This window comes from Callospermophilus lateralis, chromosome 5 (genome assembly GCF_048772815.1).
Source record: "Callospermophilus lateralis isolate mCalLat2 chromosome 5, mCalLat2.hap1, whole genome shotgun sequence".
NCBI classification, from domain to species: Eukaryota; Metazoa; Chordata; class Mammalia; order Rodentia; family Sciuridae; genus Callospermophilus; species Callospermophilus lateralis.
The window spans coordinates 8,846,365-8,917,687 of record NC_135309.1 but is presented as its reverse complement, the minus strand read 5'-3'; the positions used below and the strand labels follow the sequence as shown (position 1 = coordinate 8,917,687).

The 71,323-nt window shown below is 46.5% G+C and overlaps 4 protein-coding genes and 1 pseudogene across 4 annotated transcripts; all 5 read left to right on the top strand.

The window, feature by feature from the left end:
- Positions 1-1,094: 1,094 nt before the first annotated feature.
- Positions 1,095-2,075, top strand: LOC143398932 (olfactory receptor 2T2). Its single transcript, XM_076855638.2, has one exon. It carries the CDS (start codon positions 1,107-1,109, stop codon positions 2,073-2,075), a length of 969 nt encoding a protein of 322 aa, XP_076711753.1. The 5' UTR covers positions 1,095-1,106.
- Positions 2,076-9,932: 7,857 nt separating this feature from the next.
- On the top strand, positions 9,933-12,179 carry LOC143400234 (olfactory receptor 2T11). The gene is made up of 2 exons (XM_076857535.2): positions 9,933-10,010; positions 11,208-12,179. The coding sequence occupies exons 1-2, from the start codon at positions 9,933-9,935 to the stop codon at positions 12,177-12,179; spliced, it is 1,050 nt and encodes a 349-aa protein (XP_076713650.2).
- A 19,081-nt stretch (positions 12,180-31,260) lies between these two features.
- Positions 31,261-37,552, top strand: LOC143398931 (cilia- and flagella-associated protein 144-like). Its single transcript, XM_076855637.1, has 4 exons — positions 31,261-31,393; positions 33,686-33,745; positions 34,694-34,797; positions 37,442-37,552. Exons 1-4 carry the CDS (start codon positions 31,261-31,263, stop codon positions 37,550-37,552), a joined length of 408 nt encoding a protein of 135 aa, XP_076711752.1.
- Positions 37,553-51,106: 13,554 nt separating this feature from the next.
- Or2t27 (olfactory receptor family 2 subfamily T member 27) lies at positions 51,107-52,060 on the top strand. Its single transcript, XM_076855636.1, has one exon. The coding sequence runs from the start codon at positions 51,107-51,109 to the stop codon at positions 52,058-52,060; it is 954 nt and encodes a 317-aa protein (XP_076711751.1).
- Positions 52,061-54,501: 2,441 nt separating this feature from the next.
- Positions 54,502-54,768, top strand: LOC143400232 (nuclear cap-binding protein subunit 2 pseudogene; annotated as a pseudogene).
- The last annotated feature ends 16,555 nt before the right edge of the window (positions 54,769-71,323 follow it).

Below are 71,323 nucleotides of genomic sequence, written 5' to 3'. Positions count from 1 at the left end.
ATATTAGAATAAAAAGCACAGGATTCCTTTAATTTAATCAATGTGAAGGAGTTTCAATACTGCTGTTTTTTACTCTGAATTTAGATATTTCTTTCCCATCTGTAGTTATTTTTATTTACAGACATAGAGGATTCAGAACACTGTAGAGAAATAAATGTAAGGATAGAAGACCCACTGGCCCAGGGCTCCTGGAACAACCCCTCCTTGGTGTTGGGGGGGGGGCTTTTGACCCCTTCAGGGAGTCTGCCAAGGCCATGGCTGAACAACACCGGACAGCAGCTAGTCTGTCCCTCTGTGCTGTGGACAGTACCCAGCCATAAAATTTCAGAGACTCCGGTGTCAGCCAGAAAGACCACATCGAGGACCCAAAGCCCAGTGTGCTGAGCAGAGTCCACAGGGGTCCTCCCTCAGCTCTGGCCCCAGGCTGTACTGTGAGAACTGGGAGCCAAGTGCCTGGAGTAGCCCATGCTAAGGTCTAAGCTCCCTTTGCAGCACAGGTCTGACTGCAGGACAGTGGACCTGACCTCAAGGGAGTGACCAGATTGCCCTTCTAACCTCTGATACCCAAAACGTTCTCACCACTGTGGAGGAATAACAGCAGCTCAAAAGCCCAATGTGTCCAGAGACCTCAGCTCCATGTTCCTTTCATACCAATTTCTCAGGTCTCAGAGGGGCATCTGTACCTGGCCCTAACACTGTGGTCATCTTAACAGCAGAGAGTCCTTTAAATGCAGTGAACTGAGGTAAGTGGATTGCTAGGCAGTGTAGGGGTTAAGAGGAGCTTCCAACCCAGAGTGACAAGGTTATAAAATGAATCTAGAAGACGGTGGAGAACAAAGGTGGTGCAGGTCCTAAAGGATCACAGCATGTCCTTCTTACATCCATCCCATGCAGCCCAGACCCTGACGACCTCTCCCAAAGACTGGCGCTGACTTAGAGGGCAATGAACATGGGCAAAGTCACAGGAATTCAAATGGTTCTTTGTTCCTGTTTCTTCCTTGACCCCACATTGCTTCAGCCATGCTATTTGTGCTGAGTGATCATTGGACAACCAGTTGACCCCCGACTTTCTGTCTCACAGCCCAGGCCTGCCATGTGACCTGGACATGGAACCCAAGCCCCAGAACTCCACTGACTTCCTCCTCCTGGGCCTCGTCACCCGGCCAGCACTCCCTGGGCTCATCTTTGCTGTGGTGTTCTCCATCTTCCTGGTGGCCGTCATGGCCAACATGGTCATGGTTCTGCTCATCCATGTGGACTCCCGCCTCCACACACCCATGTACTTCCTGCTGAGCCAGCTTTCCATCATGGACACCATCTACATCTGTGTCACTGTCCCCAAGATGCTCCAAGACCTTCTGGCCAAGGAAAAGACCATCTCCTTCCTGGGGTGCGCACTTCAGATCTTCTTCTACTTGACCCTGATCGGAGGGGAGTTCTTCCTGCTGGGCCTCATGGCCTATGACCGGTACGTGGCCGTGTGCAACCCCCTGCGGTACCCTCTCCTCATGAACCGCAGGATTTGCTTGATCATGGTTCTGGGCTCCTGGGCTGGCGGCTCCTTGGATGGATTCATGCTGACCCCTGTGACCATGAGTTTCCCCTACTGTGGGTCCCGAAAGATCAACCACTTTTTCTGTGAGATCCCAGCAGTCCTGAAGCTGTCCTGCGTAGACACATCACTCTACGAGACACTGATGTACGCTTGCTGCGTGCTGATGCTGCTCATCCCCGTTTCCATCATCTCTGTGTCCTACACACGCATCCTCATCACCGTCCACCGCATGAACTCCGCAGAGGGCAGGCGCAAAGCCTTCGCTACCTGCTCCTCCCACCTTATGGTGGTGAGCATATTTTATGGGGCCGCCTTCTACACGAATGTGCTGCCCCATTCCTACCATACGCCAGAGAAGGACAAGGTGGTGTCCGCCTTCTACACCATCCTCACCCCCATGCTCAACCCCCTCATCTACAGCCTGAGGAATAAAGAGGTGGCCTCAGCCCTGAGAAAATTGCTGGGGAGATGTGCTTTCTCCCAGAGAATAAGACCAGGGAATGTGTCTAGGAAACACTAGGGGACCGAGGGCATCCTGCTCTCATGTCCAGTGACAGATGTCCTTGGTTCTGAAATACGTTCAGTGTCTTTCTGGCAGTCTTCAGTCCTCAGCTGGCTCACCAGCCTGTGCAAGTGTCACCAGAAGCAGAAATAAAGCTGGCAGAGCATCAGAGCCAGCCAGCTCCTGTACAGGTGGAGCAGCAAATGTTTTCTAGCCAGTGTTCTCAGGCAGGTGGCACTCTGGCCCCAGGTGAGCACCCCTATAGAGTGCCCTGCATGGATGCATGTCACATGGGGTCCTGATCCTTCATGTCCCATTGCTAACCAACTTTCACATGCAAATTGCAAGGAACTTTTGCCATGTCCGGAATGATTTAGTTCCAAACAGTCAACAGGGTAAAATAGTCTGTGATGCTGATGGTGTCTCAGAGTCTTATTTAAAAGTTTTGTGAATATGGGATTGTGTTTGAGGTTCTGTGTTTTCAATCACATTTTATCTCTTTATTTTCTTGGCTATGAATTTACATGATAGATTCTTACCATGCCTCTCTTCCCATAGTCTAGGGATTAGCCAGAAATTAATTATTGTTTGCTTGACTGGTTGATTGAAAGTTGAAACTGCCTTCAAGTTTTAAAGTCTAAATCAACTTCCATTAATATTTAATAAAGTGGTAACAGATGAATGCAGAATGAGCACATGAAGACCTCTGCCTAGCTATCATTACATCCTCTGGGCTAACGGGCTCTGTGTTCTCTCTCTTCGCCTCTCTGGTGACATGTTGGTAGAAACGCCTTTCTTTTCCAATTAGTTGAGGTTAGATGTGGTGTTTTGATAGGTGGTCAACTTGAATCCAACTTCAACTGACCAGAGGACAGGGAACCTTCCATGACCTATTATTTCACTTCCTTCTGTGCATAGGGGCCTCAAACTTGAGAAATAAGACACCTTGGGATTCACTGGGGCTCCTTTCCTCTAGCAGCACAAGACTTAGGAAAAATTGGACAATTTTCAGGTGATGTGTAGCCGACAAAGACTAACCAAAGTCTACTCCATCCTTTGCTCCCTGGCACCAACTCGGAGGCAGAGGGAAGCATCCCCTAGCAGCGTCCACCCAGGTGGACAGCTTCCCTGCAGTGAGCCCACCACTGGCCTGCTCTGTCTCCTAGGTTCCCGGAAATTTTACTTTACCCTGAAGTTAAACAAGTAACAAGCAGGAAAGAGATGGAAGGTTGGCTGGAGGAGCATTTCCTGGAGCATGAGGCAGCCTGGATTTGTTTGGGAAAATCCTCCCCCGTGTTCCCGTTCAGCCTGGTGAACACTCTCCTTCCTCCAGCCTGCAGCACCTCTGCTGCCCTTTCCTTCCACAAGGTCCGCATGCTGCACTTCCAGTGTCTTCCCCACTGGGACTCCCTCTCCTTCCTGTTTCCGTGGAGTCCCAGACATCACCCGAGGCCTGTGTGAATATGTGCTAGGGTGTTTGTTCTTGCATTTCCAAGATCAATTTTCTTGCATGATTAACAAGGGCATTTAATTGATTGATATTTCAAAATATTCAAAATACTTGAAAAGCAACAAGGAAGAGAGGAGCACTTGGACAATCCCTGCAGAGGTCATGGGCATTGCTGGCTGGGCATGGAGGGAGGTGAATTCTGCCATGCCGTTGAAGACATAGGTCAGCAAACTCGGGACTGGTTCCACAGTGTCACATTGTGAGGGCTGATCTACATGAACACTTCCCATGGATTTTCTCTAAACAACTGGAAAACCCATCATGCGTGGCACATGGTGGGTGTCCACTCCTCAGAACCAAAGATGAGTCACAACCTAAGAGGGAGAGCAAGAGATTTTTTTCTAAGGTTAGTTCACCTAATTTCCATATGAGTACATTTGTGGTCACCAGATTTTCCTCTTTATTAAAGATGATGCATTAACTTGGAAATGACAATTACAAAAACCTAAAATCAATTTTAATATTATCAATTGCATACTTGAAACAGAGCACACACCATTCCAGATGATGGCAAAAAGACAAATAAAAATATGTCCCTATATTTCAAATTATATTCAATTGTATTACCTGATCCTTACAAAGTTCTATGAGGTATTTAAAAAATAATTAGCCCCATGGGAGATGAAAAAGCTGATGTTCAGACAAATTATCACCTCATTTGAGCAACAGGCACTCAGGGACTCAGACCAGGACTTGTGACTTCTAGTCTGATTTTCACTGTGTGCAGACCTTGATATTAACTGGCAGACAATTGTCAAAGGAGAGAGCAAGTAATGCAGGATGCAGCTGCCAGTTTGGTCATCCTGATAATGGCCTGGACAAAAGTCCCCCAAGAGCAAGGTGCTGATAAAAGCCATGATTAATTCTTGCCGGATGCCAGGTGAACTGGTCTACTTAGAGCCTGAGGACCAATCTGGAGAGAAAAAAGACCTTCTGTGGGGTCTTTCTGTGTGTGAGAGATGTGAACATGAAGTGATCTGAACTCAGGCTTCCACATATTGTTTTACGTAAGTAAATATTTTTATTTATGCAATGTAAAGTTTTAACAGTGAAAAACACAAAGCACCTGTATCCTCTAATCTATAAACACTAAGGGAGATTTCAGAAAAGCAGTGGTCAGATAAGCTGACTAGAGACAGTTATGCAGACGTTGACTCAGCAGGGAGAGGACAAAGCAGGCCTCTGTGGCCTGGAGGGTGACAGCACAGTCCTGACCCAAACCTGTGGCTGGCAGGCTGCAGTGAGGCGCCACTATGAGGCCTGACCTCGGCCATCAGTCCCGACTCCCACAGGAGTCCCTAGGTACCGGGGCCAGGCCACAGTGATGGCAGATAGCTACATGGCCTCCAGAGCTTGACCTGAAACACAGAGTGTTTCCTGAGAAAACTAGGAGCTGAACCAGAGGAAGCTTTGTTCATTATTTTTTCCATTGAGATTGCATTGAGGGCAGAACTTCCTAAATCTGACATACCAGCAAGGTCTTTGCCAAACCCCCCTTTCCTGCTTCACTCAACATTATGAAACGGTGGGTTCTGACCGGCTGCTACAAACCAGCTGAGAGGAGCAAGGTGAGCCATTCTTGCACACACATCTCTGCGCCAGCCTGACCAGCCCACAGGCTTTCTCCTATTCCTTGATCAGCCCTCTAGGCTCATTTGGTTTTATTCAGTTTTACTTTCATGTAACAAAAACCAGGATCTTCATTTTGTTCTGCTTCCCAAGGACACAGGCATTTTCCTGACATAGAATATGTTGTCAATAAATATCAGGGTAATGGAAGCCACTGCATTTAGAAGGTGTGGCACTCTATGTACACATCTCAGGTTAATAAATTATTATTATTATTATTTTACTTTTTCCAGGCCATCTTGGGTTTGAAGGACAGCATGGAAACTGAAGCTCAATTAAATTAAATGTGCTTCACCAGCTCACATGGAATTGTATGTTAAGGGGGCTGGAGTCGTGGCTCAGGGGTAGAGCACTTGCCTGGCATGTGTGAGTCTCAGCACTCCATATAAATAAATAAAAGATCCACTGACAACTAAAAAATATTAAAAAAAAAAAGAACTGTATGCTGAGCTAGAAGCTAAGAACCATAGTTACCTTCTGTCCAACTTCACTAGCTCTTAAGTGACTTCAGGTGAAGGGACACCGCTGGCTTCTGCCAGGTTCCTCTCAGGGGGTGCTTCTCCTTGGATCAGACAGGGGGTGGGGGCTGTAGGGGGCATGAGCTCCATGTGGCTCAGGATGCACCTCTGGGGAGGTGCAAGCAGGAGGCTTCTCTGAACACAGCTAAGACAGGCCGAGGCCGAGGCTTCTGAACAGCTGACGGGGCTCTGCAGACAGCAGCTTTCCCTCCTCCCAGGCAAGCTTTGGAATCTCCTCAAAGGGAGAAAAGGTAGCTCACTCTGACCCAAGGCAGGGTTGATTGCAAATAACGGTTCTCATTTGAAAATAATGCACACTGAGTATTTCTAAGAAATCATGACATGTGCCATGAGGGTACCGAGTGCTCTCAGCCTGAAGATGGAGAGTGTCAGACTGTGTCCATGAGGCTGTGGATATGAAGTACGCACACACTCCACCCTTTTCTCTTACAAGCACAATGAAACTGTCAAACCATGGGGATGTGGAGACCTCCCTTGTGTCACAATGGCCACTTGGAGCACCATGATGTGCTGAAGCCTAAGTGATTCAGTGTGGGTGCAGCCAACGATGCTCAGTCTCCTGGCTTTCTTATTGGAAATAATGCCAAGAGGAGTTTTTAATAGAACAAGCTGCCACTCATCTGATTATCTCCGTATTAAAATTTCCTAGTGAAATGTATGCTCTTTCAGGTTTTTATACTGACTCAGTGCCCACTCCTACCAGCAATATTTGCAGGTCCCCCCTTGGTCCCCAATGTTGACACAGTCCTGCTCTCACTAGGGCTCAAGCTGGCCAGACTGCAGGACCCACTTCTGCTGCAGCCTCTCTACCCTGCACCTGGGCCTCTGCAGCAGAGGAACAAGCACCCCTGCTTCCCAGCGTCTTGCTGAGCAAACTCCTCGTGCTCTTGCTCTGGGGAGGAACAGCCTCGGGTGCCAGCCTGTGCCTGCGGCCACCCTCCACTGATGGCCTCACAGGGCACATGATGGAGAGGACAGGAGGTGGCATCAGGCCAGTAGTGGCAGACAGTGCTGGGAGAGAGTCCAGGGCTGTGTCTATGACTCCCCCAGAGGGGCTGAGGAGACCACCTGGCAGCAAAGGAAGCCCATGTCCCTCACTCCCCCAAGACGTGACACTTAGAGACTAACTCTGGAGACTGAGGTCAGCCCAGCAGTGAATCATCAGACTAAATGAGTCCCCTGTAACTGCTGTCCATGCCCAGGGTGGGGAGCTGGTCTGCACCTCTGAGCACCCACACATTCAGGAAGCCTGTTGGATAGAGCGGTGTGGTACGCTGCTAGGACCAGACAGGTACCATGTGAGGACACTGGATTCAGCTCACACAGGTGGCCACTTCCCTTGAAGGATTTTCCAAATGCTGTTTAAGGAGGGAAACCCGTCTCCTCCCCATTTGAGGATATTTTTGCTTAGGAAAATACAGTAGGAAAAGGCAACTAGGTCAAAACATATGCTAAATTAATTCATAGTTTTAGTTTTGTAAATCATCGACAGGATTTCTCTAGTAGCATTTCAATTTATTCCACAAAGTTTTAAATTAGATTCACACTTCATGCAACTCTTTTTTCAAAATGCCTGTGTTGCTTTTCCTTCTGTCAGTTTTAAGTAGTAGTCTTGGTCTCAGGGGTTCTTGCTTAGAGTGAACTCTGCCAGCTCCTCCCGACACACTTTGCTGAAAATCTCCTTCAATGCTCAGGTCACCCAAAGCAAATTGTATCTCACAGTATGTAATGGTGGGGACGCTGGCGAAGGGCTGGGAGCAGGCCCAGAGGACTGGCACCCTGTTCACTTGGAGATAAGTAGCTCTCCTTCCTTGGTGACAGAGGCTCAATGTCAGATTTCTGAGATAGGAGTTTGCAGGGTCTTTCTCAAGGGGCATTGGGTGAGAATAGTGTGTGTGTGTCCTACCTCCACATGAAGCCAGGCACCTGAAGGCAGGTGGCTGAGGACTGGGGATTTCCCAGGAGTTAGGAAGAATTTTCAGTTTCTTAAAAAATTGACTTCTTTTAGTTACTTTATTAATTATTGACTATGTTTGAAGGAAAATTAAGTTTTCCTGAGTGTGATTATAGCTTTATCCCTTGCAGTCATTTAACCTCTACCAGGTGATTTGAACTTAACTGAAGCATGGAGGATACTTGCCCCTTGGGCATAGTTAAAAGGAGGAGCAGAGAGCAGGGAAGATGGACGCCAGGTCCCTAAGCCTTGACTCAGCTCTGCAGCTTCCCCTCTCTGAGCTGAGAGGTGGTAATGCTTCAGTCACGACCTTGTCACTGGGCTACACGTGGCCTCGTCAAAACCTGGGACACTGAGGACTGCATAGGTGCAGGCCAATTTATTATTAGCATCTTGTCTTGCTTTTATTTAAAAACTGAGAGAATTATTTATGGGAATGTTAGTTTCCTATGGATATTATGCTGTCACAAACCCAGCTTAACATGTTACAGTCAAGGAGGTCAGAATCCCAAAGGTGGCCCACTGGCCAAACTCCTCGTGTTAGGGGAGCTGTGGTTCCCTCATGGGAACCCATTTCTGTTTGGTTTTTGAGTGGGGGCCGAACCTGGTTTGTTGGACCCCCAGAGATGGCCCCTGCCTGGGACTTCCCGAACAGCCCCCTCCACTTCAAATCCATGGACTGGATCAGTCTGGGTGCAGCTTCCAACAGCACAGCACCCCTTCCTGCTTCCTGCCTCCCTCCTTCCTTCAAAGGCCTTTTGATTGCACTGAGTCTAGAATGTTCTCATCCCAGATCCATGAGTTAATCACCTCTGCAAGGTCTCTGACATATACAAAAGTGTGTCCTTTGGTTTCAGGGATTAGCTATGTATGGGATTATAGGAGGAGGACTCATCTGCACACAACTGGTCTTAACACTTGCTAAGCCTATTACAGCTTCACTAAACTCATTGAGAGGAGGAACATTAATCATAAGTCTCATGGCATTTTTTAAAGATACAATTGTTTCTGGTAATAGGAGGGAGATGAAAACTTGCTGTTAAAAAATCATGCATAACAATAACGATCTTCTTTTTTTTAATCTATTATACAGGAAGAATTCTAACTTTAACCTTTTCCCCCACAATACAATCTCTGGATGTCTAATAACACTGGGGGCTGCAGTTCTCTTTAACACAATAACTGGGGCCTGCCTGCAGGAAAAGCTGTCTTAGCAAATGCAGGTGCAGAGCACAAAGGAAGGGGTGAATTCCTCTTGTGTAGTCAAGAAGGTGGTCATCTAGGGACTGTGTGAGCAGGTGTCTGGATTTTAAGGCTCAGGGAGTAATTGGCCCAAATTTATATATATTAACCTCAGAGATTTAGGAGTAAATTTGTGTTAGTGTTTGACCTTCGAAGACTTGTTTTATTTGTCCCCTTCCCACTCTCCCTTGTTTTGGGTTAGCATCCACATATCAGAGACAACTTCTGGAATTTGTGGGTTTTTGGGGATTGGCATATTTCACTTAGAATGATAATCTCCAGTTTCATCCATTTACCGGCAAATGCCATATTTCATTCTTCTTTGTTTCCTAGAACTAAGTCTCTTTAGAGAACATGGAGGGATCCTATTTTATGACAACTTTATTTTGGAGCAAAGACAAGCACAAAGGCCTGGCATTTGTTTTCTTGTTTGTCTGTCTTGAGTTTCATGATGCTAGGGATGGAGACAGGGCCTCTGAACACTAGGCAAGTGTCCAACCTCAAACTGAACAGGCTCAGGTCTGGCATTTGTTGAAAATGTGTTTGCCATTAGCACATTTTCAAAAAAACAAACTTAAAAATATTGAAAAGAAATTATCCAAGAAATGGATTAACTTAAAAATCAAAAATACATGATTTGCATTACATTAGTGATGTGTTTAAAAACCATCCATTTAATGATTTAACAAGTATTTACAACACACCAGTCATTCTTCTAGATGGTGAGAGTGGTTTAAAAAAAAATAGGCACCAATCCTCATCCTCACGGGGCTCACTTTCCAGAACCAAGAGTTCAACACAAGCAAAATGAACCTGTAGTCTGTCCCATGGTGCTAAGAATCATGAAGAAATACAAAGTCCTCGAGTGGGACCAGAGCCACCTGCTGAGAAGGTAGCCTTTGCACCATTCCCTGATGCACATGTGGAGATGGCCAGCTTAGACATGCAGAAGGGCTCAGGCAAGGGGAGCTGGGACAGGGGTCCTGGGCTGGGACCCTAGAATGGGGACAGAAGACCAGCAAGATGACCTCCTCAGCCCCATGACCAGCACATTGCAGGGGGCAAGAGAGGACTTCAAGGTAAGAGTCAAAACACGATGGCCCCTGAGCACAGGCTTCAGCAGAGAGTGACCTGGGGTGAATATATCCCCCAAGGTCACTTTGGTTGCTGTGTTGGAGGGGGACTCAGGGCAAGCAGAGGGGATGTGAGAAAGCTCCTGAACAACCCAGGTTAAAGATCATACGTTGGCCCAGCCTACTAGCTGTGCATGGAGAGATAAATGTGGATTCTTCACTTGAACTTGTTTATGCATTTGGATTGTTTCATTTATGTGGCAAAGAGAGATAAAAATCTCTCCCCATTTTTTATGGATTAGCTTTATTAATTTTTTGGAGTAAAAAGTAGAACATCTCTTTCCTGTCAGTGGGTTTTAACAAAAACATATTGTAGACAACATTTATTTTCAATTGTCCTTTGGAAATGGTATGTAATTTTCTTTTTTATTTCTTTAATACTAGAGATTGAACTCAGCCATATCCCCAGCCCTATTTTGTATTTTATTAGAGGCAGGGTCTCACTGAGCTGCTTAGCACCTTGCCATTGCTGAGGCTGGCTTTGAACTTGTGATTCTCCTGTCTCCGCCTCCCACCACTCAGATTACAGGCATGCACCACCACACCTGACTCTGGAATATAATTTAAATTAACAGATCAGGATTCTAAGACAAGCTTTGACCATGTGGTCCTTCTGGAAGGACTGACAAAAAAGACAGCAGCCATGACTACTTACAGAGTAATTTGAACAAATGAATCAGAGAAAAATTTGTGGAGACAGTCTAATTTAATTTCAGAATCCATTTTTAGCAGTAGTCTATTGAGTAGGCTTTATTGAGCCTATGGGTCATGTCTCATGGACAGCAGATAGATGAGAATTTCAGACAGTGATTTTGTCCTTGTTTAAGTAAATCACAGGCTCACAATAATGCAGAGTGAGCAGAACAGACATGGCGAATCTCTACTCCAGGGCGAGAGATCTCTACCCTCGCCATCCTCTGCACACAGCAATGTGACCACAGGCAGTGCCAGGAGGGCCACTTTCCAACAAGAAATAGGGTCACCTCTGCGGCTGCTCTGGGATGAGTTTGCTGGTTTGTTTTTCTCTAGCCCCTACCCTGGAAAATCCCTCCACGCCAGCCCCCGTGCAGAGTGGTGTCCCCATCCTGAACTGGCTTCTCCCACCCTTCCTCCTGGTGCTGAGGTGTCCCTGATCCCCTGGAGCTGCCACCGGCAATGTCAACAAGAAACAGAACTTCTACCTCCGACTTTGTCCTCTTGGGGCTTCTGGTGAGCACGGAGGCCACGGGGATTGTTTTCACAGTCATCTTTGCCATTTTCGTGGTGGCTGTCACAGCAAATGTGGTCATGACAGTCTTGATTCAGGTGGACTCCCGCCTCCACACCCCCATGTACTTCCTGCTCAGCCAGCTGTCCATCATGGACACCCTTTTCATCTGTACCACTGTCCCAAAGCTCCTGGTGGACATGGTTTCTACAGAGAAGACCATTTCCTTTGTGGCCTGTGGCATTCAGATCTTCCTGTACTTGACCATGATTGGTTCAGAGTTCTTCCTGCTGGGCCTCATGGCCTATGACCGTTATGTGGCTATCTGCAACCCCCTTAGGTACCCAGTTCTCATGAACCGCAAGATGTGTCTTCTGCTGGCTGCTGGTGCCTGGTTTGGGGGCTCACTTGATGGCTTTCTGCTCACGCCCATCACCATGAATGTCCCTTACTGTGGCTCCCACCAGATCAACCATTTTTTCTGTGAGATCCCTGCAGTTCTCAAACTGGCCTGTGCTGACACGTCCTTGTATGAGACCCTGATGTACCTCTGCTGCGTCCTCATGCTGCTCATCCCCATCTCTATCATCTCCACTTCCTATGCGCTCATCTTGCTCACCGTCCACCGCATGCACTCTGTTGAGGGCCGCAAAAAGGCCTTCACCACGTGTTCATCCCACTTGACTGTGGTCAGCATTTTCTACGGGGCTGCCTTCTACACGTATGTGCTGCCCCCGTCATTCCACACACCTGAACAGGACAAGGTAGTGTCCGCCTTCTATACCATTGTCACACCCATGCTTAACCCTCTCATCTACAGTCTCAGAAACAAAGATGTTATGGGGGCATTGGAGAGGGTGTTTGCCCACTGCTCCCCTGCTCAGAAAGTAGCCTCAGGTGAGGCATAGAGAATCAGTAACACGAGGACAGGTCCTCCAGAGGTCACTGTCCATGTGCCCAGTTTCATCAGACTACTTTTCAGCCATCAAAGTCTACTTAACAATTAAGAAGAGTCCTCTCCAGAACAAATACCATCCAACAAAGCCCCTCATAGCCTGATTAGAGCTGAGCCTCATTGTCAGAAATTCCCTTGAAGACCTCTGCTGATGCCCAACCCCAGCAGGACAACAAGCTGGTCTGTCCAGAGAAAACTGCACTCCCATTCCATCCTATCTTGTGTTGGTGAAAGGGGACGTTGAAAGCGCTTTCAACCAGCTATGTTCCTGGCTACTTCATATTACATCTTGGGACTTGGAATCTAAGAAGACACTAAAATTTCATAGAGTAGAGAAGTTTCTGCCAAGCTAATCCCAGACAAGGGAAAGAGTGCCTCTTGCTCCACACACAAATTAACCACACTCAAACTTCTGTGATACTTTAAAACAAAGAATAGAACAACAACAAAAACAACAAAAGAATAGAACAAAAGCAAGAACAAAAACCCAACTAACAAACAGGCCCTGAGTAGGAATGACTGGAGCAGGGCCTCTGGACCCCACTAATGAACATCTACTCCTGCAGCAAAAGCAGAGAATTAACACAAAGTCTATAGATATCACACCTTTAAAAGGTCTCAGTCTATAACAATCTAGGACATTTTGGCAAGAGAAGACTATGCCTTAAAAAGTCCCAAACATAAGAATTGACGAAAAATTCACACCAATAGATGCATAAAACTCAACACGTCAATATAAGAAATAGAAAAAAAAATAGCTTCTAAGTTCATAATTCACCTACAACTGTCTCCAAAGATATTGAAGTGGAGAAAATCACAGAAAAGTTCATAAGCATGATTATAAAAATGATCAACAAATTTCAAAAGAACACAGAAAAATAACTGAATGAATTAAAGAAGTAAATACAGGCTATGAATGAGAAATTTGAAGGAGATTGATATGTTGAAAAATAACCAAGCAGAAACTTAGAAATGAAGGACACAAAAAATCAAATAAAATGTTTACCCAAATGTTAGAGTAGATCATTCTGATGACAGAATAGCACATCTAGAAGACAAAGTGGCTGGTCTAGAATATTCATACAGCATTATAAAAAAGAAAATAAGTAACTATGACCAGAGTAAAAAGAACTCTGGGCCAACATTAAGAGAAAAAAATTAAGAATCGTTAGAATTGAAGATTGTGAGAGGGAGACCCAATGGCTGTAAGTCCTCTTCAGGATAATAATGACAGAACATTTTTGAAATCTTGAGAATGAGATGTACATCCAAATATAGGAGGAACTCAGAACCCCAAACAGTCAAGATCAAAAAAGAACCCCTTCACTATACATTATAATTGAAATGACTAATGTGCACAGCAAGGATAGAATTTTAAAATCCTCAAGAAAAAAAACCAGTTCACAGTTAGAGGAGAGCCAAAAAGAATTACTTCTTATTTCTCAGCACAAGTGCTAAAATTCAGGAAGACTAGTAATAATGTGTTTCAAACCCTGAAAGAAAATAACTGTCAATCCAGATTACTATATCCAACAAAGTTATCCTGTAGAATAAAAAGAGTAAATAAAAAATTCTAACATAAGCAGAAACTAAAAGAATTCATGACTTCTAAGCTGGCCCTACAGAAAATACTTAAAGAAGTATTACATGTATAAAAACTCAAAAAACAAATCCCTGAGTTCATAAATGGATAAATCTCATTTGAAGAATCACAGGCAAATGAGAAATAGGACAAATTATTCATTAGAAATAATAAAAGTAGCAGGAATTAATAAACATCTCTCAGTAATAACATTCAATTTAAGTGGTCTCATCTGTCAAATTAAAAGACATAGGCTGGCAGAATGGATTAAAAAACACGATCTAAATATACATTGTTTACAAGACACTCACCCTTATTGGTGAATACAGCAACAGATTGAACATAAAAGGATTAAAATTTATATACCATATAATTAAAGCCCCAAACCATCAGGAATATTCATAAAAAGCATATTTCAAGCAAAAACTTAGAACAGACAAAGAAGGTCACTTAATACTAGTAAAGGGAATAATCCAATAATAAGATATATTGCTAGCAAATTTTTATGCCCCAAATGTTGGTGCACCTAATTACATATAACAGAAATTATCTGAATTAAAGATATATAGACTCCAGTACAATAATACTGAATGAATTGAACACACTTCACTCATCAATTGATAGTTCATTATTCTGATTTGTATATGAGGTGTCCCCCCAAAACTACAGTTAGTACAGGAATATTCAGAGGTGAAATTATTAAATTATGACATCTGTGACCTGATAAGCCCATTCTACTTTGAATGGACTGTGTGGTGACTATAGGTAGGAACTATAGGTAACTATAGGTACTCTACCTACCTATAGTAGTGTGGCTGCAGGAGTGAGTCATGGAGCCATGCCTAGAATGCTGTTCTTCCTAGACCCCTTTATCTCCCTCTCTTTGCTTTCTGATCCCATCACAAACTGTGTGGTGTTCCTCTGCTGGTCCCTTCCCCGATGATGAGCTGCTTCCCCTTGGACCCAGAGCAAGAATCAGCTATCTATGAACTGAGACCTCTGAAAACATGAGCCCCAAATAAATTTTTCCTCCTCTAAATTGTTCTTGTTGCACATTTTGATCACAGTGGTACAAAATCTAAGTAAAGGTCCAGTTATAAACTCAGTAGAAAATCTTCACACGCAGAAAATAATATAAATGAAATAGATAAACAGATACTATAGACTATTTCATCTAACATAGTTGATTTCTCTTATCAGATGCTCGTGGAATGTTCTCAAAATTTGACCATATTTTAGATCACAAAGCAACTCCTAGCAAATATAAAATATCAATATAATTCCTTGTATCTTGTCTAAACATAATGGAATGATATTAGAAATCAACACCAAAAATACTTACAGAAGCCATATAAACACGTGGGCATGGAACAGTGTTCACTTTTGAATAATGAATGGGCGATAGAAAAAAAATTAAAGGAGAATTTTTTTAATAAAATCTTAGAATCAAATGTGAATATTGATAAAACATCAGAAAATCTGGAACATTATGATGGTGGTTTTAAGAGCAAGCATTATACCTATGAATGACTGCATAAGAAAATAATAAATATCCCAAATAAAGAACCTACTATTGTATCTCAAGCCCTTGAAAAGTAAGAACAAACCAATTCTAAAATCATTAGAAGAAAGGAAATAATTATGTTCAAAGCTGAAATCAATGAATTACAGAATAACAAAACAATTCAAAGACTCAAAAAAACAAAGAGTTGGTACTTGGGGAAAAAAAAAAAAAAAAGCTTGGAAAACTCTTAGCCAAACTAACAAAAAGAAAAAGAGAGATGGCCACCTTGCCTGTGCAGGGCTCCAGGCCTCAGCATCAGAGCAGGACTGGCTACTCACCCATGCAGGTCTCCCAGGTGCCCGAGAGGGACCACCAGCATCTGCACCAGAGCAGGACTCTTGGCCGCCCACCTGCACAGAAATGGCAGATGCTGCTCCCATGCAGGACACCTAGCCACTACCACCCACAGGAACTCCAACTGCCACTCCCACGTAGACCCCCATGTACCAACATGGGGCTCCCTCACTCACCTCCATTTTGGGACTCTGCAGCCACTGCCACAGTCCCCTATGCACAGTAGCCTGCCTGCACCTGGAGACATCACACAGGCTCTGAAGACAGCCGATAGCCACAACACTGCCCGTCACAGAGCTACATCTCTGAACACATAGCCAATGCCATTGTCCGGCTTCCCCCTCCCAACACGACACCCACCAATGAAAGCAGCCACCTCCATCTTGGACCATCTTCATTACCATCTTTAGTTGGGGCACCTCCCAGTTTGGAACACCAGCTGGGCATGTACCATAGTTCCCAACACCCTCTCCCCAGCAGCCACTTGTGTGGGCTCTCTCTCTCTGCCCAGCAAGGAGGTCCGCAGAACAGGGTAGAGGAAAGTGTGGCTGTGGAGTCACTATTCAAGACCTCCGGAGACCAGTCTGGAAGCATATCTGATTTTATTGAGCAGTTACCATGTATATATACTCAGGCAGCAGCTAGGCAGATTACAGGCAGCCACCAACACAATTTCTAGCCAACTGTCCTTGCAGCGACCAATTGAGAAGCAGACCGTGGAGCAAGTGCTGGGACCACAACATGTGGCCTCATCCTCCAGCGTGTGCCTACAAGTAAGCATCTGCCACTCATGTACCTAGAACGAGGAGAGTGGTCTGCCACTCAGGTGCCCTTAATGTATGCCACATATGCAGTACTCCACGCACCTGTCCCCACATCTCCCCCCTCTGACTGTGCCACAAGGACTTCAGCCAGCATTGCTGTTTTTCATTCAGCGGCCTTTACATGGTTACATAAGCATCTCACAACACAAGAAAATATTATCACTATAATAACCAGTAGGGCCAGGGTAATAGCATTATAAGGATTAGTTAATCTGGCTATCAGGTTTTCCCAATGTTCAGTCAGTCCCTGGAAGAAAGAAGAGGTTGTCAAGATAGACACCTTCATCTCATTGGGATTTTGACAATTGCCTTAGTAAGGTTTTGCAGTCATAACATAGTTAGTATCCCAAGTGCCCTTAATATGCAGAGAAAAACTGGAGAAGTGTAAGGTTACATTGTCAGACACAGCATATTGGGTGACACAAATGCTATGAAACTCAGGGTCACAAGTGAGCCTCTGCAACATAAACAGAATATCTAGTTGTTCCTGGTAAGGTCTAGTTCTTGCTGATGACTAAAATAGCAGCTCAGGACAGTTTATTTAAGTCATTTTGGATGGCAAAAAGCTTCTGCCGTGGCAGTGGACACATTGTTCACAGTCTGAGCAGTCTGGATACTCTGAGTGAGGGAAGCAGTGACAGTGGCTGTGGCTGTGATGGCAGTCACAGGGCAATAATCCCAGGGATGATGAGGCTAACTGCACGCCTTGTCTGATGTAGGATTTCATTCAGAAGGTTCTTCATCTCCATGCCCCATGGACACCTCCTCTCTCTGGATAGGGTCACTGGAAGCCAGATTGCTGGGGGCACTCTGAGGATAAATATATGTATAGCTTCCACAGCAGGGACTAGACAATTTGTGAGCCAGCAGGATGTATTGACTGCACAAGGGATCTCTGTATGAGTGATATTTATGCCATCAGTATCATTGATTATTAGCATGGCAAAGGGTGGTGTCATACAAGTGGGTATGGGTATAATTTGGGATGAAGGTAAATCCATGGTCAGGGTCTGAACTCAATATAGATCCATTCATCCAGCCGGCTGCTGTCCATTTGATGGGTCTAGCAGCTAGCAATATTGGTGTGAGATCCATCATGCCATACTGATTTTTGGCATGACAGTTGGTAATCAATAGAGGGAAAATCCTCCCTTCAGGCTTGCACAATGTAACCCATGAAACCAAGTTCTACCATTTAAAACTTTTTAAATTTAAATAGCAAATAATACATGAGCATCTATTTGATAATTCTAAAATGTTTATTTATGAAAATTGTGTTGCCTTAGAAATAGTCACTTGGGTTAACTGTACAACTACTTTTATTTCCTATCCAAATATATTGTGAGCACCTGCCACTTTCCAAAACTACTATTAAATTTACATTTTATTTTTTAGCAAATGATGTGTAAAATCAGAGGAATAAAAGTCAGCTTGGCACTGAGCACAAACTGTTTTAGAGTGATTTCCAGGACTCTCTAAGGGAGAGTGGAAGCTTTTCATGGCTCTCGACTTCCTGTCTGGTTCACATGATGGCCACCAGCCTTGGGCTTGCCCACTTTCCCAGCTGTCTCAGCCAAGCATCCTGTACCTCTTTGTTCCTCAGGGTGTCAATGAGAGGGTTCAACAGGGGTATGACCACAGTATAGAAGAAGGTGAAAAACTTGCCGTTCTTTGAAGCGAAGTTGCTCTGAGGGTCAGTGTACACCATGGCCACTGTCCCATAAAACATGAAGACCATGAGGAGGTGGGAGGAGCAGGGGGCAGTGGCTTTCTTCCTTCCCTCCTCTGATTTCATGCTCCTCACAGCCTGAGCTATGCAGCCATAGGAAGCCAGGATCAGCCCCACAGGGACCATGGTGAAGATGACAGCCTTGATGGTCATCTGCCACTTACTGGCGGTGGTGTCTCCACAGGCCAGGCGCCTGAGGACAGGCACCTCACACATAAAGCCATCCAGGAGGTGATGGGGGCAGAAGGGCAGCTGGAGTGTGTCAGGGGACAGGATGAGAGACCCTGTCAGGGCAGACAGCCAGGCCCTGAGTGCAAGCTTCCAGCAGAGCAGAGGGTGCATAAAGACGGAGTAGCGCAGGGGCGGCAGACAGCCACGCAGCGGTGGAAGGACATCACCACCAGCAAGCTACATTCTGTGGCCCCCACAGAGGGACACTCACAGCTGCAAGGAACAGCCTGCAGAGCTGATGCCCAGGTTTGACGCCTCTGGTGCACAGTGGTCGTGCTGAAGCCGAGCTCCAGGGTGGAAAGATTGCTAAGGGAGAAGTCCATGGGCATGTGGAGATGTGGTCCACACAGGAAAGCAAGGCTATCGGGGAGCCTCTGAGCACGATGATGACATAGAACATGGCAATGGCCCAGGAGAGAACAGTTTCCAGCTGGGGCCACTCAGAAGCCGGGAAGGATGGACCTCCTGAGGAACCCTGGTTGGCCTTCTCCCTTCCTTGGTCTTTGGGTTTTGGATATAATGGTAAGTTTTGAGAACTGGATTTTTTAGAAGGGATACACTGCTATTTATTTAGAGAAGATGAACATATTTAGATTCCAGGCAGTCTTGGGATGGGACATGTAATTCCCCTAAATTACCCTAACAATATGCATTCTTCTCTGTAAAGTCTTTAGGTTTTGTACAGTAAATGGGTACTTTCAACTGTCCCTTGGATCTCTTGGAGCTTTTACCTCCAAAACCTGTAGTCACACCTTCCCAGTGACAGCCCTCATCACTGGGGCCTCCACATGTTCCTCCTACACTGTCCTTTCAACATTCATTCAGCAGTTTCTACAATATGTGGGATGGGGATTAAAACCCATAGCTACTTTCTTTTCTTTTTTTGAGAGAGGATCTTTCTAAGTTTCCTAGGCTGACCTCAAACTCATGGTCCTCCTGCCTCTGCCTCAAAGGTAGCTGGGGTTTCAGGCATGCACCACCATACTTGTTCTATAATTTACTTTAAAACAACAGTTTACTAACCAATTCACTGCGTAACTCTTTAGGAGGGGATGATGACATTCATTTCTGTGACATGAGAAACCACACAGCAGGTGACACTGTTTCTGCAACATGGAGTCACAGAAACAGTTGAGGGAGACAGAGTGTCCCTACAATCAGATTCTTCAATACACTAGTAACACAGGATCCTTGAAGCTGAACAGCATATGGTGATAATCTGTGCATCTGAAAACACACCCTGTTTCAAAGATTGGGACAGAACTTTGGATGTATCCTTCAATTCCAAGCAGAGGCATGCCTCGCTCTCTGAATGTATGTGCTTACCTGGGCTGGACAGATACTAGGCAGAGTTGGAAGATCACAAGCCTGCTGCTCAGGAGCCCGCTGGGGATGCCCCATCTTGAGAACTTAGTGCCGATGCCCAACTCTGACAAGCTTCATTGCTGAATATAAGACATTGCACTGACATCAGGAAATGGCAAGAAAAGTTTCAAATGCTTTTTTTTTTGGTCCTACTGAGGAGGAAAAAAAGGAGCACAGAGGAGAGTGGGTGTTCAGGAGGCCCCAGTGGACCTCTTCTCTTGCAGGTAATTAGTTGCCAACCCCAAAATGCTGCAAAGACCTTGAGAATGAAAAAAGTGCCTTCCTTATTTTTGGCAAATTACTTGAGTCATCCCTTAGCGGGTTTTAGTTGGTTTCTAAATGCAATTCTCCACCTGTCATTTCTGCTTGGCAAGAAGACTGTCTTCTAGCTATCTGAAATGCATGACATGTTCACCCCTGAGTGCAGCAGCCCAGAACTTACTCTTTCTCTGTGTCTGGAACAGTGCGCCCACTGACCAACCTCTCTCGTCTGCCCCATCTTCCCCACCTCTGCTCATCCTGGTTCTGCTCTCAACTTCTGTGAGATTAAGTGTTTCAGCTTTCAGATAGGAGTAGATCTGGAGGTCCTTGAGGTCTTCATCTCTCCGTGCCTGGCTTATTGCACTTCACATCAAGTCCTTCAAGTTCATCCTGTGCTCACATGTGGAAGGGCCTCTGCCTGTGACTGTGAGACTGAGTAGCACTGTACCATGTTTAGGTGCCTCATGCTCTTTGTCCATTCTCCACGGTGGCCAGTCAGAGGCTTCCCTTCTTGCCTGCTGAGCACAGGGCTGCAGTGGACGCGGCAGCAGGCCCTGCCTCAACACACTCATTTCCTTTCCTTTGCACATGAACCCAGCATCAGGAGAGCTTGACTTCCTCTCTATAGCTGTGTCTTTAAATTCTCAGGAGCTCCGTGCTGCTAATGGCCCTCACAGCCACACTCTGCAGGGCATTCCCGCCCTCCACTTCTTGGGCAGCAGCCACTCTAAGAGCCTCGGGGCAGTAACTCAGTGTGGTTTTGACAGATTTTCCCAAGGAGTGCAGATGTGGAGCACGTTCACACTGTGGCCACAGGCCGTCTTCCCAGGAGAAACAGCGATTCAGCTCTTCAGTCCATTTTGAGATTTTTTTGATTTCTTAGATATTCTGGATAGGACCAAATTAGCTCAAGCAGCTTATCTACTGATCCTACATTCTGCAAGTTTCAGCAGTGTTTTTGTCAATCTTTTGTCTGCTAGGGCCAAAAGACCCACAAGAACAATTTCAGAGAAGGAAAACATTCCTTGGCGCTCAGTTTCAGAGGTCTCAGTGCATCGTTCTGGGCACCAGGTGAGGCAGAACATCAAGGCACAAGAGTGTGGCAGAGTAAAGTAGCTCAGGACCTCACACAAGGAAGCAGAGAGAGTGAGCTCTGCTCATCAGGCTAAAATATAGACCCCAAATGCATGATCCCCGCTGCTCCAACCACAACCCACCAAACTACAGTTACCACCCAGTTCATTACTTCAAGTGGGTCAATGCACACATTAGCTTAAGGCTTCTGTAACCTGATAATTTCACCTCTAAACTTTCTTGCATTGTCTCACACATGAGCTTTTGGGGGACACCTCATATCTAAACTGTAACATTCACCTCTGTCCCAAAAGTTTATTACCATCTCTCAATGCAAGATACATTAGTCCATTTACAAGAGTCCCCATAGTCTTATCAGTTCCATCACTGCCCCAGAGTCCATGTCCAAAGTCTCCTTTGAGATTCAAGGCAAACTCTCAGTATGTAAGTCCTGGTAAAAATCAAAAGCAAGTTGTGTATATTCAATACATAAACACACAGAATAAACATTATTCCAAGAGGAAGAATTAGGGCCACTGAAGGAAGGGATGACACCAACATAAGACCAAAACTGAGCTGGACAGAAAGTCCCATAGCTCCACTTCCAGCCTCTGAGGCACATGACATTGTGGTGTTCCCCCAAGGGGCTTATGCAGCTCCCCACTTATGGCTTTGCTGGTTGCACCCCACATGACTTTCCCATTGGTTTATTTCTACTTGGTTCCTTGGGTTTTCCTTGGCCTACACTCCATGTTATTGGCCTCTAGTCTTGGGGGTCTCCACTCAGCTTTGGCTTCCTCCACACCTCTCCATGCATTGCCCTCTCAAGGTCTGCCCACAGAGACCCAATCCTGTTGCACTTAGCTTGGTCTTCCTCACCTTTTGAAATCTCAGTGGAAGCCTACATGACCCCCTAACTCCTGTATCCTGCAATCTTGTGGAACTAGCAGAACATGGTTCCTGCCAAGGTCTGACCATCTCAAGCAGTAGCCACCACCTGGGACCCCAGCTGCAGCAGACTCGGAGTGCCTGAGTGACTGAGTACACTGAAACAACTTCCTAGGCCTCTCCCTGTGCAAGCAGAACACCCTTGTGTTCTCTTTTCAAAAAAAATTTTTACTTTACCACTCATAAGTCTGAGGTGGGTGTGGTCTTTCCAATTCCTAAAATGCCCTCAAACTGTTCTACTACTTCTGGTTAAAGTATTTACCATTTCTTCAGTGACTGTAATCCCTTTAACAACCACACCTTTCTTATTTGCAATTTTCTGGCCAAATAGCAAGCTTTTCTTCTTTTTACTTTGCTTTATACTCCTGATTATCATAGTAAACTTGGCTAAAAGCTGCCAACAATATCCATTCCACTGCCTGAATTGCAAACTGCCATGAAATTTCCTCCACCAGATTAATTAGTCCATCACCTTTAAATTCAGTCTCATAGAAAGTTGCAGAACATCTTCTTTGCTGGAATGTAACATGAAGAGTCTCCAGTCCGATTTCCAGTAGTATCCTCCTTTCCCTCTGAAACCTCATGAGCCCAGTCTTTATTGTTCACAGTTCTATTGACATTTTGGTCTTCTGAGCTCCCACAAAATCATCCATTAATCTCTGTGTACAATATTCTAAAGTATTTCCAGTTTACATATTTAAACTTTTCAAAATTCCTGCCCCCACAAACCAACTTTAAAAGTCTGTGAACCACATGGTTATGGTAATCACAGCAACAACCACTTCCAATACCAGTTTCTATTTTGATCAGCTTTTTCAGCACTGTGACCAAATTATCTGACAAAAACAATTTTACAAGAGAAAAAGTTTATATGACTCTCAAGGTTTCAGAGGCCTCAGTCCATGGTTAGCCAACTCTGTTGCTCTGGGCATGAGGTGTGGCAGAACACCATGGAGGAAGAATTCAAAGGAACAAAGCACCTCAGAACATGGCAACGAGGATGTAGAGAGAATTCCTCTCACCAGGAACAAAATATATCCCAAAGTCATGCCCCCAGTGACTTACCTCCTCCACCCTACCTGCCTACATTTACCACCCAGCTAATCCATTAAAGTGGATTAATGCTCTTTATTTTAAGCCTCTTATAACCCACTGATTTCACCTCTAAGCTTTCTTGCATTGCCTCAAAATGAGCTTTTGGGGAATTTCTCACATCCAAATCATAGTAAACAGTCTTAGGGTTATAATTCCCTTCACAGAAACTCATTGAGTGCCTACTGTGTGCTGCCCCTATGCTAGCCATAGGAGACACAATAGGGATCTAGAAATCTCAGAATTAAGACAATATTTTTGACGGTATAAAATAAATTAAATGTGCTATCGTAAAATAGCTATAGGAAATGGAAAAATTCAGAATAATATACACATAAGAGAAAATAATTTTAAAATAAACTGTTGCTGCACAAAGATAAAATAGGAACTAAAAGTAACACAATTCTTATGAGGGTGGGGAGAATTTGATCCATGGGTACCAAGTTATAGTTATACAGGAGAAAGCAGTTCTGGTATGCTATTGCACAGTAGGGTGACTATGGAGAGTGAGAACTTACTGTGTATTTCAAAAATCTGGACGAAAGGATTTTGAGTATTTTTCCTATTAAAAAGATAAATGTCCAAGGGGATAGTGTTTAATATGAATAGAATATTGCAAAATGTATATAAATATTAAAATATTTCGTGTTTTATACACCAGGTAAGAGGTACATTTGACTTAAAATATAAAAATGTTTTGTCTATATGCATGTATTAAAACCCTGACATGTATGTCATAAATATGTAAAATTGTTAGGATTTTATGTATCAGTTAAGATGCAACCAAGTTTCTTCCTCCCAGACTTGGAATGATGGACACCTGCATACATACAGGAATATTGAATACTTCTTTAATTGCTATTTTGAAAAATCTGTGTAACTTTTATACAAATTTGAAAAGTTTATAAAAGGATATGAACACATTTCAAAACTAATTTCTAAAGAAAACTCACTAATAGAAATAAAAAATATATTTCTTTAAAGTGTGAAATATTTCCCTTTTGGCCATATCATACACCAAAAGTAAAAAGGAACAATAAAATTTGGCAAGACTGGATGGAATGAGCATGATAGAAAAGTACATCGTCTCTAGAAAGCTGGGAAAATTCTTTTCCTTGAGATGTAACTTGTACAATACATGATTTTTTGTAAAGTGAAATTCAAACACCATTAATAAGGTATCCAAGGAGAAATATAATCAAAAATGAAGATATACATTGATTCAGCAAAGCCTGAAGAGTTAACAGAGCAGAAAATCAAAAGTATGTCACGTGAGGTGAAGTTCTCTGCAGAAGCTGTGTCTGCATTGCTGCCCCTTCATCCTGCTGGCCCTCAGCTGACAAAATGCATAGAGCTTTTAAAGTTTTCTGCCAAATATTACTCTGCCTAAAAAATCATCTTTTTTATTTTTTCAACATATTTCTGTACTTATTAACATAATAGAATTTTCTTGCTTTCAATACTCATTAGTCAATGTCAATCCTTTCATTTCATAAAACAAAGGAAGAATATTTGTCTGTGCTGCTACATGGGGAAGAAATTCTTTGAGTATATTAATATGCAGCTTTTTCTATAGAATTGTCCTGCCATGCTTCACAAGCTTTTTCCTTATTTGCCATTCTACCAGTATATTTGATATCATTTAAAACTTTTAGAGTTTGTAAAAAGGTGCTCAATATTCTATTGCCTAACTTATTTTATTTATCACTTGTGATTTTTCTTATCATATGAATATTCAAAACTTTGAAATATGACACTTTGACAAGGGTCAATAAGTTTTTCTCAAGCATAATCTCAGAAAAGTAAGCTCTGGACCCTCAGGTTTGTGTCCCTCATGCTAGAGATGCTGTGTCCCTGGTGGGAATTGTTTTCTGACTTTTCTGGATCCAGATCCTGGGCTTGCAGGAAGGCTCAGGACAAGCTGAACCTGGTACAGCTTAACTGAGACTCAGCCCACCAGAAAAATTGTGCAGCCTTCCCTTAAAGTGACTGCTGAGGTCCCTTGGGGGCCAGAATGTGTTATGGGGCTTTTAGGAAGATGATTGCCTCTTACATCTAATGAGGGAGGAAATAGCAAGCTCCCTGGACAATTATGACATGAATGACTTTAACCCTTTCTATGCTTTGAAATGTGCTGGAACACACAGAAGCACTTGCACCAAATCTGACAGCTAGGGACCGTTACAGGGACACAGACATGGAACCGCCAGGGTGGGCCACCAGAGAAGCAGAACAGCACAGCATCAGGGTTTCCCCTCGGTCACCCCTCCCCATGACAGCCAGTGCTGCAAAGCCTTCAGATGCGCCTTGTGCTACATGCAGAGAAGACCTGCAGCAAAGCTGGCCATCTGAGCAGAGCTGCTGGTCCTCACCCAGCCTCTCCCACCCTCACTGCAGCCACCAGGCCGCGCCCGCCAGGACCTGGGAGTCACGGCTCACCGGTTCTTCCACGAAGGTCCCGTCTTGTCCCAAGATTTCATTCAGGATCCCACGCTGCATTTAGTTGTGGACTTTGATACCTTCAAAGATATTGAAGAATATTGATTGGTTATTTTGCCAAATGAATTTGATAATAATCATTTCCTACATTATCATTATTGTGTCATTAGATCAATGTTTTCCTCAATATTATAGGTTAGCTTTTAGTGTTGATTCACAATTGTTTGTAAGAGGATGGAGGTTGTGCTCTTTAGAGTCTGGTTGCATATGAAGAGCAGGACTCTGATTTGTGCAGGGACAGGAAACCATATTGGATCATGTGTATGCTTACACACACACACACACACACACACACACCGAAACAACTACAAAACCACACAATATCAAAACAACAGTTCAAAAGCATTGAAAAGACAAACAGCATGGACAAAAGTAAATTATAAACCCACAGTTGACACTACTGAAAATTCTATGTAAAGTACATCTGTGACCTCCCAGCAAAATATGGTAGTACATATTGGGCCACACAAGATCAATGCCCACAAAAAAAATTACAAAGATTAAAATCATTTTGTAAGAAGATTTTTTTGTTATCTGCCCCAGCTAAAGTCTAGCCGCTGCCACTTAATTTGTTTGCTGAAACCAACTGGCCTTCACTCGGCTGAGAACTAGACTAGCTGGGCAGCTTCACAGAAAGAAAGTCATCTTCATCTTTGAGGCATCCAGGCTAATTTGGCTTCTCTTTAGTGCTGCTAACAATGTGTATCCATATTTTTAAATAAATCTTGAAAAACACAACAATATTATTTATATTTTGTTCATAATCTTTCACTAAATACATAAGCCCATCGTCTGACAGTCAGAGGTCACGGCACCCGAGGCAGTTGTGCACATGGTTCTGCGGACATTTCCAAGGCACAAGTGGAAAAGGTGTTTGGGGCCATATGCTTCTGGCCAGATCACAAACTCTGAGGCTGGAGACACCACCTAGGAGGAATGTCCAGCTGCTGGAGGCCCTGTATACTTAGGTCTCTCCAGCACATCACCAATCTCCAAATCCCAGCAGGAACTGGGGAGATGCTTCCTATATTCTGCACATTAGGTGTGAGCCCTGTTCTTGCACACTACAGACGTGACCACTGAGACGACTGAGCACTTCAGTGTCCCCTGGGCTGTCAGCTGGGGTCTGCACCTGCTGGCCCACACCCTCAAAGGTGATGCAGAGAGCCTCCATGTTCAAAGAGCATCTCTCCTCGAGACTCACTCCCTCCGTGATGGCTGGCCACGACACAGGGAGAGAACCGGCTCAGTTGACAACTCCACACAGCGCTGCAAACAGAACTAGAGTCCATGATTCCTCATTGTCAGCAAAATCAAGGTGGCCGTGGAGGGGCCTATCCAAAAGGAGGTAATACTCTCCATGGCCTCTAAGAGCCATGGTGGGGAAGGAAGAGGCAGGCAGGTGCCCGCCCAGCACTCCTGGGGCCTCGCCCCTTCTCACCAGGCTGGTCCTGAGGCTGAGCCAAGCAGACACCAAGACCACAGAGCCACAACTCAGCTCCTTAGACAACCAAGCGCCAGCCCAATGGCTACCTCTCCAGTCAACTCCCAAGGACGCCATGCAGGGTGCGTCAGTGAAGGGGAGTTCCTTCTCTGTAGGACACTCCTGTGACAGTTGGTTTGCAATATCCTGGGCTCTGAGCCACTTGGGGCAAAAGGGCACCCCAGTGTGCAAGAGTGGTCACCTGAGCTCCCAAACACACTGAGTGACAATGGGCAGTGTGAAGATGGTGGGAATGCAAGGCCACAGGCTCCCCTTTCAAAGACCCTCTGAGCACGCCCTTGGTAGGAAACTGTGTCATGTTTGGTGCTTGAAGTCAGAGGAAAAGGAAGGATTTATGATTCGGAACCCGCCTGCCCTTACTCCTCCACAGCATCAACTCCATCCTGCCATGAAACTTGGGCAGGAGGATTTGAGAAAAGGACTGAGGGAAGTCCTAGCATCAGGAGTCAGGACATGATCTGGAGGCCTCGGCTACTCAGGAGCCCTGACCTCAGGATCTAAGGACTTCCACCCTCCCGGGTCCCTCACTCAGCAGTGCTGTGATTCTGCAAGTCAGCTGTCATCTGTGTTCCACACCCCCAGGAGAAGAACAGGAGGCCCAGCCAGCACCCAGGCCACCTCACTGGGCTGCTGTCAGATTTCAGGAGATGAGGCCCCACAATCTACACCAGCTGTGAAGGACCAGACTCGGGTGGGATGGAAAAGCAAACCTGTTCTCCACTGCCCTGGAGCCACCCATGCCTCGCTATGGGTCCCCAACCCCCAAGGGTTTCCCTCAGTCCTTTCTCCCTGGGTGGATAGGCAGAGCACCTCTGAAGGACCTGCCTTCAGCTCCAGGCATCTCTGCACGTGGTTATTTTGGGCCCCAAACCTACTCTGTGTCAGCAGTCGATAGTCAACATGGAACACAGCAGTAGGGAGAGGAAGGGAGGGGCCACAGGACCTGCCAGGGCCTCCTGGCTCTAGCAGGGATCTCAGCCCAGGAGTCACCTGTTACTCACTGTGCCCTAGTGACCATCTCATGTCTCCTCTGCATAAAGGCACTGCCCACGCAGTCCCTTAGAGTGTGTTAAGTCCACCCTGACCCCAGGACCACCCTGAAGCCCAGCTTTGGTGTAGCTGGAGCAGCTGGGTAACTTGTGAATGGTGGGATCAATCTTTTGACTTTGTACCAAGCAGCGATTTCTCCTTGAATTAGAAATATTTTAAGCCCAGGTAAAATGAACCTGATGGGCATGTTCTCCAGGAAAAGCTTCTAACTTCTGCACGAGTGTCTCCTAGGCTTGATTTGGGGCCTTTGAATGGAGCAGTTTTCCATTCCACTTTCTATCTTCTCCAAGAGAAATGAAGACCCAAGAAACACTGCAGCACACGACCTGCCCCATGTGCTTTCTTCCTCTAGTGCTGGATGGAGCGGCCAGTGAAAACAGTCTGCACCCTGATCACTCACTGCTTAGGAAAACTGCATAAAAAGGAGGAGGGACTTCCCTGGTGGCTTCACCTGAACAGCTCCCCAGGTGTAGCTTCCTGCTGGGAGTGGGGACCGGGGGTGGGGTATGAGGAGCTGCTTCTCCAGGTAAATGTCTAGGGCCTGCTCCACACATGGGCACTGAGCTGATTCATAGCAATGCAGAAATCCTCCTCTTAGAGATTATTTCTGTACTGCTGGACTTAAGATCCTCAAAACACACCGTCCCACCCATGTTGAGTACTGAAGACACACAGAAGTTTCTAGAAGTTTTACTGGCCCAACCTGCTCTGACCCCACTGCCCATGGCAGTCCCCTCCCTAGTCTTTAGCATCCTCCTCATTGCAGAGTGGACACCTCTTCTCCCCTCTCACTACCTCTATTCAGGCAGGGAGTTAGATGATAGGAAAGGGCTCTGGAAACACAGTGAGTTAATCCACTGGGACACCCACCGATTCCACTTTCCCATCCCACTTCCCTGCACAGGGTGTGAACACACTCAGCACCACCAAAGTGTGTCCTCAGGAAGGGCACCTAGGACCCAGGCACAGAGGTGTCCCCTAGCCTTCTGATCAGTCACTGCCTGAGGAGGGCAGACTGCATGTCCCCCCAAGGTCATGGACTCCTATTACAGCATCTCTCTCTCTGCTGTGTCCTGCGACCACTCTTGAACCTAGACATGGGACCAGTCCCTGGATGGTGGGGACTGTCAGTGCACCTACAGGGTTGGGCTGTGCCTGTCACAAAGGGCCTTCCATCATGGAATCTGAGGAGAGAACTGTGGAAGGCTCTCTGACAAGGGTCAGTCACTGGTTGGCCAGTGAGTATGACTATCCAAAGACATGACTAAGAAGCTTCCTCCCGTGGATAAAGCTCAACGCCCGCGCCCCAGTCCTGTGCCCCCACCCTCCAGCCCCATCACCCGCCTCCCTTCCCTGACCCGCCAGGCTGCCACTCCTCAGCCTGCTCTCCAGCTCAAGCCCTCCCCTTCTGGCCTCTTCCCCACTACTTTCCCTCCTCTGCCTTACATGGTCCCTTCCCAACACCCCACCTTGAGGGGCTCCATGCCCAGCTCTTCCTCTCTTGCTTCCAGACCACCCACTCGCCTCCCCGCTGTTCATCTGGCTCCCCTTTCCCATCACTCCCCCATCTATACCCCCTCTCCTCCTCCCAGATCTCCCTTCTAGGTCCCCATAATCCAGTCCCACCCACAATCCAGTCTCCCCAACCAGGCAGCAGGGTTGACACACTCACCCAGGGGAGATGGTTTCCCCACTGTGGGTGCAGGTCACAGCCCCTGGGACTGTCTTCCCAGCAGCCTGAGCAGGTGGACCCAGGGGACACAGGAGGATGACAGCCCCACAATCAGCCTGGAGCATTTCTGAGGTCAGTTGCCAGACCCCTGGTTCCATGACCAGATCCTGGCTGTCCTACCGCTGTCTGGGCTCTCCCTCACTCTGTCTTAACAGCATGGCAGAAAGAGCTTCAGCAGGGTCCTTTTTCCAGAGTCCTTCCTTCCCTCTCCTGCTGAGCAGCCAGCTGCAGGAGCCTGCAGGAGCAGCAGGCATGAAGTCAGGAGTCACCCAGGACTCTGTGGAAGCCTCCATACAGCCAGCGTGTCCAACTGTGGTCCCTGCCCTAAGCCCTCCTGGACACTCCGTCTCACAAATGCGTGAATGGATCAAGGAGAAGGTCCCCAGTGGGGAGAGCACAGGCTGTAGAGTCAGGTGAGGTGCTCACAGGGCAGGGGGCCTCCCTCTCTGGGTGAGGCACTTTTGGCTCTTTTAAAGTGAATTGTTACATAAGGCGCCCAGTGGGGTGAATCCAGACACAGAATGGAGAGGTGGTGGCCAGGGCTGGAGGAGGGGACAGGCAGGCCAGCTCAGGTGTGAAGCAGCTCTGGAGATGGGCTGCACAGGGTGTGAACACACATGGCACCACTCAAGTGTGTGCTCAGGAAATTTCCCACCATGTGTACCTTACCACAGTTAAAAACACTAAATTCCCAGGAACTTCAATAGGGAAAGGGTGTTTCTGTCTATAACCACACTGGACAAAACGTGTTCTCAAATGGAAACTTCTGGGGGGGGAGGGTGTGAGTTTGTGTGTGTGAGTGTGTGTGTGTGTGTGTGTGTGTGTGTATGTGTGTGTGTGTGTGAGCTAGCAATAGGTCATGATTCTGGGCATCTGCTTCAAAGTGGGAGAGCTTCCTGACTCCTCCCCAAATGTTTTTGTAGGAAATGACTAGCCAAGGTGAGGTCCAGCCTTCTGTCCAATACCTGGGCCTGCCACTGGACCTGGAGCCCTTCCCTGATGATGTCTAAGGGCAGCTCTAGTACCCAGGTTCTGACCTGAGAAGATGGGACAGATGAGTCCAGTGCTTGCCTGGGGCCCTGAGAGGAGGGAGCAGGGGGCAGTGGGTGGAGTCAGGGGACTGGGCTGCCCAGGGGAGGTCCAGGGCTGAAGACTGGAGCATTCCAACCAGGACTCTATTGCCAGGAGACAGCTTGGGACACTGTTGCCTGGAGATGGCAGAAGACCTGGCACTGCCCTATCCAGAGGGCACTTAGAGAGCCCCACAGCACCAGCGTGGCCAGCCATGGCTGGACACCAGAGGGAGAGGGTGATCCAGGACGAGGTTCATCAGAACCAGTTCCTACGGGAACAGTACCTGCAAGAGCTGCGCACACAGAAGCTCTGCACAGAGTACCACGTGAATCCCCTGCGCAAGGGTGAGGACAGGGGGGACAGAGGCAAGCCACTGTGGGGAGAGTTGTGGGCGCGTAGGCAGCAGGGAGAGGCCTGCCTTGGTCTCTAGTGTCCAGGAAGGATGTATGCCAGGGCCGCCCGGCCTCCTGAGACACATCAGGTGCATTGAAATGCATCCACCTCACGATGAGATCAAACGTTCTGCATGTAAGCAGTACAGTTTGGTTATTTTGAGTTTGGTTCTCTTTGTGTGTGGTTTTATGTATGTGTGTGTATGTGTGTGTGTGGTTGTGAGTGTGTGTGTGTGTGTGTGTGTGTGTTTACCATGGATTGAATTCAGGGGCACGCAGGCACATCCCTAGTCCTTTTTATTTTCCATTTTGAGACAGCCTGGCCAAGTTACTGATGCTGTCTTCAGAACTTATGATCCTCCTTTCTTAGCCCCACAAGCCTCTGGAGTTACAGGTGTGTATCACTGCAGCAGCTAGGAGTTGCTTCTAATAATTTTCCTTTTGAAGTAACTGCATTTTTCAGGGGTTTTAGCTTTTATTTTTATTTATATTTTGGTTTCATTCCTTATTCTAAAGGGATTTTAGGATTTTAATATCATCATAGCCCTTTCTCTGGAAAGTTCAGGAGAATAGGCTCTGGGCAGTGCTCCCTGTTGTCCAGGTAAAAGCACCCTCCCCTCCACTCCTCTCACCCTGCACACTCCTGTGAGATCCATCTCATCCTGCAGCATCAGCAGTCCCTAAAGGACACTGGGCCTCAGATGAGCCCCAGATCCGCCATCTGAAACCTCCCAGCTACATTCCTTGGACTCATTATTAGGGACCCCAGACTGGCCCTCTGGAAAGCTAGGGGCCCTGAATCCCTTGCCCACCCTTTGCTTCTCCAGAAAACCCTATGGCAGCACAAGGCACCTGGGCCCTTCCCTCCCAGGTGAGAAGCCTGAGTCCTCAGTCCCTCAGTCCACACACCTGGCAGTCACAGAAGCAGAATGTCTGCTGCTTCACATTTCCCCTGACCCTTGTCTGTTCCTACCTCAGGGAAAGACTCATGGTACACTGGGGGCGTACCCACCTCTCACTTAATTCCACACTCTGAACAGCGACTGGACCTGCTCCTCTCCAGCCGCACTCCCCAGCCCCAGCAGGGCCATCCTCATTCCTGCCTGCTGCTCTGCTGGGCTCCCAGCTACACTCTCCAAACCAGCCACCCAAACCCATGTCCTAGGGATTGCTGGCTAGAGCTACCCTAAGAGCCCAGTTTGGTTACATCCATCCCTCTGCAGAATACTTGTGTGGCCTCTGCTACTTCTGAGCTACCTTAAAACAGCCAGTGCTTCCACCCCTTTGGAATTAGCTCTTTTTCCTCCCTAGCTTCATCCCCAACTGCCCTCCTCCAATACACCCAAGTTCCTGCTCCCCTTGGCTGCTAGGCTCCCGACCAGGCTCCTCTCTCCTCTACCTCTGAACACTCATGCCACAGCCCCCATGGTAACTGCCCACCTGTTCCTCCTCCCCGAGCCCCCCACTCTGTGCCTCTGTAACCAGCACCCCTGCAGCCTGGCTGTCTTCAGGACACTCAGTGACTTCATTCTGCTTAGAATTCTTCTAGTTGTCTTCTGGAGTCCACCACTGATTTCAGGAGAAAAGTATAGTTTGGTCCATCCCAACAAGCTAAATAATCCCTCAGGCCACATCCATTCTGGGAAAAGTGATTTCCTCCAGTTCTTTCCCTTGGGCACAGGATTAATGTGGCCATTGTGGGGAAGTGAGAAAATACTGTAGCTTGCATTTCTGTTTACTTGTACTACAAAGAAAAATATTATGCTTTTCTAATATGCAGATAATTTTACATAAAGATGACATATATATTTCATATCTTAGGGGCACATGCTCAGAAGACTTTTTCTGCTGGGCACAGTGACACACACCTGTATCCTGGCAACAGGGAGCTTGGGGCAGGGAGATTGCAAGTTTAAGGATGACCTCAACAGAGACTGGTCTCAAAATAAAAGTAAAGAGGGCTGGATTAGGGTTAGGGTTAGGGTTAGCTCACTGCAATAAATAAATGAGTGAATGAATAAACAAAGATAAATCCTAGTAGCCTGTGGCTTGTTGCCACTGCCCTGGACAGTGCCTGGCCAGACCCTAGGTCCTCAAGAACTGTGGGACCTTGTTCCCAGCACCCAGCCAGAACCCCCCAGGCCCAGGTACTACGTGGGTGCAGAATAGGAGCCTGGTCTAGGGTGAGTGGCGGGAGGGCAGGGGTTGTGCTCTGACCTGCACTGTGTCCCTGCTCTTCTCCAGTTCACACAATCACCAAGAAGCCCATGTCGTGGCATGATAACTTGGAGGAACCTGAAGATGGTAAGTCCTGAGGTCGGAGACTGCGTGAGGTGGGGCAGAGAGAGGCAGAGGGCTCAGAGAACTCGCAGGCAGAGTCACTGCAGGGAAACCTCAGGATCCTCTGCTGTGGTCTCGAGACAGGACTCTACTGACCAGGCTCAGAGAGACTGATGTGCAAACACATGCCAACTCATTACTGTCATTCACAAGAGTCCCCATGGCCTGAAAAGAGGAGTCATTCATTCACAGATGTTCATACGTTACTCACATGGGTTCTGAAGGCCTAGAAACTGGATTCACGTCCTGGTGCTGCCACTCCTTAACTGCGGGCTTCAGCCAGGTTGTTGACCTCTCAGCCCACTTCTTAGAGTTGATGGAAGGACCAAGCAAAATACCACAGGTGCCTAGAGCTGAACCTGGCTCACCATGCTCAGTAAACACAGTCCTGTTCATGTTTCCACTTTACCTGGTGACAGGCAGTGGGGTGGGCCCAGGGGTCTCAGCACAATGAGGCAGAGGCAAGAGGGCAGCCTGTAAGTGCCTTGACCAGTGTGTGGGGTGGGATCATGGGCGACAGCATGGAGAACAGGTGCCTCTATCAGGCAGGGGATGTGGGACTGTTGGAGCAGGCGGGCACAGGTGGTCCAGGGTGTCAGGCGGGAGGCTGTGGAAGGACCCCGCATGATGGAGAGTTGCAAGAGGGCAGCACCCGCATGTTCTGAGAACAGAGGAGTTGACCTCTGTTCCTGCCTGCACTGGGCTCCCAGAGGGGCCATGTCGGTCACAGCCCTGCTCCAGGGTCCAGAACAGTGCCTGGCACAGTTTGAACTGGACACATTTGCTGACAAATGGCTGAGAACCAGATGCCCCTGTCTCAGACCCTGGCTCTGCACACAGAATTCTCTGGCCCTGGAGTGGTTTGGCCAGGAAAAGGACACGGGCAGCTTCTAACTTGAGCCTCCTCTCCAGTCAGGTTTCTGAATCTTATTCACCATGCTGCTCAGAGACCCCGGAAGAAGTACCCAGAGACACAGACGGAAAGTCAGGAGATCGGCTGGGAGGCAGAGCCCTTGGTAATCGAGACTCCTGCTTCGGGCAGTAGTAGGAACACAGGATGGTGTGGGCAGTGTCTGAGAGCAGAGTGAGAGCCAACTGGCAGGGGCTTGAAATCTGTCCTTCTTGCTAGTCTGAGATCTGGGGTGAGTTACTAAACACTGTGCGGTGCTGTTCCTGGTCATAAATGGGGACACCACAGAACCTGCCTCACAGGGTTGCTAAGAGGAACAGTACCTGGTACAGTGCCCAGCATACAGCACCTGCTCAGTAAACGTGGCCAGGCTCCTGTGATGCAGATGGGGAAGAGCAGAAAGGAGCCCCTGAGCCCTGGCCGGGACAGTCAGGTGCTGCTCCAGGCAGGAAGACATCCCCAGGGGGCCACCAATCACAGAGAAGAGCTCACCCCAAAAGCAGGAGGTGTGGCTCAGAGCTGGAGAAGCAAGGCCACATGGAGGCAAGTGACAGCCATGAGGTCTAACTATCAGTGGAAGAGGGGACTTCAGAGGAAACTGCTCAAGACCTTGACTGAACACGAATAAAGAATCAGGGATCAGTGATTTCTAAAGACCACACGGAAGGCTTGATCCAAGGGGGGCTGTAGCTAGGGCAGAGGCTCTAGCAGGGTGGGAGAGACTGGGCAGCTGGACAAGCTAAGGATGGAGGTGTAGGGGGGTGATCACTGGGGGCAATGTCTGGGTGAGGGGTCCTGGCTAAGCTGACCTGGCTGGATTCTTGCTGAAAGCAGAGCAGGGACCAGACCTGCTCTGGGGGACAGACGACAAGGACAGTCAACGCCCAGGGTGGTGACTCTTGTTACACTGCTCAGCTGGAGTTTTGCTGAAATTGGACAATGCAGAGGTTACCACAGAAGGCCCTAAGTCAGGCCTGGTTTAAGAGGAGGATGGCCTGAGTGGAGTTTGGTTCGTAGAGTCCTTGACCAGTGAGAAGGAGGTGGGAGGGAAGGGAGCCTGGTGAAGACAGGTCAGCCCAGGGGACAAGTGTGCATCTTAGCAAATCACCAGAGAGCTGGGGGCTTCACGCACCATGGGAAGGTTGCTCCCTGCACCTCAGGGCATCTCCTACAGTCAGCACACACCACAGGAAGGACAAGTGTGAGGCCCAGCCAGGCCTTCCCTGCTCAGACCCTTCCAGGCCTCAAGGATAGAATGCTGTGTCTGAGTCCCAAGGGGCCTGCCGGCACTCGGAGTCTGTCCATCACACATGTGGGGACAATGCTCTCAGGTCGCACAGGGAGCAAGGTAAGAAGTAAGGCCCACAGATTAAATCTAGGTGTTGTGGGAACATCAAAGGTAAAGAAGCTGGGCTCTTAGAAAGTTGTGCTTGGGGCAGAGGACATGATTGATGTACTCCATGGGTCCCAACGTGGGGACCCTGTCCCTGGCAGGACCAAACCCTGTTCAGAGCACCCCAACCTCAGCCCAGGGATCCCTGGGAAGCAAGGCTCAGTGGGCACCTCTTTGCCTTGTGTCTCTGGGTAACACTTGCTGAAAATATATCCTCATGTGGGATTGTGTCCAAACACTCACACACACCAACACACACTCATACACACTCAAACATACACACTCACACACACACACTCACACTCACATTGTCACACTCTCACACTCACATATACTCACACATCCACACTCACACTCACATTCTCACACTCTCACATATACTCACACACAAACACACACACACACTCACACATACACACAAACTCACATTCACACACACGCTCACATTCACACACACACACATACACATTCACACACACTCACATTCACACACACTCATATACACACACACTCACATACACACATACACTCACACACACTCACACACACACTTGCAGCCTGGGATGGGATGAGCATGTCCCTGAGTGACCCTCAGGGCAGCTTCTCTAAGGTGGCTGTGCTGAGGTACTCCCTCTCCCTGGTTCGCTGTGACCCCCCACCACAATCCCTTTCCATTCAAGCACCTGCTGCACACCTAGAGTGCTGTCCGAGGTCAGGCATAGCACCGTCTCCAGCTGTCCCTGGTGCCCAGCACAGAGGCCCGCTGGCTCTGGGCAGCCTGACTGTGGTGCCCCCTGCCTCAGAAGGAAGAGAAAACGGTGTAGAAAGGGAAGTGAACCACAACACAGTTGGGCCACGGTGGGGCAAGCAGCTGCCCTGCTCCGTTAGTCCTGCAGGACTGGACAGTTCACAGGAACGAAGCCAGGAATCGGCCTTCCCTGTGTCCACGCAGCCAGGGGCACCAGCCACAGATGTGCTGCAGTCTGGCTTCCTGGGGCCCAGGGGTGGGGTGGGGCCACTTCTCAGCTTCCATTTTCCCTGAAGGAAGCTGGGATGAGACCTGGTACCAGGAAATGAGAGAAAACACAATGAACTGGGGCATTTGATGCAAGTTCCCCAGAACCTAGGACTTCCCGGGGGACCCGCAGGCTGCCCTCCATGTAGGCAGCGGGCAGGGCAGAGCCCCAGCTCTGCGGAGCTGACGCCTCTTGCTCTCGGGATGCTCTAGGCGCTGGTGTCACAGTTTCACTAGCAGCGTTGAGCAGGAGAGCCTGTGGCCACCTGTGGTCAGGGAGGCCCAATTGGGTCCAGGTCTTCGCCCTCCTGACCAGCCTCTGCTGCCCCTGCCTCCATCTAGGTCAGCCCGGAGCGCCAGGACCACAGGCTGAACCACTTCAGGGTCTACAAGGACATCACTCTGTACAAGGCCAAACTGTGGCTCTTGGGGGAGAAGGATCACCGAAAGTAGTGCTCCGTGGAAGAGCCAGCCTTGGCGCTGAGCGCCAAGTATGCTGTCCAGGGAAATAAAGGTGTTTCTGCTAGAAAGCAAACCTGCAGCGCATCTCATTTTACAGACCACAACCCCTTTAAGTATAGTCCTAGGTTGGGCAGCAGTCAGACCAAGAGCGGCTCAGAGGCCCCGCTTACCTCATGGTGGTGGCCTTGGGAGCCAAGGTGTTTGCAGTGCCCATAGGAAAGGGAAGTGAGTCCAGGCAGCGCCGTGGGTCCACCTGCCACCGTCTGATTTGATGTGGGTGGAACATAGCCCCTGGGGTTGGCTGAGCTGTAGCTACATATTAGGGGAGAGAGTCCCAGGTGTGCAGGGAGGTCAGGCTGCAGCTCAGGACACCTTCACACCAAATTCACCTTGCCCGGAGCAGCCGCCAGCCACACAACACGTAGAAGCCCAGGTCTGGCTTCTGCCCTGAGTCCCACTTTCTCATTTCTGCCCAAGTCCATGGGTCCACCATAGGGAGACTCCCAGTTGGAGACCCAGACCAGGGCGTAGTGGTGACCTCTGTCTTCCCAGACACCAAGGAAAGGTGATAAAGGGACTTATCGACACCAGCCTGCACAGGACCCAGGCTTACAGTAGGCCCTGGTCCACTCCTCCACCAGTGGGGCTAAAGCCCACCAGAGAATAGCCTCTGGCACAAAACCGCCCCTTCCAACCAGCAGACTACCACAGGAGGTCAAGCCCTGCAGCCCAGATCCACCCACACTGCCCTGTGTGGAGACCAGGCTCACAGTAGGCCTGGGGCCTCCCCTCCACTAGCAGGCACTGGCCAGAGCCCCGCTTCCAGCATACGACCATCTCTTCTAACCAGACTACCACAGGAGTCAGACCCAGCCCAGATCTGTCCATACCAACTTGACTTGCTCAGGACCCAGGTTCAGGGTAGGTTCAAGCTCCTGCCCCACCCCGTTCCAGCCTAAGCCTAACCGACTTCTATCTTGGGGCACTGCAATCATTGCCATAGCCTTCACCATACAGTATCCCCCTATCTTTTTGAAAACAGGGACTTCAAGCAGCTGTATCTCAGAGCAGGCATCCCAAAAAGTGTAAGGCCCCCCTTTCAGCCCCATCTCTGTAAGATATTGCTTCCATCTGGGGCACCGCAACTATTATCTCAAGTTACCTCTGTTATTGCCTCCACCAACCTTAGAGGCAGTAGCATACACTGAGGGACACCAGCAGGGTCTAGAAGCCCAATATCAAGGTGAGGTACAGACAATCTGCACAGGTATTACAAGAATATAGGGAAAAAACTGTAATATCTCAGATCCATGCTGCAAGAAAGGAAGACACATAGACAACATGAAAAAAAAAAAACAAGGGAAGAAAGTACCCCAAACAAATCAGGACACTATAATAACAGAACCTATGGACAGTGAAGTTGATGAAATGTCAGAGGAGGAGTTCAGAAGGTTCATAATTAAAATGATCTGTGAATTAAACAATGACCTAAATGAGCAAATATAGGCAAAAATTGATCACTCCAAAAAAGAGAGAGTAAATACAGGTAGTAAAGGATTACTTCAAGAGAGAGAGAGAGAGAGACTCTGAAAAAAAAAATCTTTGAAATGAAGAATATAATAAAATTAAAAACTCAATAGAAAGCATAACCAACAGACCAGATCACTTGGAAAAAAAAGGACGTCAGATAATGAAGACCAAGTATATAATCTGGAAAGTAAAGTTGATCACACAGTGAAGAAAGTTAGAAACCATGAACAGAACACATAAGAATTATGAGACAGCATCAAAAGACTAAATATAAGAGTTATTGGGATAGAGGAAAGCACAGAGTTTCATACCAAAGGAATGCACAATCTCTTCAAAGATATAATATCAGAAAATTTCCCAAGCATAAAGAACAAATAGGGAAACCAAATACAAGAGGCTTACAGGACACTAAATGTACAAAATTACAACAGATCTACACCAAGGCACATTATAATGTAAATGCCTAGCATACACAAGAAGGATAGAATCTTAAAAGCCGCAAGAGAGAGGAATCAAATCACATATAAGGGGAGACCAATTTGTATCTCAGCAGATTTTGTAACCCAGACTCTCAAAGCCAGGAGATCATGGAACAATATATACCAAGCCCTGAAAAAAAAAAAAATGGATGCCAACCAAGAATCTTATATCCAGTAAAACTAAGCTTTAGATTTGATGGTAAAATAAAAACCTTCCATGATAAACAAAAGTTAAAAGAATTTACAACTAGAAAGCCTGCACTATAGAACATCCTCAGCAAAATATTCCAAGAACAGGAAATGAAAAACAATGATGAAAATCAGAAGAGGGAGAGATTACACGAAAGGAAAATCTAATCAGAGGAGAAACCAAGTCAAATACCAAAAATAAACAAGAATGGCTGGGAATACAAATCATGTCTCAATAATAACCCTGAATGTTAATAGACTAAACTCACCAATCAAAAGACCTAGACTAGTAGATTGTATAAAAAAAATGACCCAACAATATGCTGCCTCCAAGAGACTCATCTCATAGGAAAAAACATCCACAGACTGAAGGTAAAGGATTGGGAAAAATCATACCACTCACACAGACTGCAGAAGCAAGCAGGGGTTTCTATCCTCATATCAAATAAAGTAGACTTCAAACTAAAGTCAATCAAAAAGGATAAAGAAGGACACTACAGACTGCTCAAGGGAACCATACACCAAAAAGACTTAATAATTATAAATACATATGCCCCAAATAATGGAGCATCCACATTTATCAAACAAACTCTTCTCAAGTTCAAGAGTCAAATAGACCACAATACAATAATTTTGGGTGACTTTAACTTAGCTCTTTCATCACTAGATAGATCTTCCAAACAAAAGCTGAACAAAGAAACTATAAAACTCATAATACAATCAATAACTTAGACCAACTGACATATATAGAATATTTCATCTTTCAACGAGTGGATATACTTTCTTCTCAGCAGCACATGGATCCTTCTCTAAAATAGACCATATACAATGCCACAAGACAACTCTTAGCAAATATAAAAAAGTAGAGTTACTACCTTGCATTCTATAAGATCATATTGGAATGAAATTATAAATCAATGATAAAATAAGTCCCAGGCCAACATCATACTAAATGGAGAAAAATTAAAGGCATCCCCTCTAAAAACTGAAACAAGACAGGGATGCTCTCTCTCACCACTTCTATTTAACATAGTTCTTAAAACACTGGCCAGAGAAATTAGACAGATGAAAGAAATTAAAGGGATACTTATAAGAAAAGAAGAACTCAAACTGGCACTATTTGCTGCTGATATGATTCTATACCTAGAAGACCCTAAAATTTCACCAGAAAACTTCTAGAACTAGTAAATGAATTCAGAAAAGTAATAGGAAGTAAAATCAACACCCATAAATCAAAGACATTTCTGTATAACAGTGATAAATCCTCAGAAAAGGAAAACTACCCTATTCCATTTACAATAGACTCAAAAAATAAAATATTTGGGAATCAACAAAAGAGGTGAAAGATCTACATAATGAAAATTACAGAACCCTAAAGAAAGAAGTCAAAGAAGACCTTAGAAGATAGAAAGATCTACCTTGCTCTTGAATAGACAGAATTATTATTATCAAAATGACCATACTTCCAAAAGCAATATACAGATTTAATGCAATTCCAATCAAAATCCCAATGACATTTCTCATAGAAATAGAAAAGGCAATAATGAAATTCATCTGGAAAAATAAGAGACCCAGAATAACTAAAGCAATCCTTAGCAGGAAGAGTGAAGCAGGTAGCTTCACTATACCAGACCTTAAACTATACTATAGAGCAATATATCAAAAACAGCATGGTATTGGCACCAAAATAGACTGGTAGACCAATGGTATAGAATAGAGGACACAGAGACAAACTCACAAAATTATAATTATTTTATATTAGACAAAGGTGCCAAGAACATGCATTGGAGAAAAAATAGCATCTTTAACAAATGGTGCTGGGAAAACTGGAAATCCATATGCAGAAAAATGAAATTAAACCCTATCTTTCACCATGCACAAAACTCAATTCAAAATGGATCAAGGACTTAGGAATAAAACCAGAGACCCTGCGTCTAATAGAAGAAAAAGTAGGCCCTAATCTCCATCATGTGGGATCAGGCCCCAACTTCCTTAATAAGCTCCTTTGATGCAAGAATTAAAATCAAGAATTAATAAATAGGAACTCAAACTAAAAAGTTTCTTCTCAGGAAAAGAAACAATCTGCGAGGTAAACAGAGAGCCTACATCTTGGGAGCAAATTTTTCCTCCTCATACATCAGATAGAGCACTAATCTCTAGGATATATAAAAAACTCAAAAAGTTAACCACCAAAAAACTAAATAACCCAATCAATAAATTGACCAAGGACCTGAACAGACACTTCTCAGAAGATGATATACAATCTATCAACAAATATATGAAAAAATGTTCATCATTGCTAGCAATTAGAGAAATGCAAATCAAAATTACTCTAAGATTTCATCTCACTCCAGTCAGAATGGCAGCTATTATGAATACAAACAACAATAAGTGTTGGAGAGGCTGTGGGGGAAAAGGCACACTCATACATTGCTGGTAGGACTACTAACTAGTGCAGCCAATATGGAAAGCAGTATGGATATTTCTTGGAAAACTGGGAATGGAGCCACCATTTGACCCAGCTATCCCTCTCCTTGGTCTATACCCAAAGGACTTTAAAACAACATACTACAGGGACACAGCCACATCAATGTTTATAGCAGCACAATTCACAAAACTAAACTGTGGAGCCAACCTAGATGCCCTTCAGTGGATAAATGAATAAAAAAAATGTGGCATATATACAATGGAATATTACTCAACAATAAAAGAGAATAAAATCATGGCATTTGCAGGTAAATGGATGGAGCTAGAGAAGATAATACTAAGTGAAGTTAGCCAATCCCCAAAAACCAAATGCCAAATATTTTCCTTAATACAAGGAGGCTGATTCATAGTGGGGTTGGGAGGAGGAGCATGGGAGGAACAGATGAGTTCTAGATAGGGAAGAGGGTGGGAGGGGAAGGGAGGCAACAGGGGGTTATTAATGATGGTGGAACGTGATGATCATTATTATCCAAAGTATAGGTATGAAGACATGAATTGGTGTGAATATACTATGTATACAACCAGAGATATGAAAAATTGTGCTCTATACGTGTGGTAAGAATTGTAATGCATTCCGCTGTCATGTGTAAACAAAAAATAAATTAAAAAAATAAAATAAAATAGGGTGCGAGTCCACAGCACAGAGAACGGGGACACATGGGCCATCAGGAAAACTGAAGACACACTCAGGTTAGAAGCCTTGCTCTAGCGGGGTGAGGAAACCCATGCAAACTGAAGGGGTCACCTCTGTGAATGGTCAGGCCTGTCAGGACTCCAGAAGGGCTTCACGACTCCACAGCGGGGCCTGCGATGGAGAGGCAAGGCTCGCTCTGGAAAGGAGGCCGCAGGCCCTGCCCCTGGGGCCCGCAGGTGGAGCCAGGCTCTGGGCCTCTCTCCTACATGGGAGGCTGGAGGGCTGCTCCCCAAGAAGTGGGAGAAGCCCAGGGCTCCAGGCATGAGATGCAGCCCAACACCAGGTCTCCTAAAGGGAAGGCAGGCTGCCCAGGCTGCCCACGCATACCCTGCGTTTTCACCGGAGGATCAAAGCTTTGGAAAAGAAAATACCGGCTGGCGTTACCAGGCAAGGGGCCTCTAGGAGTCAGGAAGTCCATCTCCCAACATGCCACCAGCACTCCGCCCCACATGCATCTTGCTGAGTTAGCCTCTGGCTCAGGGTGCAACCCCCGCAGTCGGGCTGCCCACCTCTGCGCTACCTCCTGGATAACACAGCTCTGCAGTGGGCAGAGGGCTTCTTGGGCTGCTCCAGCAGAAACCCGGCCTCCTGCCTCCTGCCTCCTAGGGAGCAGCGCTGCCCTGAGGGCAGGACACAGGGCCTGAGGGACCACCAGCTCCTGATGGTGCTGAAAGGAGTGGCCAGTGGAGGGGACAGCCCACAGGCTAGACATCAGAGGAGTCCTTACAGAGAGCCAGGAGTTCAGGAGCCCATCATGCAGAGGTCTCTGAGCCGGACCCTGAGGCTCAGAAAAGGAGAAATGAAATCACAGAGGCAACCCTGGAGCTCATGGAGGGGAAGGGGAAGGAGTGTGCTGCCCTGAGACCCCAAGGCCGGGTCGGAGGCCCAGAAGGCAGCGACGAGCTCGGCTTCCACCACAGATCCCTGCTGGGCCACTGCCACTGCCCAGAGTTGGTCTCTGTGACTGCTGTGGGCTCAGCTCCGCCTCCTGCAGCAGGACCCTGAGATCCTGCTTCCACCTATAATCTAGATGGTGGTAGAGATGCTTAGTCTGAGGAAAGATGCTCAGCCAGAAGGCTGGCCCCAGGGCAGCAGGAGAGAACCGGGCTCCCTGCTCAGTGGGAGACGCAGCAAAACAGCCTGCTGTGCACCCGTGAGTGACTTCAAGGAACTCAAGTCGCCAGAAACAAAGTAATGACAGGAGGTGGAAATGTCCACACTCTGATGTGGGCACATAGTGCAGTGTCCTGCATAGATGGGTACAGTTGGAAGAATAAATAAATAAAAAGGAAGAGCAAAGTACACAGAGGAGACAGCTGAGGAGAAGAAGGAGGGGAACAGAGGAGACAGTCCAAACCTAAAACCATGATTTATGCCCTTAGATATTTAAGGTCACTGTGTCTATAAAGAGTAAAATTATATGAAAAGGGCCAATTAGAGAATGGAGAGCTCTTGAGGCATAAAATGAAAATGAAAGTACATGTTCAAGAGACTGATTAGAGAATTACAGAAATGTTTCCCTAAACCTAGGACCCCAGTGGAGTGGTGCCCAGCTGCACAGAGAGCTGGACAAAAAGGAATGATGGGAGCTGGGGACATAGCTCAGTTGGCAGAGTGCTTGCCTTGCATGCACAAGGCCCTGGGTTCAATCCCCAACACCACCAGAAAAAAAAAGGAATGATGGTGGCCAGCATCCTGCCCTAACCCTCACAGTGCTCTGAGGCACACCATTTCCTCTTTGTAGTAGATGAGGTCATTGACAAACACATGTTCAAAGCAACCCTCACTACTGGGATCCTAGGCCAGCAGCCTATCAGGGATCCAACAACAAGGTCCAGACACTCGCCTCAGTAATCAAGCAGAAAAGGTCATGGGAAACCCAGAAAGAACTCCATTTAATAGGCTGTGCTGGGAGGGGCATGCTGGAAGACAGTACCTCAGCACCTACAGGTGCTGTAGGTAGAAATGTAGGAAGAATCTGAGCAGGGCAAGAGTCCTGCCAAATTAAGCCTCCTGGTCTCATTGGCCTGGTGGATAATTATCCCAGTTCCTATTCTGAGAAGCACTCCAGAGAAGGGAAAGACAATTTCCACTTGCTGCTCAGGAGTAGGACAAGGCTGAGAACTGCCAGGCACCACCCCAGGGGCCTGATGCTCTCACAGCTGCCGGTGGGATGACCCTGCAGGTCTTGCCTCAGTCTTGAAGCAGAATGAGAAAAGTCAGGAGAGTGCAGGTCTAATGAACCCGGCATTACAAGCTCCTTAATGATTAGCAGTTCTGCAGAGCAAGCTAAGGTGAGGGGAGACAGACTCGACTTGGAGGCCGAGATGCCCAGCCTCGTCCTGCTTCCAGTCACCTGTCAGGCATCTGTGGGCCTGAGGGTCAGTGCCTTGAGCACATGCAGCTTCTTTGAGCCCCTGTCATGCCACTAAGTGGCAGATTTGAGCCCAGCTCTGTGCTCTTAGTCCTTGCTCTGTGTGACAGTGTTACGCAGCAATTTGGCTTCACTCAGAGTGAGCCAAGTACCTTATTTCCATCTTCCAAAGTGCTGTGTTAGATTAGCTTGACTGGCCCTGCTCCCTACAGAGTGACCTCCCACTGTCCTGATATTTCTCAGTGCCATTGTCCCACATGTGCAGCCCCCCAGCCTCTTCTAAAGAAGCTATCTGCACCTGTGATCCAGGACAAGTACACCCATCACAAATTCCTATTCCACCTGTCCATGTTCTCTCACCAATAACACTGTGATTAACAACCAAACACAAAAACATTCATGCACTGTGACTATCACCAGTACTATTTGACATTTACACGTATGGGCCAAAAAAACATGGAGCTGGATGTATATTCTCAGATCAACTTCATAACAATTCAGAGAAGTTCAAATTTTATTATCTGCTAAACTGAAGCACAAAGAAGTTAGATACTTTCTCAAGTTCACGGAAGTGCAGAGCTGAGACTCACACCCTGGCAGCAGATTCCAAAGTCTGCGTTTTTTTCCCCGTCATACAATCCTGCCTGCAAAGCTGCAGCAAATCATGCCTTGTAACATGGATGTTGCAGATACCATCCCAAGTAAGTGCTTTGCAATGCTGATAGCTTCCTAATGTATAAGACATGAAGATCACATGCCAAGCGAATGCTTAAGTGATGGCCTGAAATGCAGCATCTTTTTTTGTGTGTGTATGTGGTGCTGAGAATTGAACCAGGGCCTTGTACATGCAAGGCAAGCACTGTACCAACTGAGCCATATCCCCAGCCCCAAAATGCAGTATCTTTGACAAGACAGTACTACCTTCGAAAGTTTGGATTTTCCTTGAAGAGAAGAATGCATATAGATTGGGAATGTGAAAAAGGAAAGAAACTTCCAAAGCAATGCCACAAAAAAAGTCAAGGAAAAGAAGCAATTTAGTTTGAATTTCAGGGACCCACAACCCAAATTATATGGGGACAATTTAATTATTGTAATTCCATATAAATTGAAAGGTTTGATTTTCCTTAATTAAAAGAAAAGTAGGGTGAAGAGACTTGTCACATTTATGTGCACTGTGTAATTGTAGTCTAGGGACAAAGACACCCATAGGGATGAACATTCTGATGTCATACTCCTTCCAGATGGGACCACTGGTCCACACCATGATGCAAGCTCTCCTATTTAAGCCCCTCCATCTCTTTGTGTTTTGCAGCCTACATAATGTAGCGCTGTCACAACTTCTGCAAGCCTGCTGTTGGGCACTTAAGACTCAGGCTGTTCTGTCTCCAGGTCATTGATTTGTTTCCCTGTCCTTGTCTAGTTTAAAAGTCTATGAGACTGCCTACCCTTGTGCCAACAGGACATCACTCCAGGCCAGGCCACTGCACCTTTTCACTCTGACTCTGCAGTCGCTCCCGCCTGCAGCGTCTCCTGCCTCCTGTTCCTCTCTGCTCTGCTTCTTTTCGCTCCCGCCTGCAGCGTCTCCTGCCTCCTGTTCCTCTCTGCTCTGCTTCTTTTCACAGCACGGAACGTCTTTAGGTTGGAAGATCTGTGTTCTGCCTCTCATGCTCCCACGTGCTTCATGCAAAGAAAAGCTAAACAATCACATTTACTAGTTTAAGATTCTTCTCTGAACAGCAGGTACTTGATCTTCAGATTCGGGTCATCAGACTTGAGGAAGCTACAGTGTAAGGTAAGTAACTTTGAGAACTCTATATCCATCAATCACAGGCTGCTTTAATTATGAGACTCTGGACTTAGTGGAAAGTTGATTAAAACCAGGGAAACCCTGGGTAATACTGAGGTTGCCATGTCTCTGCATCCTAATTATAGATGTTTATGAATCAGTGTGACTCAAAAATTCTACCTTCTGACCTCATTTCTTGTGTCAGCTGACATGAGGGTCTCGCTTATATACTGCATGTGTCAGAATGTTGATGACTTTCTGCTCAGAAAAATCCTTGGCAGATATATTTCAATGTAAAGACTCAAGATTGAGTTTTCATCATTGGAACCAAGTGCTCAATTGTATAATTTAAAATGTTTACAGGGAGAGGAGTTTGTCTGATTGTCTACACTCTTCCACTTCCTCAGGCCATTCATGTCTCTAAAGGTGGTTTAGTTACACAGCCCTCTGCATCGACTCCAGGGTAGTGTGGCCCCTCACTTTCCTATCTGGTACTTGGGACGAGGCTGCTGGGTGGTGAGAGGCTTGCCAGACATCAGGAAGCTTATGAATGATGGGGCTGAATTTTTCTGACCACCACTCTGTTTGAGGTTCATGATATTCCCAGGCCAAACTCCATGGGAAAGCAGATGTCCAGGATAGAAGACAGGGAAGACCTCAGCTCAGGGTTTCTTAAGACTTCACTGCAAAAGTGGCCATGCCCTTGCTCTGGCTTCAGAAGGAAGGATGGTTCCTTGGCTTTGTTGAAATTCCTCCTCCATTCTAAAGATTCCCCGATGGCATTGTTTTATGTCTTTTATGGAACAAGTACAAGTGGACTTTGCATAGAAACACTGTTTGGAGAAACATCATTATGGGCTATGGGAGGGTCACTCTTCACCCTGCTTCCCAGGGGACAGCTGTCCTCACATCCTGTCTAGGCCAGCCTTCCTGAACTGTCACACACCTTCTGAGTTAGCTGGTCACCAAGGATTGTGTCAGTTCTTCACAGAGAGCTGTTTATTCACAGGAAAATGACTGCATACAAAAGGGGAAAGACAAAAACACCCAGCTCCCTACTATTGGATCCACTGTATTGCAGAGGAGAGCTGGGGACAGAGGCCAGCAGGTGCTGCCACTGCTGGTGCTCTTTGCCTAAAATCAAATAAAGTCAAAATAAAAGTAATGGTTTGGGTAAAGAAGTTGCAACAAATATCACACTAAGAAGAATGCCCTTATTCTATAAAGAGAGCAGGCCAATTTTGAGAAATCCCTAAAAAGGCAAATGTCATGAGTAATTAAATCCCAATATATAGAGAGGGGAAAATATACCCATGAAAACATTCCCAGGTTTCTTAAATATAAACAAAAATCGTGTAAATGACCATCTAGATGCTCTTGCTAAGAGCTGGGCAAGCAGGGAGCCCCGAGTGTGATCTGTGGTTGGCTGCCATCACTGGTCAGCAGCCTATCTGGGATTCTAAAGCCCAATAACCCACCTTCTACCACCTACCCAGAGAAGCAACCTCACGATACAGTGTTTCATAAGCAAACTGAGAAGCAATGTGCTTGTCAATCAAACAAGGAGCCCTCGAAAGTGCATGTCACATCAATCAACCATCATAGTAATCTGAGAAGACACCCCACATCTATAAAGAAAAGGGGTCTTAACTACATATCAGATTGGAAGAATGCTAAAGTTTTAAGTTAGGCACAGGGGTGTGGTGCAGTGGTAGAGTGCTTGCATGTTCAATTCATAGCACCACCATAAATAATAAAATAATGGACTGGAATAGAGTAGAATAGCATGAGTTATGCATAGATATAACGATTTCTATACAAGGGCATGGAGTATCCCAGGGGATTCCTTTCCCTTTTCTTGTTTCCCATATTCTCCTCAGTGCTATTATACTCCTTTGTGATGGTTTAAACACAGGACACAGACAACATTGACAGAGAAGGACAAAGATGCTCTTAAAATCTAAGAAATTCTGAGCCTCCAATCTCCCTTCCCTTTGTGAGCAAGGCTGGGAAGTCTCCAAGGCCTCATTAGCGTTCAGCTCCAGGAAAGTTCGTGGTCAGGGCTGGGGACAACACTCTGATAGGAAGGCGCATGTGCCCATTAGTGCTCTTGGGCTTTGACATTCACCATGGACCAATGGCAGTCTCTGTGCCTGGTCTCCACTGACCACCTGCCATTCCCTGGCTCTGTAGTGCACTAATGATCACAGCTCTCCACAGGGCTTGCTCTCATTAAAATGCTGAAGGTCAGCGCTAGAAGGCATCTCGCTCTCTCTCTCTCCATCACTTGAAATGCTGCTGAGTGCTTTTCTTTAATTTCCCCAGAGGCTTAAGACAGTGGAGAGAAACAAGGCAAAATTAGAAAGGGGTATACATCAGGAAAACAGCTGGAGAGGAGCTCTGCTGGGAACCAGCTATGTCTTAGGACAGGGGAAGCTGAACAGAGCACAGGGAGCCAGGCTCCTGGGTTGAGGCAGGCTGAGGATTCACTCTTCATGTTTGACATCCATCTGTGGTGGCTGTGGCCAACTGCCCAGGGGTCCTGACTGGACCTCTTGTGTGCAGCCCTGGGCTCCAGCTTGCATTGCTGCCCTGCCCTGTCCTCTCCCTGTTCTGCCCTCTTCGATCAAAGCCATTCTTGAAGGACACCCGGCCACACACACTGCAAGGGCAATTCCTGTCCCTCCTCTCTGTGCACCTTGCAAGAAGGGACCAGGTCTTCACAGTCTTTTAGGTCCACTCAGAACCTAAAAGTTTGGCTTGCCCAGGGTCAGGTACTGATGACTTAACTGGTTTAATGCATGTTTAATTCACGACACTCTCTGTCCATTCTGGCTCAGCAAAAAACAGCCTAGAGCAGTTAGACTGCCCTGGACCAGCAGAGCCTGTGCCCTGGGGAGTTTCTGACACTCTTTAGGTCTCACCTTTTTTCTCTGTGGAGTGGGTAAAGAGTCCTCTAGTATTTCATGAAGTGTGGGGGGAATGTAACTTACTATTTATGAGTCACCAGACCTCTGCAATTACTGTGTAGTTACAGTACACATCCTCAGTTTTAATGTTTCAGGAGCTTCCTGGGACTCCTGGACATAAGGCTGCGCAATGTAGGTCTCTGTGATGTCAACATACACTGTCCAAGTGACCCATAGTGTTCATATTTGTGGTAAGATATTATTTAACTGAAATGGCTAAGTATGCATGATCTGACTTCAAATTTAAGAGCAAAGTAACTTGGGAGATAATAACTCCTGATATTATTTAAATCAGTTCATCCTTCTGTTTTTCTATAAAATGTTATATCATAATTGCTGACTTTATTCACTTCACAGGTGAGTAAGTTGTGTGCTAATAACCCACAGTTTTCTGCTGAACAGGGAAGATAATAACCCTGATCCTCAACATTACTTTCCCCTTGACAGCCTTTCTCTGCTGACTCTGGATTGCCCCTCACAGTGAGAGCTCTGTGTTCACACTTCAGCAGAGTCTTTGCCTTCCAACACTGAGCACCTGATAAACACGTTAAGCATCAAGTTTTACAGTGTGCAAACCTTCAAGAACCTGCAAACCAGGTGGAGCCCATGTGGCCGTCTCCCCGTGGACAGCACACGTGCTCCTGACTTGTGGCTTTGACCCTGAAGTGTGAGGACCAAAGCCTGGTGCAGGGTAGGGCTGGGCTGGCCACTCTTTTCATGTCCACTCTGCCCTGTCCAGCAGGACGGCTCCTCTCTAGGTAGCACAGTGCCTGAGAGACAGAAGATGAATGTCCTTAAACAAAAGCAGATGGGCTTGCTGCCTCAGGACCTCTAAATTAGCAAGGCCAGGCCGCTGGGCGGGCGTCCTGCTCCTGAGTGGATGATGCTGTAATGGGACAAGACACCTGCCCAGCCTGTTCCAAGATTCGTGAGGTCAGAAGCCTGAGCCTGGATCTGGGCGTGGCCACGCCATGATGCTCTAAGCCCACCTGTACTTCTCCAGCTTGAATCCCACCCTCTGTGCAGCCTGCAGCGATATGGAGTGGGGCAACAGCTCCCTGTACGCTGACTTCGTCCTCCTGGGGTTGTTCAGTGGCAGCCGCTTCCCCTGGCTGCTCTTTTCCCTCATTCTCCTAGTCTTCGTGATCTCCATCGCCAGTAACACCACCATGATCCTGCTCATCCACGCCGACCCCCGGCTGCACACCCCCATGTACTTCCTGCTCAGCCAGCTCTCCCTCATGGACATCCTTTACATCTCCACCATCGTGCCCAAGATGCTGCTGGACCAGGCCACCAGCCAGAGGGCCATCTCCTTTGCAGGGTGCACTGCCCAGCACTTCCTCTACCTGACCTTGGCAGGGGCAGAGTTCTTCCTCCTAGGACTCATGTCCTACGACCGCTACGTGGCCATCTGCCACCCTCTGCGCTACCCTGTGCTGATGAGTCGCAAGGTCTGCCTGCTGATTGTGGTGGCCGCCTGGCTGGGAGGGTCTGCAGATGGTTTCCTGCTCACCCCAGTCACCATGCAGTTCCCCTTCTGTGCCTCCCGGGCAATCAACCACTTTTTCTGCGAGGTCCCTGCCCTTCTAAAGCTGTCCTGCAGGGACACCTCAGCCTATGAGACAGCCATGTATGTATGCTGCATCCTGATGCTTCTCATCCCTTTCTCCGTCATCTCGGCCTCTTACACCAGGATTCTCATTGCTGTTTACAGGATGAGTGAGGCAGAGGGCAGGCGGAAGGCTGTGGCCACCTGCTCCTCTCACATGGTGGTGGTCAGCCTCTTCTACGGGGCCGCCATGTATACCTACGTGCTGCCCCACTCTTACCACACCCCTGAGCAGGACAAGGCAGTGTCTGCCTTCTATACCATCCTCACGCCCATGCTCAACCCGCTCATCTACAGCCTGAGGAACAAGGATGTCACAGGAGCCCTGCAGAGGGCTCTGGGGAAGTGTTTGGCCTCAAGAAAGGTAACCACTTTCTAAAGATATTGCATTTGCTGTTAAAGCTTTGAAAATAAGGATAGAAGACCTCATCATCACCTTTGAATTTGAGTATTCTCTGCCTGGAAACTTAAAGGTCACCCACATGCCAGCAACTGTGCAGAATTCCTGGTATTTGGCATGAGGATGTGAACAGTGACCCATTGGGGGTGGAGTGGGAATACAGTGGAGGTTGCAGTAGCCCCCCCACACACTTGCTTTTCACAATTGTGCGTTCCCCTGGACTCACAGGGGCCTGGTTCTGCCCACACTCTGTTCTGGCGAAGGGGCTGCTGCTCCTCTGGCTTTCCAAAGAATTAACTTGTTAAATGTGGTTTTCATTTTATTATAAATATTATTTCAATGTCAACTGATTTCTACAAGTGATTTTTTTGTCACTTATAGAAACAGTTCCATAAGGACATCAGTGTTTGTTGGAAAAATCAGTTTTGACTGTATGCAATAACTTTTCAACTGAATTCTGTCAACACAACTTGTAGACACAAAAGTACATGCCAAAATTTTGGAGGACACCAGCACCTGGAGATTTACCTCTACTTTTCCTACTATAGCGTTTTCCTCAAATCATCCTGGAACAATGGATTCAATGACTATAAAAGAGTGATTATGTGGTGTTTGTGAATGTGGATGCTGCCCACATTTCCTGTCCCTCATTGCTGAGATCCTAAAGATATGATTTAATAAAACAAACTGGACAATCTTAAATCATATCTTTGCTTCCACATTTACATTTTATGAGGGCCTATGTGTTTTCTATTTGAGATCCTTGTATGAAGTGATGGGCTCTTCTGAAAGTCAACCCTGGCTCCCCCTTGGAGGATAATGCACACTGCTCACTCTTTTCTATTTCTGTTCTGGAGCTTAGTGCACTGCACTCAGCCACGCTCATACTCCACCTTGTCCTGACCGTGGCTCTTCTGGCACAGCGGGGAAAGTGTCTCTGTTTCTTGGTGCTCAACTTCCCTGGATTCATTCTATATGAGTCCTTCATCTTTCCATTTTCCTACTTGCATATTTTGGCACTTACAATTTTATATTTCATCATCTGTGAAGGAAATTATTTGTGTTACAGAGAGCAAGATGTATCTGTAAGTGTCCACTTATTTAAATATATGCAGAAAAGTCAGCTGGGAGTTGACATGTTTTAGAAAATCAGGAGCTCCTGCACCCTGGATAGGAGAAGAAGCACCTGGCTGTGCAGCTTGGGTGTCATTTTTTGTTTGTTTTGTGCTTCCAAAGAGGACAAGTGGGTGGAAGAGGACTTTGTTTCTCATTGCTAAGCATCTCTAAGTACCCTGTTTTCCCCCAACAACATCCAGGCTGGACTAGAAATCAGAGTTGACTTTCAGACTCCACCATGTGCTGGTTTCTAGGGCTCCTCGGCCCTGGCCCTATTCTCTTAACTCTATTTCTCCCACCTTAATGTGAAGAGAATGATTTAGATCATGACCAGAAGTTTCAGACATGAGCAACTCTGCTTTCATCATAGAATGGCAGCTCCATGTCATAGACCTGGTGAAGCTCCGATTAAAGGTGTCGGTTGGACTAGTGAACTTCCTGAAGCCCTGTTTCTCATGATATTAAATAGTTCATTCTAACCAAATTCTTACCACAGAGTGAAAGTTTTGAGGGGAAATGAGTAATTGATGCAAAAACCATTTTGGCTCAGGAACAAAGCATTGTAATAACTTGTCACTCTACAGACAGCATGGAGAAACCAGCCCTCTGCCATACTCCAAAGTGCTCTTCCATCCTGACATACCGTCAGAGAAGAGTCCTGTCTGGCCACAGAGGTGATCAATGAGAACTTCTAACCCCAACGTAAGACCATACATTAAACAGGCAGAGAATGTTTTGAGGACTAGTGTTGGTCAATTGGCCACCAAACTTGCCTGTGATACAATAATAGTCATGGCCTCTCACATACAGTGAGCAGTAGAGAGAGGCAGGAGGTCCTTGGACCTCCCAACTTCAGGAGTTGAAGGAAACACACACTCCAATGGGAAGAAAACTTCTTTACAGGAGGAAAATACCAGACCAAGTTTGTAGGGTTCAACTCCTCCCTTTTCAAGTGGTGAAGCAAGATTGGCCACATACTGCAGGCCTATCTTCTCACTCATGTCCGCCATTTGTAACTTGGTTTTTGAGACAGTGTCAGTGCTCAAATAATATACATGGATGAAGAACTTGAAGATCAGATTCCTGCCCTCTTCACTATGAGGTGGACTCCTGAAGCTGCTGAGCAGCAACTGCCATGTGGAGCTGACCAGTGCAGGGACCAGCCCTTCTGGGGTGACATTGAAGAACAGGAAAAAATACTGAAGAAAAGTTGTACATCATATGTTGAAAGTCTTTCCTTTTACACAACTGAAAAACAAATTTATGAACTCTTCAGTAAAAGTGGTGACATAAAGAAAATCATTATGGGTCTGTATAAAGTGAAAAAAAAAACAGTATGTGGATTCTGTTTTGTGGAATACTATTCAAGAGCAGATGCAAAAAAATGCCATGCAGTATGTATATGGAACACGTCTGGATGACCGGATCTTCGCATAGATTGGGATGCGGGCTGGAAGGAGGGCAAGCAGTGTGGATGTGGGCGATCAGGAGCAGGCTCCAGAGGGTCCTGTGAACACGATGATGCTGGGAGAGGTGGCTATGGGGAATCGGCACAAAACAGTGAGTTCTGAGAGCCCCATTGGTGCCAGACTCCCGGCACTGCCTGTGAGTCTGCCAAAGAACATCCTCCCTGTCTGAACAATGTCTTCTCTACTGAGCTGGAAGCCTTTACCTAGTTTCCTCTGAAAATCACTAAAGGGCAGAAAACAAAAGAATGCTTTTCATTCTAGTCTTAGGATTTGCCATGTGTCAAGTTACCAGATGATTTTCTGTTACTAGGTCTAAAATTGTGTTCTCTGGGGCTGGGGATGTGGCTCAGAGGTACAATGCCTGCTTCACGTGTGCAATCCCAGAAACACCCCCCTACACAAACACACAAAGTGTTCCATAGCAACAGGTTTGAGCTATAATGTTGATTATCCTGTCAGTCAAAAATGACACACTTAGGGCTTGGATTGTGGCTCAGTGGTAGAGCGCTCGCCTAGCACAGGTGGGACCTGGGTTCAATCCTCAGCACCACATAAAAATAAAGGCATTGTGTTGTGTCCATCTACACCTAAAAAATAAATATTAAAAAAATGCCACACTTTTTAAGTAAACATGGGAAAATTTGTTTTACCATGTTTGTCTTAAATAGGTTCATGATCTACTTTGGAGCACGGAATGATTATTTTTTAAAATTTAAGTTTGCATGAGACAACATCTAATAAATGGAATTTTGCTGTGTGGTATAGATTTGTTTTCAATTATCAACAGGTGTTTGACAACTGAATTTGTTTGCTATTTTGAATTCTAATCTGTAAAGAATCAAGGGACCTTCCTAAATAGTTGGACAGAAGTTATATAAACCTGAGATGGTCCCAGGGACATGTCTGCTTCCATTACTTACATATCAGAAAACTGAATGCAGGGTTTGAAGAGTTATGCACATTTTTCAAAAGATGTTTTAAATAAAGCCAACAAAAAATTTAAAAATAAAAGCAAGGGTTTCTAATACAGAGAACCTCACATATCCTAGTGGGTGGGGGAAGACACTATTAGTAGGAAATGGAAGGAAATATCAGGAGTAAAGGGATTGCCTTGACATGATGAAGTTTGCTGTAAGGGCCATCAGATTTGTTCTTTCTGTTTTAATTATAATCTTGGGAATAGAATGGATTCTTTTGAAAACAGCTTCGTGATTGAGAGAATGCTTCACAAAAAAGAGGAAGGCTTCCTAAGGAAAGTGTCTATCTCAGCTACTTGTATTTTTCCCAAATTGTGCTTACTATGGTTCAAGGGAGTCTATTTTGCACTTATAAGGCAAGAGGTGATTCCTGATATTATATGTGAGTTTAACTTTCCCTGATATGAAAAAAAAAACATAGATGAATTATTTTATCAAAGTATTTTCCAGTAGTTTGTGAAGGTTGGAGCTGAATGTGGACACCTTCCACATTGTAATAAATGTGGGCTTTCTCATTAAATTCCAAACTGTTTGCTTGAATTTTTTAAAGAGCCATACAGTTGTTAAGTGCAGAGGAAGAAACCATTTGCAGACATTTAATCAGGACACGTTATTCATTTTTAGAATCTGTTTTTACACTGTAGTTTGAACTAATACATTTTGTATTCTTGTGTGGGGATGTGGCTCAGTGGTACAGAGCCTTATAGGCCTTACAACCCAAGACTGTGACTCTTATTTGAATGTGTCTTCTGTGACAGATTTCAATAAAGCTGGACCAACTTATAGGGAAAAAAATGACCAGATGCCCTGGGCCGCAGTTCTCTGCCCTGGCCCACCTACCACCTCTGGGACAGCGAGAGCACACTGTGGCGAATCTCCATCAGTGAACTCCATTTCCCTAACTTCAACTGCTCTCTTTGTTTTGCATCTATTTATTCTAGCTCCTCCCTTACATTCTTGACTCACTGCTTCTACCTTCTACCTCTCTTATTTTTCCTCCCCAGGTCAATGGGTAAGATCTGGTGACATCCTATTGTGCTCTGTAGAGTGACACATCACACCGGAGGGGTCCATTCAAATCAGTCCAATGGGTAATCGAATAACTCTTTGAATCTAAGGATGAAAATTAAAATATTCACCAGAAAAATTGGTTGTAGAATAGCATCCTACAGCTGAAAGTGTATTCTGTTTGCTTGCTTTTCATCTGTAATAGGGAAGGTTTACTGGTCACCTTTTCTTTGCTGTGACCAACATACCTAACAGGAACAACTTAGAAGGAGAAGGACTCATTCTGGCTCGTGGTTTCAGAGATCTCAGCCTAGGGTGGAAGGGTGTGGCAGAGAAGCTCTGCCCTCAGAGATGAAATGCTGAGGAAGATGAGCCTCTCCATCCTGCTCTACAATACGGTCTGCTGAAAGTCACATAACAGGCCGGTCCCAAGCACAGGCATAACTGCCTGACACTTCCAGAGGCCTGTGCATTCAAAAAAGGAAGACCAATATCCAGGTCCTAGGGGGATTCTCAACAGGGGCTATATTTGCATACAGATGTAAAGATCTGGGCCCAGCCACCCTGTGCCGGACAGGAGCAGGGCAGCACGAGCAGGGAAGGGGTCACATTGCACTGTACAGGAGCCCCCTCACCACCCCAACCCTGGATCACACCCTGAGCAGGACCCAGGATTAGCTGAAGAGGGTCTTTTCCTCACCTGAGCTGGAGCAGATATTTACAGAGTATATCATCAGAGATGCCCTGAGGCTAAGATGGGCTGCTCAAGGCTGAGCTCTAGGTGAGGAGGGAAAATGAGGACACAGTGCCTGCCCCTGCACTGACCATCATGGCCAGGGTCCCTCTATCCAGGAGAGGAAGGACATAGGGTCATGACCTGAAAATGCCAAAATATTTCAAGTGAAGCCCTTAAACTGATGCCCTCTGAACCACAGAGCAGCACCAGGGCCAGCTCCATCCTGGGGTCTGCCCTGCCTTGCTGAGCTCCCCCTGCACCTGCCAGGTGACACTGTGCACTGTGGTCCAAGGTCTTTTCTCTCTTGATCCTTTATAAACACATCTGGAAGCTGATGTCCAGTGAAAGGCCCCAAGGCAGGTGCAGTCCACCCAAGGAAAGAGTGGGATGTTCTTGGAGTCGCCCTTTCTCATGTGTCTTGGTGGGAAAATCACAAGCCTCTTGATCCAGGAGGAAGATGAGGGCTGAGGATACATCCCTCCCACACAGCTGACAGGATGGTGCTGCCATTGGCGTGCCCCTTGGCCCAGTGTCACATGATGAGAGAGGCAGTCCACCCACCAAGGAAACTCCATGTCATCTCTCATGTATGATGTCATATTTCCATATGAGTTCACTTGAAAATAAGAAACTATTTCCCATCTTACCTTGGCATTAGAGGGGCCTCTTCCTGCAGCAGGGCCCCAGGAGGCCAGGAGGACACAGAGTACCTGTCAGCAAGCACATTGGTGGGGCTGCTCATGAATTCCTCAAGGAGTTGGCTCCATGTGGACACAGGACCAGAGTGGACAGAGGAGTTTGCTTCACCAGCCTGGACAGAGCTGCTGCTGGGCCACCATCCTGGGCGGAAGAAGCCTGGAGAGGGAGGAGAGGACAGGAATGGGGCTCAGGTCCTCAGCTGTGCAGCTGAAGGACACTTAGATCAGCCTGAAATGTTGAGTCAACAGAAGGTACTGCCTCTGAGCAGTGCTTTCCTGGACGCTCATGGCTCCCATTCCTCCTGGTGGCCCATACAAAGCTCCTAGTGAAGGGTGAAATTGCTGCTGAGATTGAGAGTTTAAATTCAGATGCTAGTGTTCACTGGTGCCTCATAGAGCCCCCTGAGTCAGAGTGGGGCTTCAGGGAGGTCGTGGAGAGGGGCCCTCAGCACACCTGCAGATGGGGTTTGTGGGGACCGTGTTCCTATAGATGAGCCAGTGCAGAGCCAGAAGAAGAGCAGAGGGCCTGAGTGCCTGGGTGCTGGTGCAGAGGGCCTGGGCTCAGAACAGCCTGGACCTGGGAGGGCAAGGCATCTCCATTGCTGGCCCAGGGTCAGCTCCATTAGTTCTTTCTGGCTTGGGGACATTACAGCTTCCTATTTATCCTTTACCTCTTGGTGTATTTCTTTACATCTTTGTCTTTCTTTACAAACTGTCCAAAGCACCTGCATCCCAATATCCTATCAGTGACCTGGTTTTCCTCATTCAGAAAAAAATAATCCACAACCTTCAGAGCCATAGAATACTTTTGATTGATGATATAGTTTCACCCTTTAACTGAAAGAAGACTGATGTCCACAGCCCAGGGGCCTGTCAACAGTTGACTGGATAAAGAAAATGTGGCCTATGATACAATGGGGTTTTATTCAGCCATAAAGAATAAAATTACGGCATCTTCTGGTAAATGGATGGAATTGGAGAACATCATACTAAGTGAAATAAGTCAGACCCAGAAAGTCAAGAGTCAAATGTTTTCTCCCACGTGCAGAAGCTAGACCAAGTTAAAAGGAAGGGTGGGGTGGGGGGGGCAGGGGAACCCCATGATACAGAGGAGAGATCAGGGGAACTGTGGAAGGGGACTGTTAGGGAGGGAGGGAGGGAAAGGGAGGAATGGTGGGATGAAAAGTAATGCTGTGTTCATATATGAGAACTGTGAATTCCACATTTGTATAGATCTGCAAAGCACCGGTTTAAAAATAAATAAATAAATAAATAGAAGGAAGACCAGGAGAAGAGAGGAAAGGAAGCAGGGAGAGGAGGAAACAGAGGGAAAGAAGAAGTACTAGGGCCTGATGTGAGCAGATCTATTTCACAGACATATACTAATGTCAAACCCCTCTATCATGTAAGACTATAATGCACTAATAAAAAATTAACACGAAGAGATATCTCCTATGTAAAAAAGAAAAACCATATCTGAGGACCAGAGAAGGACATCCGTGCTGCCCTCCCTCAGGGGAGCCCCAGCTCCCAGCACAGCCACACAAACTGCTCCTGTCACCTGATTTCTGTGGCTGTGATATGGTTTATGGACATAACACATTCCCCTCTGCAGAGAGCCCCCTGGTAGGCTCGCAGGAGCCTGCTCTCTGAGGACTTCTGCCCCAGGCTGCGTCTGTCCACCGGGCTGCACCCTGGGCAGCGACAGTGGCTCCTGGAGTCTGTGGCCCACACCCTGCTGGGCATGTGACTGAGCACAGGTGTGGGGCAACTGAGGGTTGGGTCCCTGGGAGTGGGAGTACCTCTTCCCTCTGGGGACTTTGCAGGAACCCTCCTCTGTGGGAGGACAGCCTCCTGGACAACAGACTGACTCGCAGGACAATGGCCCTGCAGCTCTAGTGCTCCTGGACTCCTGGGAAGGTGTTAAAAGGGACAAGCCCAGGCGCCTCCCCCTGGTGGCATGTCCTTGGCCCTCACCTGGCCATCTCCTCCACAAGCTGCTGTGAGGGACACCGACTGCCTGGGCTCCATGGTCAGGACCCGCAGTCCCCCCATCTTGCAAGACCATCATTAAAGTGAAACTTCGCTTCTTGCTGCTCCTGTGTCTCTTAGCCCACCCTCTGGGCTTGCAGGTGAGCGTTCTTCTCACAGTGGGAACGTTTACTGGAGGCTATTTTGTATTTTAATTTAGCAATTAATTACAAGCAACACAGGACTCCTGAGAAAGAGAGTCTCTTTATTAATAGTTTTCAGTCTCTTTTTTATTATGGAATGCATAATGAGCATGGGATGTGCGGGAACAAGGCTCATGCTTACTACCAGATGCACGCGATGGTCCATCCAGGAACAAAGGCACTTTTCAGAGCCCATGAGTCCCCTCCAGTCACCATACCGTCCATGGGCAGACACAAACCTCTGTCCTAAGTTTCATCTTAAACTAATTTTGTTGAGAGCCACTGCCCAGTTAGAATGACGCCTGGCATTTGCCAGAGGGAATGTTTGAAAGGTGACCGCCAGTGAACCATTGAGATGATGATTTGAGTTAAGCTATATATAATTGCTGTGATGCTGGATTGATTGTATTGTATATTTGACCTTTACTGTCGGGCAATGGGGCTCCCTCCCGCTGCTTTGGAGTTCTTGTGGGATTCCTGGAGGGTTCCCGTTGGTTGGGGAAGTGCAGGAGGAGGGATTTCCGATTGGTGGTTCCTGGAAGGGCCAAGTTGGTGGCGTTCGTGGGAGTTTGGAGAAAAAAGGAGTTCCTGTTTTGAACCTACAAGTGCCTCGTGGCAGCTTGGTTATTTTGTGTCTAACCAGACTGTGGCATAATTTAAATACCAGAAAAGTGACAAACCAACAGAGAGGATTTCCACATAGCCCTCCCCTGTCCTGGCTCCTCCTCTGAGGCATGGCCCACTGTAAGAAGACACTCGCAGCTGACCCTGAAGCTGTCCAGTAAAGCCACCTGCTTGGCAGCTGCCCCTTGGCAGCTCTTGGGTTGATAAGCCGTTCTCTGACCACCTGAATAGGTCATCCTGTATTTGCATCTGCTCTCTGCTCTTCATAAGGCCTCTTGGAACCTGGCCACTGCAACCCTTTCTTAGCCTTCCTGTAGAGCGTGGTGTGTGGACGTGTATGTGTACAGAGTGACCAGAGTGTCGGACATGGTAACAACTGATATTCAAATAGAGTAGAAGAACCTGTGATGGCCACAATCACACCAAGTCAAATCAAAGTCACTGGTGGATTAAAGCTCATGAAATGAATGGAGTTGTGAACTTAACACTGAAAGCTCGGTCCTCATCCCAGTGCTGATCCTTGCGGAGGAGAAGTTCTCTTCCCTCCTGGTGAAGGAGGGAGGCCTCAGGCAGATGCTGCCCGAGGCTGCCCCCTAGCTCCTGTTTTCCAGAAACTGTCAGAGGATGTACTCAGGGATGGTCCTCATCCTCAAGAGAGCAGTTGCCCATTTCCAGGTCTGCAGCTGGGCAATAGGGTGGGCAGTAGGGAAAAGGGCAGGCAGTTCAGCTCAGGACAGTGGAGGCTCACCTGCTCTCCCTACAGCCATGAAGTGGGAGAGAGAAAACAGGAAGGGGCAATGTCCCTATGAGCAAGCAGCAAGGTTGACACTCAGACACAAAGTGGAGCCTGTTACACCCCTGGGCCGGCACTCCCAAGCCCTAGAGCCCACATTCTCCCAGTCCTAAGAAACTTTGGCCACACTGACCCTGAATGATCCATCACACCCAGTTGCTGGAGCTCTTTAGTACCAGGGATTGAACCCAGGGGCACTTAACAACCAAGCCATATCCCCAGCCCTTTTTATTTTTTATTTTGAGACAGGGTCTTATTGAGTTTCTTAGGTCCTCAATGAGTTGTGGAGGCTGGCTTTGAACCCACAATCTTCTTGCCTCAGCCTCACAAGCCACTGGGATTACAGACATGCACCACCGTGCTCAGCTACACTTGCTCTTTTATTGTTGTTTTACTGTTTTGCAGTACTGGGGATTGAACATAGGGCCTCTCCCATGTGAAGAAAGGGATCCATTGTGGAGTTATATACCCATCCCCTCTTTGTTTTCTCTTGAGAACTACAAGGGAGAATAGCATTGGTCCAAGATGTCTGGAGAGCCACCTACACAGAAGTACTAGGACACTTGTTGAGACAGAGGCACAGGCAGTAGTGGCCATGGCAGTACAACTCCGGGGTCTTGGAGAGCCAAGCCATCAGGTGCTGGGTTCCTAGATCTGATCACTGCACATGACACTTTTCCCTTCCCTACCCACAGGGATTTATGATGTTTTGGGTTTCCACTGATGCAAATTTGCAGGCTTCCCCAGTACTGTCTCCATCTGATCACTGCTAGTGCTCATGTGTGTGGCTAAGGGGAAAAGTCCAGAAGCCCAGCAACCCACACTGGAAGATACCACTTCAGCCTTCAATTAATGAGACTTATTTCTGTGTAGGTTAATACCCACTTGCAGTAAGTCATTTTTAAGGACAGCAAGCCTTCTTCCATGAGACTTTGGCATGTTGACAAGCATTAGTGCTAAGGAAAACTCACACACTGGTGAGGGGTTTTCTGCTGCATGAATGGCTGAGATACTCCTCCCAGATTTCACAAAGGGCTAATGCCTCATGCATTACCTATCAGCATTTAGACCATCAGGCATCATGGATGTGCCCCTCAACAGAAGGGTGCACACTACTGCTGTAAGGGGATCAGCACACGAGAGACAAGCAAGGCCCCTACTCTTGCCTGCTCCATGATAATAACTTCGAGAAACTAGGTGATGCACTTAGTTCTTCTCAAGGTGAGTGTCTCCTTCTTTCTCAAACTTCACAAAGGACCATCCCTGGGCCTCTCCCAGGAGTATCCCAAGCAATTAGTTATGGTTCCCAAATTAAATGCAGAGTCCACAGAGCTTTAGCCTGTCTCTTGTTAATCAGGACTGAAGCACTTGTTAGGTAGCTGTTCTTTTCACTGCCTTGAGGGAAGAAGGCATTCAGTGGTAAAGCCAGTGAACCATTATGTGTAGGGGATGTGAGTACTCATGTGAGGGGAGAAATGGCAACTGTGGGTAGACCAAGGTCAAACCCATCAAAAAGTGCAGGTGCTACGCAGGTGGGTTTCTCTGTACCATGGAATCAGTCACCAAGAGCAATTAGTAAAAGCTGAGCAGCTATTTTCATTCATGTTCGCTCCATTCTGTTTATGCTGCAAAGGTTTCTAACAGCCTCCCATTCACACCACTAGCTACAAATGAATTAGCACCCAGGGTGACATTGACAAACACGTAACACCCCTACTGGACACATAAGAAAAATGAAACTGTATCATATATACACAGAGTTAAGCAGAGGAGGGCACAGGAAGCCATCCGGGCCCACAGAGGGATTGTCATTGGATGCAGAGAGAACAGTGGGCAAGGGGCAGAGCTTTGCAGTAATATCAAAGTGAGGTGCTCTTGGTTCCCTCAAAATATGTGGTTTCAAACAGGGCTGGCTAGAAGGAAATGGAAACATCTTATACTACAGATCAATAAGAATTTAATACTATAATATGATACTGTAAAATACTATGTACTATACTAATTACATAGTGCTTAATTACACTATCATATAAAATAGTTTTATGTAATACACACTATTTACTTACAAAACTGTACTGTAACCTATATAGCATACACACACACAGGTATATGCATATATATATACTCCACGTATACATAATGCTATACTACATATCAGTGTACATAAATCTTTTTGCCAAGATTCAAAAATTCTCAACAAAACAATAGAAAACAAACTATGAATAGAGACTTACACTACAAGATGAGAGATTTAACCCAGAAAATCAATGTGTTTTCACACCTTAAGGTCAAGCTAATACACACATCTTCTGGGTGCATCATCCTGAACCTCTGAATGTCGCAGGGAAATGAAGGCATTCCCACTTTCCATGCACTCCTCGTCTTTCTCTCACTAATGACTTCTGTCAAGTGTCTGAAGGTCTTGTGGCATTTCTTACTATGGTGTGGTCCTGGGAGGTCAGTGCTGTGGTGTGTGCTGTGATGTGGTTTTGGGAGGTGTGTGATGTGGTTTTGGGAGGTGTGTGCTGTGGTGTGTGTTCCTAATGGCACTGAAGCATCCTCATGTCCCAGCCAGCACTGGCTTCCCCAGCTGTTAGATGTGTTCCCTACCAGGCTGAAGAAAAGCTTTCATATTAGGAGAGATTTAAGAGTGAAGCTCGTGCCCACTGAGCCTGGCCTCAAGGTAGGTATACTAGTGTGACTTCTTGACATCTCTAGAGCTAGTGCCCTGGGGTGACTGGACTCAAAGACCCTCTCCTTTAAAATCTCCGACCTCGGGTCTTTGAGGCCACTCAACTCCCCTCTGATCTTACATAAACTCCTAGGCTGCATCAGCTCTCCTGGGACCCCTCCCCCAGTGGGAGCTCTATGTTCTCATATCTAATAAATCCTTTTACTTGGCTCTTACCCTTTGTGCCTGTGGATTTCATTTTTTAATTCAGGAGACATCCAACACATCCTCAAGTCTCACAGACGATGACATCAGGTGCCTAGGGAGCATAAAGGAAAAGGGCACAAGACTTTTTATAGTGCAATTCCAGGTTATCGTTCTCTGCTTTCCTCTCATGGAAAACATTCACCAACAGAAAACAAATCTTTTGAAAATTGTCATCAATCAGTGCAAAAAAAAAAAAAATGACAATTACAATACTGTGTCCCCTTGGATGCACCGTGGGGAACAAACAGTTCACAATGCTGTCAACTAAAAGGGAAATTGGAATCTTGAAATGCAGGGAGAAACTGGATTTTTAAAGATAGCCCTAGGAGAAGAGAGGATGGGGGACGGGAAAGTGGGTTTGTGATCCTGTTTCCTGTACATGTGAAATGATATGTGTTTGGAGGATGCACAGGTGACTCCTGGGGAGCAAAGAGGGCCCAGGACACTGCTGACCCCTGCGGCGACGGCAGATTCCAGCCTCCACCTGACGCCCTCTGGGGCGGGGAGCTGCGGGGGTTTCCCTGAGAGGCTCCTGGAGTCTCCACCAGGGAGGGGACCCGACACCAGGCGCCACCGCCGCCTAGCGGGCCCAGGGCCACCCGCCAGCCGGGACTCGGCCGCACGCCCCACAGCTCACAGCACGCCAGGTCCCCATGGCAGGCGCTGACTGGACCCCGCCAGCCGCACGCTCACCACTTTAGCCTCCAGGGTGACCGGTTGTCCTCCCCTAGGGGAGTCCCTCAAGGGGTTCGCAGGGCACTCAGGCTGCGCAGTCCTCCGGCGCCAGGCAGCCGAGGCGAGTCCGGGAGAGGGAGGAGCGGAGTGGGAGAGGACGGGCCCGCCTTCCGCCCCGCCTGCGCTCCTGATTGGACAATTCCATCCCAGCGCCCCCCAAGGACCGCCTCCAGGCACCGCCCCAGCCTTGAGTGACAGCTACTGTGACCCAATCGCTGGCTGATGTGGGCCAGAGTGACAGGTTTTTGGCCCCGCCCTTCCCAGGGGGCGCTTCTCGCTGTGCTGGAAAGAGACCCGGTCAGGACTTCGCTTTTTACCTGGTCACGAAGGTGACTTCGAAGTAGATACAACGTTGATACCATGCCAAAGCACACAGTGTGCCTACAAGTGTGTCTAAAATGTCACGATTCATGCCTTTCCTGTCTGCTGCTCTGCTGAGGAGACCCTGAGCTGCGAAAAGGAAGGCGGAGTCTGTTGGGCCTGGAGGGTGATCGCGGCGCCCAGCGCTCAGGCCGCGAGCTGGGGGCAGCAAGACGTCTCGCGCTCACTCCCCACCGGCCCCCCCCCCACCAGGAGTGGGGCCAGACTCCGAGGCCGGCTGGCCCAGAGTCCACGACACGGGACTCTGGCAGCTGTCAGGCTTGGTGAGGGTTCGCGTGTCCAAGCAGAGAGGAGAGCTGGGACTCCCCAGCCCGCGCTGTGTCCAGGGGAAGAAGATGTGACTGTCAGACACGAGGCCGCCAAGCAAAAGACTTTTGATACAAGTGGAATAAAGTAAGGCTCCGCGAGGAGGAGAGAACGACCGGGAAACGTGACGCCATTTCCACATTTCTTACCCTCTGGGCCATCCTCTGCAGTCTTAGGCCACTAAGATGTGTAACCCTTCTTCACCTCCATGACGTCCTTCACCTCCTTCCTTCACCTCCATGACGTCCACGCCCTAGGTGGTTCTTTCACCTCCATGACGTCCTTCCCCTCCTTCCTCCACCTTCATGACGTCCACGCCCTAGTTGGTTCCTCCTGGAGCTGTCATGGTGTCCATCCCAATCTGGGAACTTCATCTACAAATCAGTCCTATGTTAATGTAGGTGCTGGGGTCAAAGACCAGGCAAACTGTACCTTAGTGTGCCTCCATGACTGAAGAAATGTCCCTTGGATGTATATTGAGGCACCTCTGGCCATAAGTCCTACCTGTACACTGACCCAGCTGACCCTGTCAGAAGTTAGCCCCATGGATCTCCACGAGTCTCTTAATGGGCCCCCTTTGTTTCCACATGTTTATTCCCAGGGCTGGCCCACCTGCTGTTTTCCTACAGTTACTGGGTTATTTATTAGAAGCCACAGGACCCTGCTACATTATTGGGTTTCATTCCTCTGCTGGTGATGAACTACTCACCAATACACAGGTGTGTGAGGACCAGGATGTCCTGCAGACTCTGCTGTCCTAGCAGGCACTTGCAGCAGCTCCTGCACTCACTGGGGTCTAGATGCCCTGCTTTGTTTTCACAGGTGCTGCTTTACCCTGTTGTAATTGTCTACTGACTAGGCCCCAAAGGCAGAACGTGCTTTGTCCTAATAGCATTCAATGGAAATTGGTATCATTTATGTAATTCTAAATTTCCCAAAAACCACATTTAACAATACTTTAAAGAACATGTGAACAGCCAGTATAGCTTAGAGTATTCTCCTAGCAAGCATAACATCCAGGGTTTAATCAGCAGCACAAAACAACAACAAAGCAACAAAACCCAAGTGAAATTGATGCAATGTGTAAAAGTATTATTGTTTTTATATGTGATCCATATAATGAACAATATCCCTATATTTCACCTAGAAATATAGGATACCACTAATTTTGATACTACTTTTTCAAAATTTACTCTCTTTTAGTCTTCTAGTTGCTCTCAGATCAAATCAGTTACATCCCATGTGCTCTGAAGCTCCACCTCCCTATGATGGATTTTTGCTTTTGATTCCCCTTGTATGTGTGGATAAAAGGATCTAAACCATGTCCCACCATCTGCCACAAGTGAGGATCATCCCCTCCATGCCAGCCTCTCCTATGAGGCCCAAGATATAGAGAGTCTATGCCCCAGTAGACAGCAGGGAACTCAAAGCCTGAGGTCTCTGTCCTCACCTCTGCTTCCCAGCTGATGTCTGGTGGTCCATCTGGGCTGGCCTTATTTACCAGGCTCAGTAAAATACCATGAACCAGCTTTGGGTCTAGACTCAAAAGACCCTAAATGCATCTTCCCTGTAGGAGTCCAGCTCCAACAGGGGGTCTCAGGAGACCAACGGATGGTGAGGAGTCGGTGAAAGGGGGGTAGAGAAACAACACAGACACCAAAGTGAAGGTGTTGATCCCAATCTTTACTTGTGAAGTTGATCATATATACTTTTCATTTTGGCAGGCTCACAGTACTTTGTGGTTACAAAACAGGAATCATTATTCAAAAAAACAAAGTATTACGTAGCTACAATTAGAATAGAAGAATGTATCGTGGCTTATGCATAAGCAAGCATTTGTACTTTCAGTTTGTGTTTTGCTTTGAGCTGTTTCTGCTTAGTTAACTTTTAATAATAGTTAGAAATGTCCCAAACTATTGGCCTATACCTTGACTATTCTTTCTTGACTTACTGACTGGAACCGGTGCCATGGTTACAGCAAGTGGTTGACTTGTTATTAATTTTAATCAAACAAGAATAAGAGCACAAACCATTGTGCACAGGAACAAGAACAAGTTGCCCAGTACTAAGCACTAATCTGTCTTCTTAACATTAATTCTTCTTCTCTAGATTTTAATTTAATTTCTCAAAAACTTCCTTGACAGGAATACAGGGAGTTTTTCATTAGACATTAACAATTTACGCTCCACAGCTGAATCATTGCATTTAGAGCAAACAGCTCTATTCTTTAGAAGTAGTTGCATTAATTGGGAAAGTCATGTTTTTTCCTTCATACTTAATGGTCATATGGGAAATAGCAACTATACTTATTAAAGGAATACAAAAACAAACTAGCCCATTCCCAGAAACATACTGCGCTCCTCCAGAGGATGGACGCCTTGCGCCATCCACCTTAGTAGGGCCTTGCCATTGCCTGAGTCAGGGGAGGGATGCAGCACTTCCCCTCAGAACCCTGCCAACTCCATCCCTCCCAAAGATGGAACAGCATAGAAATGGGGTCCCAGAATGATGGAACCTCATGTCTTCAGACCTGCCACTGCCTTGACCTCAAAGTTTAGATATAGAGGACTACTAAAGAATACTAATTTTGCAACTTGGACTTGGCCCTAATTTTCAAGGTGTGGTTTCTGTTTCCTCTCAAGCTGTGGACACTGAGTTTCAGCCTCAATGGTACATACACATGTCTACATGCATTTCTGTATAACTCACAATAAGCTAACAAGAAAACCAACCTTAAATAAGTGGAAAAGGCCATCAGTACATGGAGGATGTTTTCTAGGTTACTTGTAATTAACACACTCCTGAATCCTGGCATCTGATCTTCAGTGGTTATATGTATTAGCTACCACTAAACACACACTCATACACACACACACACACACGCGCACACACACTCATTATTGAGTTGGTTAGTATTTAAGCCAGGCTCAGGTGGGACATTCTTCTAGCCTCATCTAGATCCTTCAGGCATATATTCTGCTGTCTGTCCAGGCAGCACTGCTTCTGAAGGGAGCTGGCTGTTGCCTGGCTCCTTGGTTCTTCTCCCCAAGATGTCTCCATCTCCAACAGGCTAACATGGACTTTGTTCTCATGGAGCTGGCAGGGTTCTGAGGGAAAGGAAGATGCGTTCAGAGTCTTTTAAGCCTAGACCCAAAGCTGGTGTTCTGTTACTTTCATGGAATTTTATTGAACCTGGTAAATAAGGCCAGCCCACATCCAAGGTTTGAAAAAAAGATCCTGCCTCTGGGTGAAAGCAGCTATAAAAGCACATTGTCAAGGTTGGATGCTGGGAGGGATGAATAATAGTTCATGATTTTGCATTCAGGGTCATATGTCTCTTTGAAGAAGAGCATTACGTAACTGTTCTGAGTCAAGGAATTGTCCAAAGCTCAACATCTATTAGGCAAATGGGCTGGTATCAAGATGAACTTCTCTGACTCCAAAGCCCAAACACCTCCACAAGACAACACAACTCATGCAACTTCCCCAGACGTGGAGGTTTGTCTGGCTGAGTTTCAGGCCCTGGAGAAAAGGCTTGGGCTTCCAAAATTTGAAAGAAGATGCAAGGCCTAGTGGGATAGTTGTCATGCTTTATTCAGAGCAGACAGCAACACCTGCTGCCTTCTGGATGCATTTCCCTGCCTTGTGAGATGATCAGTTAAGGTAGCTTTTAAAAGAACACATACTTGAGAAATGAAAAGATTAAAATCATGGCAAGTCACAATTAAGGTCTGAAAGTTCTGCACTATGATGTCTCCTCAGCAGACTTCATTACTCACACTGCTTGTGCTGAGGGAGTTATGGAGAGAGCATCCTCGACCTAGTGATGGGTTTCAATCTCTGAGCTGATTAAGATTATTTCAGGGTGATGGATAAAGTACATATCAAGGTTTTAACAGATATGAGTAAAGGTGGGAAAGCAGAAGAAAAAAAAAAGCTTATGTTTTCCTCTAGTGGCCATCAGGCCATGAGTTAAGGACCAGGAGTGCATTTGACCTTTGTTCCTGTGGTGGTTCATATGTCTATCATATACAGCAAAGAGGAAAGCCTACAGTATGGGGTACTTTTCCAGTATTATCTACTATAAGATAGTGGAAAAGATGGCCATACTACTAAAAGTACTATACAGATTTAATGCAGTTCTCATTAAAATTCCAATGATGTTCTTCATAGAAATAGAAAATGCACTCATGAAATTCATTTGGAAAAATAAGAAGCCCAGAATAGCCAAAACAATTCTTAGAGAGAAAAGTGAAGCAGGAGGCATCACAATACCAGACCTTAAATTATATTACAGAACTATTGTAAGAAAACCAGCATGGTATTGCCACTGAAACTGGCAAAAAGCCATGGAACAGAATAGAAGACACTTAGACAAACCCACATAAAGAGTTACTTCATACTAGACAAAGGTACCATAAACATACATTGGAGAAAAGAGAGACTTTTTGACAAAAGCTCATCAAGGTTGCCTAATGCAAACTTTTTTTAAAAAATGGTTAATTCATAAGCCTTCTTTATACTTATCAATGCAAAGAAAATTTCAAATGTCCACCAGTCTCTTTAGAGTCCTTCTATAAGTGTCAATTCTGTGAAAACCTGAATAAATATAAAAATAGAGAATAAATAAAATAAGTCTAACATAAAGATTGATGACTTTATGTGTGTCATAATTGAGGTATAACTAGTATTCCTAAGTGATTGTGAATCATAAATCAGAAAAAAGGAAAAAAATAGTTTGATAAATTTTTAAAAAGCATTCAGCTGAAAGCATAATTGTTTCTTTCATCTGGATTTTTTAAATTTTACTTTTGATGAATCTCTATTTGACAATATGTTACATGGACTGTTACTCATATGAGTTAATATATATTAATCAATTCAGTGTGCTATTTCAACATTATGCATCTAACATGCACTGATCAAGTCTCTCTTTACCCAACCCACCTTTCTAAACTCTATTAATCATTATGGATATTAATTATTATTCCATATTCATGTTCTCTTTCTTTCTTTCAGCTTTCACATACAAGAACCAACACATGGGTCTTATTTTATTGTGTCTGGCTTATTTCAATTAATACAATGTGCTCCAATTTCACCCACGTTGCTGCAATCAGCACTCCAGACTTTAATCTTTTTTATGCCTAGATAATCGTAAATGTTGAGTAAGTTGTGGAGAAAAAGGGACTCTCATACATGGTTGGTGGTGTGTAAACTATTACAACTATTGAGGACAACAGTATAGAGAGTCCTCAAAAAAAAAAAAAACAACTAAAAATAGCTG

What these genes read in the sequence shown, in the direction of transcription:
- LOC143398932 (XM_076855638.2), top strand. Translation starts at nt 1,107, where the DNA reads ATGGAACCCAAGCCCCAGAACTCCACTGACTTCCTCCTCCTGGGCCTC.
- LOC143400234 (XM_076857535.2), top strand. Translation starts at nt 9,933, where the DNA reads ATGGGGACAGAAGACCAGCAAGATGACCTCCTCAGCCCCATGACCAGC. An exon ending in GGGCAAGAGAGGACTTCAAG is followed by an intron (nt 10,011 to 11,207) that starts GTAAGAGTCAAA and finishes GATCCCCTGGAG; the next exon opens with CTGCCACCGGCAATGTCAAC.
- Or2t27 (XM_076855636.1), top strand. Translation starts at nt 51,107, where the DNA reads ATGGAGTGGGGCAACAGCTCCCTGTACGCTGACTTCGTCCTCCTGGGG.
- LOC143398931 (XM_076855637.1), top strand. Translation starts at nt 31,261, where the DNA reads ATGGCTGGACACCAGAGGGAGAGGGTGATCCAGGACGAGGTTCATCAG. An exon ending in CGTGAATCCCCTGCGCAAGG is followed by an intron (nt 31,394 to 33,685) that starts GTGAGGACAGGG and finishes GCTCTTCTCCAG; the next exon opens with TTCACACAATCACCAAGAAG. An exon ending in CTTGGAGGAACCTGAAGATG is followed by an intron (nt 33,746 to 34,693) that starts GTAAGTCCTGAG and finishes CCTCCTCTCCAG; the next exon opens with TCAGGTTTCTGAATCTTATT.